The sequence below is a fragment of the Cajanus cajan genome, chromosome 7 (genome assembly GCF_000230855.2).
Source record: "Cajanus cajan strain Asha chromosome 7, NIPB_CcT2T_4, whole genome shotgun sequence".
Classification (NCBI taxonomy): Eukaryota; Viridiplantae; Streptophyta; class Magnoliopsida; order Fabales; family Fabaceae; genus Cajanus; species Cajanus cajan.
The window spans coordinates 23,045,307-23,117,395 of NC_138523.1; the positions used below are offsets into that span (position 1 = coordinate 23,045,307).

At 37.6% G+C, this 72,089-nt stretch overlaps 1 protein-coding gene across 1 annotated transcript; it reads left to right on the forward strand.

The window, feature by feature from the left end:
- Positions 1 to 18,877: 18,877 nt before the first annotated feature.
- On the forward strand, positions 18,878 to 23,855 carry LOC109793190 (squamosa promoter-binding-like protein 9). Its single transcript, XM_020352655.3, has 3 exons — positions 18,878 to 19,468; positions 22,443 to 22,582; positions 22,975 to 23,855. The coding sequence occupies exons 1-3, from the start codon at positions 19,101 to 19,103 to the stop codon at positions 23,568 to 23,570; spliced, it is 1,104 nt and encodes a 367-aa protein (XP_020208244.1). The 5' UTR covers positions 18,878 to 19,100; the 3' UTR covers positions 23,571 to 23,855.
- Positions 23,856 to 72,089: the final 48,234 nt, after the last annotated feature.

The window sequence follows — 72,089 nt, forward strand, 5'->3', positions numbered from 1 at the left end:
TGATAGAAATAACAATATGTATTATATTTGTCTCATTCAAAACCTTGCTGGAAATTATTTCTTCTGACTCAACACTTACTCCCATATAAGTAAGATATTCCTAATCGCACCATAAGAAAAGTATGTAAGGGTAAGCTAGTATTCAAAAGAATAAACGTTAAATAAGTATAGAAATAAAACAACTATACTACCAACACCAATATGTAAACCACACAACCACAAAAATAATCATGGCTTACAACATAACAACATAGAAACATAATTTTAGCACCTCAACCTGACATTCAACAATCTTAGAAGGTAAACAACCTAATCACCTCACAATATTTTCCAACTTTCTCCACAATAATGGCATTCAAAAACAATCCACATGATTTCTCGGATTTTGCCACTTAAATTAGGAAGTTTATTATTCCTACCAAGATAGAATAACTTGGGTGTGAACCTATCATGACATTAGCTTGCATAACTAAGCCACATATGATATTAGCTCATTGACTACTCTCTAAATACTATATTATTTCAATACTTAGTTAGGAATTTTAGTCCTGACCTTATACGTTATTCGATTGGTCACTTTATTTATGTTTGCCTTGATTTTGCCCGCATATATATCAACAGCGGTCACTTGTAATCAGTATAGCTTGACTTGACCTCTATATTATAGCCACATACCACATTAACTAAGGTCCTATAAGTGTGACACCCTCTACCCCGCATATCATAAATCAATAAATTTAAATAATATAACTTTAATAATCAAACATGTTTAAAGAGTATCACATTTTTAACAAACATAATCAGCGGAAATTACAAAGAAATAAATCTCAAAGTTTTCAAAGTAATTTAAAATAACATTAACAACCTAATCTAATCTTATCTATACCCCGATGTCACATGTCCTATCAGAGCATAGCCCATAAAGAAGCCTAAGCTTCACCACCAACATCCTCAGCCTCATGCTGATAATCACCTGTATAACGGTTAAAGAAAAACAACACAAAGAAAAAGGGAGTGAGAAAACATCTCACTCGGCTCACAGTGTAGGAATATATATACTAGATAGCCAAACACAAACAAAACATATATAACATAGATTAACAATATCACATCTTACTCATTCAAGGCATATCCATTTGTCATATAATATCAAAAGACACATGTATGGACACGGACTACATTTTATCATGCATGTGGCGCCAGTCACTTATCACGTAGTATATTGCCGCTAGCAATACACAAAGAGTAGTCTAGGAGTACATGCCGGGACACAACCTCTGCGCACTCTCACTAGAAGGACATACTACCAGAGTCTCGTCGGGATAGCTAAGCCGCGCAAGATACATCCCATGCACACAATGGGCGAGACTGGGACTTCCAAACCGAGCCATCCCCAAGGACTGATCCCCACAGCTTTTACACTAGGGGGCCTTCTCTGGCGGCGTATTCCATATCGTACCCTTATCACTTTATGCAAATGATGCATGTCAAACAAGACTCTATGCATTCTCATATCACTTTATCACTTTCCATGGTCATTTCTCTTTATCACATTTCATATCTCATTGTCACATTATCACATTATCTATCTCATGGTCAATCATATCTCATGGTCATTTCACATCATATTTCATCATCACATCATATCATTAGAAACATCACATTCACATTATCATATCATATTCATAACTTTCACAATCATAATCTCAACAGAATTTCTATTCATACACACATATTAACCAAGCAATTAGAACATACAAACAATATAACATACAACAAACACAGGATTGGGGGCCAATCCCACTACCCAGCATACAATCCCACACCCAGAGCGAGATTTCTCACTCCCCCCCTTACCTGGATAACAGGCACTGAAACTAAAGAAGAGCTTCCTCCTCTAGGCTCCTTCTACTAGGGTAGAACCACCTCCTATGGATTCCTCTAGGTCTTCAAAGAGAAGAATGAGAAGAAGAGAGTATAAGAGAAGAGAGAATGAGAATGAGAAGTGTTTCTTGGGATGGTTTGCAATGGAGAAGTGAAGGCCTATTTATAGCCTTCAAGACACATTAAAAAAATGGAAAATAATGAAAAAATCTTAGACAAAACTAAGTGGAATGAATTAGTGAGATGAATTATTAAAGTTGGTGGGATGAATTAATGGAGTTGGTGCCATGTTCTTTTCCTCACCGACTTTAGCTACTGATTTGGACCTTATAGACAGCCGAATCTGAAAATATTTCCTTCATGAAAGTTGTAGGATTTTCTCTTATCTTTCCATAGCCACCAAGTTTGTATCATTTAAACAACCACCGACCAAGTTATACCCCACAAACCGAGGCTTGCCAATCAGTCCAGCGAGAACCAATTGTATCAATCAAATTCCAATTTTGACCTCCTAAACGACCGATTTTGCAAATGGCTATTTCTGTGAAAGTTGTGCGTTTTTCTCTTAGATTTCCATTGACACCAATTTTGCATCATTTGGACCATCACAGCCCAAGTTATGCCCTAAACACCGAGGTTTGCCAGTCAGCCCAGCGAAAACGATTTTATTGAAAAGAAAGTTTACAACTATCTAATTAAGCCCAACAATATACATATATTTCTAAAGCCTACAATTAAGCATAAATGAAATGTGAATTAGCTACAATTGAAGTAAAATATAATCACAAAATTATGACCAAATACCATATAATAATAATAAAAACTGGGATGTTACAATTCTCCCCTCCTTTAAGAAATTTCGTCCTCGAAATTTACCTGAAAACAGGAATGGGTGAGCTTCCCGCATTTTGCTTTCTAGTTCCCATGTAGCGTCTTCTTCAAAGTTTCCTCCCCAAACAACTTTGACTAAAGGAATTTCCTTACCTCTTAGTTGCCTTACCCTCTTGTCCTCAATTCTCAAAGGTATGGTTTCATAAGTGAGGTTATCCTTTAACTGAATGTTGTCGGGTTCCACAATATGAGATGGGTCATGAATGTATTTTCTAAGTTGAGAAACATGGAAGACATCATGAAGATTTGATAGGGATGGAGGTAACGCAATTTGGTAGGCTACATCACCAACTCTTTTAAGGATCTGGTAGGGACCAATGAATCTTGGAGTAAGTTTGCGAGATTTAAGTGCTCTACCAATTCCAGTCCAAGGAGTTACTTTAAGGAATACATGATCTCCCTCTTTAAACTCAAGGTCTTTCCTTCTTTTATCATAGTAGCTCTTTTGTCTACTTTGGGACGCTCTCATTTTATCCTGGATCATCTTAACCTTTTCGGTGGTTTGTTGAACTATCTCAGGTCCCAAAATGGCACTCTCTCCAGGTTCTACCCAACACAAAGGTGTTCTACATCTCCTACCATACAAAGCCTCATAGGGTGCCATCCCAATACTGGAATGGTAGCTATTATTGTAGGTAAACTCTATCAAAGGTAGGAAACTATCCCAAGTACCTCCATGTTCTAAGATACAAGCTCTCAACAAGTCTTCTAAGGATTGTATGGTCCTCTCAGTCTGGCCATCTGTTTGGGGGTGATATGCTGAACTCAACCTAAGCTTAGTGCCTAACGCCTTATGCAAGCTCTCCCAAAATCTAGAGGTGAACCTAGGATCTCTATCAGAAACTATACTAGTAGGAACCCCATGCAACCTTACAATCTCACCTATGTACAACTTGGTTAATCTCTCCAAAGGGTATCTAATGTTAATGGGAATAAAATGGGCAGACTTAGTTAATCTATCCACAATGACCCATATAGCATCCAAGTTCTTCCTTGTCCTAGGTAATCCTACTACAAAATCCATCGAGATGCTATCCCATTTCCACACAGGCACATCTAAAGGTTGTAGCAGACCTGAAGGTTTCTGGTGTTCTACTTTAGCTTTCTGACATACTAAGCAAGCATACACAAATTCCTCTACCTCCCTCTTCATCTTAGGCCACCAGAACATTTTCCTAAGGTCTTGGTACATCTTAGTGGCTCCTGGATGGATACTAAGGCTGCTCCTATGACCTTCTTCTAGGATTGCTTTCTTAAGCTCAGGCACACTAGGAATGCATAACCTGTCCTTAAATCTTAACACCCCATCTACTCCAACTTTAAACTCACTTTCCACACCTTGATTCAACTTCTCTACTTGACTCAATAAGAAAGGATCTGCTTTCTGACCTTTTCTAATCTCATCTATCAAGTTATTAGTCACTCTCAAGGCTCCCAACTTAATACTCCTAGAGGTCAGTTCACACACTAAGCTCATATCTCTAAACTCTTCAATCATGTGCAACTCCTTAATCATCAAAGAAGAGATTCTCAAGGATTTTCTACTCAGAGCATCAGCTACAACATTAGCCTTGCCAGGGTGGTAATTTAATTGAAAATCATAATCCTTAAGGAACTCTAACCATCTCCTCTGCCTCATATTTAGTTCTTTTTGGTCAAATAAGTACTTAAGGCTCTTATGATCACTAAAAACTTCAAATCTAGACCCAAACAAGTAATGCCTCCACAACTTAAGAACAAATACTACTGCAGCTAATTCAAGGTCATGGGTAGGGTAGTTTTGTTCATGGATTTTCAATTGCCTAGAAGCATAGGCTATTACCTTTCCCTTCTGCATAAGTACCCCTCCTAAACCCATCTTAGAGGCATCACAATACACTACAAAGGTTTCATTAGGGTCAGGTAATGCTAAAATAGGGGCACTAGTTAACCTCCTCTTAAGTTCCTGAAAGTTCTCTTCACACTTAGAGTCCCACACAAAAGGTTGATTCTTCCTAGTCAATTTGGTCAAAGGTAATGCTAATTTAGAAAAACCCTCTATAAACCTCCTATAATACCCAGCTAACCCCAGAAAACTCCTGATCTCAAAAACTGACTTAGGTGTTTTCCACTCAAGTACAGCTTCTACCTTAGAAGGGTCTACAGCTATCCCTCCTTCAGAAATCACATGTCCCAAAAAGCTTACACTATTGAGCCAGAATTCACACTTAGACAATTTAGCATATAACTGCTTCTCCTTAAGGGTTTGAAGGACAATCCTAAGGTGTTCAGCATGTTCTTCCTTAGTCTTAGAATATACAAGGATGTCATCTATGAAGACTACTACAAATCTATCCAAATAGGGGTGAAAGATCCTATTCATATAATCCATGAATACTCCAGGTGCATTAGTTACACCGAAAGGCATAACTAAATACTCATAGTGCCCATAGCGGGTTCTAAAAGCAGTCTTTGGGATATCCTCGGATTTCACTCGGATTTGGTGATAACCTGATCTCAAATCTATCTTACTAAACACACAAGCCCCAACTAGCTGGTCCATAAGGTCATCTATTCTAGGCAATGGATACTTATTCTTGATGGTTACTTTATTTAGTTGCCTATAGTCTACGCACAACCTCATGCTCCCATCTTTCTTCTTGACCAACAAAACAGGCGCTCCCCAAGGTGAGACACTAGGTCTAATGAATTGTTTCTCTTGAAGTTCTTCTATCTGTTTCTTGAGTTCAGCTAACTCCTTAGGGGACATTCTATAAGGTGCTATGGATATGGGTGCAGTACCAGGTACTAAGTCTATGGAAAACTCAATCTCCCTCTCAGGTGGTAAGCTAGATATGTCCTTAGGAAAAACTTCAGGAAACTCTCTTACTATGGGAATCTTACTAGGCTCATGGTCTTTCTCAAGAGTTAAACAGGCGAGAATCATGTAAACCTTTTCATTTTCCTTTAAACAAGTTTTTATTTTGTTAGCACTTAAAAACTCTGCGCCCTTATTCTCACCAAAAGATATGGATTTTTCAAAACAATTTAGTAGGACATGATTGGAAGATAACCAGTCCATTCCAAGAATGATATCGAGTTGACTAAGAGGCAAACAGATAAGGTCAACCAGAAACTGTCTTTCAGAAATAGCAATTGGGCATTTGAGGCAAATACTAGAAGTAGATATGGGACCTTCTGTGGGAGTTTCTACCACTAGATCATAGCTCAAATAAGACACTGGCAATTTCAATTTTTGGACACAGGCAAAAGAAATGAAAGAATGAGTTGCACCAGAGTCAAACAGTACAACCAAAGGATTCTCAGCTATGAAACAAATACCTTGTATTAAATTATCGGACTGAGTAGCTTCAGCACTACTAAGAGCAAATACTCTTCCAGTAGTTGTTGGACGTTTAGGTTGAGAATTAGCTCCTGCTCCCATCATACGTTGCTTTGGCGATTGTGGACACTGAGTACTAATATGACCTTTGCCATTGCAATTGAAACATGTTATTTCTTTGTCGGGACAGTTATAGTGTTCATGCCCACGCAGCCCACATTTCTTGCATCGATTAGTAGGGGTAGAAACAGAGCCTCCTACACTAGCAGCACCACTTACGAAAGAATTTCTAGCAACGGATCTACTCTTAGCATGATTTCCTTGAATTTTGGTAGGAACAGAGTAAGGCTTACTCTTACCCAGAGCACTAGAACCTGCAGCACGTATAGGACCTCCAGCCCCTTTGTAGAAACTAGCACGTGCACGATTATCACGATCATAGATTCTACTCTTGTTGACAAGCGTTGGATAGTGATAGATCTCTTGATAATTAATTGCTGTTTTTATCTCCGGACGAAGGCCATTCACGAACTTAATACACTTAGCCCTTTCACCACCCTCACCATGGTAATGAGTACAATAGCGAACCAAGGCATCAAATTTTGCAGCATACTCTGCCACTGTATCATTTCCTTGTTTCAGCTCGAGAAATTCAACTTCTTTCTGGCTTCTTACATCATCCGGGAAATACTTTTCGAGGAAGACTCTCTTGAAGTTGTCCCAATTCAATTGCACTCCTCCATCAATCATCCTTTGAAGAGCTCCTTCCCACCAAAAATGGGCATCAGCAGTCAACATGAAGGTAGCCAGCCTCACCTTCTGAGCGAAAGGACACTCCATGGCATTAAAAATCTTTTCGATTTCCATTAGCCAATTCATCGCAACATCTGGGTCATATCCTCCTTGGAAAGTAGGTGGATTATTTTGTTGAAATCGCTCTAACCAGTTAGGAGTGATTTCAGCCCTATTATTGTTACTCACGGCTTGTGCTAACGCTTGAAGAGCATCAGCAATTGCACGATCATTTCTACCAGCCATAATCTAAGAAAATAGTACACATGACAACAAACATAATCAACCATCATGCTAGTATAAATTTCTCAACTATCACACAAGCACAGTAGACTCATAACTCACGGTCGATTTGATCGACCTGCTCTGATACCACTAAATGTGACACCCTCTACCCCGCATATCATAAATCAATAAATTTAAATAATATAACTTTAATAATCAAACATGTTTAAAGAGTATCACATTTTTAACAAACATAATCAGCGGAAATTACAAAGAAATAAATCTCAAAGTTTTCAAAGTAATTTAAAATAACATTAACAACCTAATCTAATCTTATCTATACCCCGATGTCACATGTCCTATCAGAGCATAGCCCATAAAGAAGCCTAAGCTTCACCACCAACATCCTCAGCCTCATGCTGATAATCACCTGTATAACGGTTAAAGAAAAACAACACAAAGAAAAAGGGAGTGAGAAAACATCTCACTCGGCTCACAGTGTAGGAATATATATACTAGATAGCCAAACACAAACAAAACATATATAACATAGATTAACAATATCACATCTTACTCATTCAAGGCATATCCATTTGTCATATAATATCAAAAGACACATGTATGGACACGGACTACATTTTATCATGCATGTGGCGCCAGTCACTTATCACGTAGTATATTGCCGCTAGCAATACACAAAGAGTAGTCTAGGAGTACATGCCGGGACACAACCTCTGCGCACTCTCACTAGAAGGACATACTACCAGAGTCTCGTCGGGATAGCTAAGCCGCGCAAGATACATCCCATGCACACAATGGGCGAGACTGGGACTTCCAAACCGAGCCATCCCCAAGGACTGATCCCCACAGCTTTTACACTAGGGGGCCTTCTCTGGCGGCGTATTCCATATCGTACCCTTATCACTTTATGCAAATGATGCATGTCAAACAAGACTCTATGCATTCTCATATCACTTTATCACTTTCCATGGTCATTTCTCTTTATCACATTTCATATCTCATTGTCACATTATCACATTATCTATCTCATGGTCAATCATATCTCATGGTCATTTCACATCATATTTCATCATCACATCATATCATTAGAAACATCACATTCACATTATCATATCATATTCATAACTTTCACAATCATAATCTCAACAGAATTTCTATTCATACACACATATTAACCAAGCAATTAGAACATACAAACAATATAACATACAACAAACACAGGATTGGGGGCCAATCCCACTACCCAGCATACAATCCCACACCCAGAGCGAGATTTCTCACTCCCCCCCTTACCTGGATAACAGGCACTGAAACTAAAGAAGAGCTTCCTCCTCTAGGCTCCTTCTACTAGGGTAGAACCACCTCCTATGGATTCCTCTAGGTCTTCAAAGAGAAGAATGAGAAGAAGAGAGTATAAGAGAAGAGAGAATGAGAATGAGAAGTGTTTCTTGGGATGGTTTGCAATGGAGAAGTGAAGGCCTATTTATAGCCTTCAAGACACATTAAAAAAATGGAAAATAATGAAAAAATCTTAGACAAAACTAAGTGGAATGAATTAGTGAGATGAATTATTAAAGTTGGTGGGATGAATTAATGGAGTTGGTGCCATGTTCTTTTCCTCACCGACTTTAGCTACTGATTTGGACCTTATAGACAGCCGAATCTGAAAATATTTCCTTCATGAAAGTTGTAGGATTTTCTCTTATCTTTCCATAGCCACCAAGTTTGTATCATTTAAACAACCACCGACCAAGTTATACCCCACAAACCGAGGCTTGCCAATCAGTCCAGCGAGAACCAATTGTATCAATCAAATTCCAATTTTGACCTCCTAAACGACCGATTTTGCAAATGGCTATTTCTGTGAAAGTTGTGCGTTTTTCTCTTAGATTTCCATTGACACCAATTTTGCATCATTTGGACCATCACAGCCCAAGTTATGCCCTAAACACCGAGGTTTGCCAGTCAGCCCAGCGAAAACGATTTTATTGAAAAGAAAGTTTACAACTATCTAATTAAGCCCAACAATATACATATATTTCTAAAGCCTACAATTAAGCATAAATGAAATGTGAATTAGCTACAATTGAAGTAAAATATAATCACAAAATTATGACCAAATACCATATAATAATAATAAAAACTGGGATGTTACAATTCTCCCCTCCTTTAAGAAATTTCGTCCTCGAAATTTACCTGAAAACAGGAATGGGTGAGCTTCCCGCATTTTGCTTTCTAGTTCCCATGTAGCGTCTTCTTCAAAGTTTCCTCCCCAAACAACTTTGACTAAAGGAATTTCCTTACCTCTTAGTTGCCTTACCCTCTTGTCCTCAATTCTCAAAGGTATGGTTTCATAAGTGAGGTTATCCTTTAACTGAATGTTGTCGGGTTCCACAATATGAGATGGGTCATGAATGTATTTTCTAAGTTGAGAAACATGGAAGACATCATGAAGATTTGATAGGGATGGAGGTAACGCAATTTGGTAGGCTACATCACCAACTCTTTTAAGGATCTGGTAGGGACCAATGAATCTTGGAGTAAGTTTGCGAGATTTAAGTGCTCTACCAATTCCAGTCCAAGGAGTTACTTTAAGGAATACATGATCTCCCTCTTTAAACTCAAGGTCTTTCCTTCTTTTATCATAGTAGCTCTTTTGTCTACTTTGGGACGCTCTCATTTTATCCTGGATCATCTTAACCTTTTCGGTGGTTTGTTGAACTATCTCAGGTCCCAAAATGGCACTCTCTCCAGGTTCTACCCAACACAAAGGTGTTCTACATCTCCTACCATACAAAGCCTCATAGGGTGCCATCCCAATACTGGAATGGTAGCTATTATTGTAGGTAAACTCTATCAAAGGTAGGAAACTATCCCAAGTACCTCCATGTTCTAAGATACAAGCTCTCAACAAGTCTTCTAAGGATTGTATGGTCCTCTCAGTCTGGCCATCTGTTTGGGGGTGATATGCTGAACTCAACCTAAGCTTAGTGCCTAACGCCTTATGCAAGCTCTCCCAAAATCTAGAGGTGAACCTAGGATCTCTATCAGAAACTATACTAGTAGGAACCCCATGCAACCTTACAATCTCACCTATGTACAACTTGGTTAATCTCTCCAAAGGGTATCTAATGTTAATGGGAATAAAATGGGCAGACTTAGTTAATCTATCCACAATGACCCATATAGCATCCAAGTTCTTCCTTGTCCTAGGTAATCCTACTACAAAATCCATCGAGATGCTATCCCATTTCCACACAGGCACATCTAAAGGTTGTAGCAGACCTGAAGGTTTCTGGTGTTCTACTTTAGCTTTCTGACATACTAAGCAAGCATACACAAATTCCTCTACCTCCCTCTTCATCTTAGGCCACCAGAACATTTTCCTAAGGTCTTGGTACATCTTAGTGGCTCCTGGATGGATACTAAGGCTGCTCCTATGACCTTCTTCTAGGATTGCTTTCTTAAGCTCAGGCACACTAGGAATGCATAACCTGTCCTTAAATCTTAACACCCCATCTACTCCAACTTTAAACTCACTTTCCACACCTTGATTCAACTTCTCTACTTGACTCAATAAGAAAGGATCTGCTTTCTGACCTTTTCTAATCTCATCTATCAAGTTATTAGTCACTCTCAAGGCTCCCAACTTAATACTCCTAGAGGTCAGTTCACACACTAAGCTCATATCTCTAAACTCTTCAATCATGTGCAACTCCTTAATCATCAAAGAAGAGATTCTCAAGGATTTTCTACTCAGAGCATCAGCTACAACATTAGCCTTGCCAGGGTGGTAATTTAATTGAAAATCATAATCCTTAAGGAACTCTAACCATCTCCTCTGCCTCATATTTAGTTCTTTTTGGTCAAATAAGTACTTAAGGCTCTTATGATCACTAAAAACTTCAAATCTAGACCCAAACAAGTAATGCCTCCACAACTTAAGAACAAATACTACTGCAGCTAATTCAAGGTCATGGGTAGGGTAGTTTTGTTCATGGATTTTCAATTGCCTAGAAGCATAGGCTATTACCTTTCCCTTCTGCATAAGTACCCCTCCTAAACCCATCTTAGAGGCATCACAATACACTACAAAGGTTTCATTAGGGTCAGGTAATGCTAAAATAGGGGCACTAGTTAACCTCCTCTTAAGTTCCTGAAAGTTCTCTTCACACTTAGAGTCCCACACAAAAGGTTGATTCTTCCTAGTCAATTTGGTCAAAGGTAATGCTAATTTAGAAAAACCCTCTATAAACCTCCTATAATACCCAGCTAACCCCAGAAAACTCCTGATCTCAAAAACTGACTTAGGTGTTTTCCACTCAAGTACAGCTTCTACCTTAGAAGGGTCTACAGCTATCCCTCCTTCAGAAATCACATGTCCCAAAAAGCTTACACTATTGAGCCAGAATTCACACTTAGACAATTTAGCATATAACTGCTTCTCCTTAAGGGTTTGAAGGACAATCCTAAGGTGTTCAGCATGTTCTTCCTTAGTCTTAGAATATACAAGGATGTCATCTATGAAGACTACTACAAATCTATCCAAATAGGGGTGAAAGATCCTATTCATATAATCCATGAATACTCCAGGTGCATTAGTTACACCGAAAGGCATAACTAAATACTCATAGTGCCCATAGCGGGTTCTAAAAGCAGTCTTTGGGATATCCTCGGATTTCACTCGGATTTGGTGATAACCTGATCTCAAATCTATCTTACTAAACACACAAGCCCCAACTAGCTGGTCCATAAGGTCATCTATTCTAGGCAATGGATACTTATTCTTGATGGTTACTTTATTTAGTTGCCTATAGTCTACGCACAACCTCATGCTCCCATCTTTCTTCTTGACCAACAAAACAGGCGCTCCCCAAGGTGAGACACTAGGTCTAATGAATTGTTTCTCTTGAAGTTCTTCTATCTGTTTCTTGAGTTCAGCTAACTCCTTAGGGGACATTCTATAAGGTGCTATGGATATGGGTGCAGTACCAGGTACTAAGTCTATGGAAAACTCAATCTCCCTCTCAGGTGGTAAGCTAGATATGTCCTTAGGAAAAACTTCAGGAAACTCTCTTACTATGGGAATCTTACTAGGCTCATGGTCTTTCTCAAGAGTTAAACAGGCGAGAATCATGTAAACCTTTTCATTTTCCTTTAAACAAGTTTTTATTTTGTTAGCACTTAAAAACTCTGCGCCCTTATTCTCACCAAAAGATATGGATTTTTCAAAACAATTTAGTAGGACATGATTGGAAGATAACCAGTCCATTCCAAGAATGATATCGAGTTGACTAAGAGGCAAACAGATAAGGTCAACCAGAAACTGTCTTTCAGAAATAGCAATTGGGCATTTGAGGCAAATACTAGAAGTAGATATGGGACCTTCTGTGGGAGTTTCTACCACTAGATCATAGCTCAAATAAGACACTGGCAATTTCAATTTTTGGACACAGGCAAAAGAAATGAAAGAATGAGTTGCACCAGAGTCAAACAGTACAACCAAAGGATTCTCAGCTATGAAACAAATACCTTGTATTAAATTATCGGACTGAGTAGCTTCAGCACTACTAAGAGCAAATACTCTTCCAGTAGTTGTTGGACGTTTAGGTTGAGAATTAGCTCCTGTTCCCATCATACGTTGCTTTGGCGATTGTGGACACTGAGTACTAATATGACCTTTGCCATTGCAATTGAAACATGTTATTTCTTTGTCGGGACAGTTATAGTGTTCATGCCCACGCAGCCCACATTTCTTGCATCGATTAGTAGGGGTAGAAACAGAGCCTCCTACACTAGCAGCACCACTTACGAAAGAATTTCTAGCAACGGATCTACTCTTAGCATGATTTCCTTGAATTTTGGTAGGAACAGAGTAAGGCTTACTCTTACCCAGAGCACTAGAACCTGCAGCACGTATAGGACCTCCAGCCCCTTTGTAGAAACTAGCACGTGCACGATTATCACGATCATAGATTCTACTCTTGTTGACAAGCGTTGGATAGTGATAGATCTCTTGATAATTAATTGCTGTTTTTATCTCCGGACGAAGGCCATTCACGAACTTAATACACTTAGCCCTTTCACCACCCTCACCATGGTAATGAGTACAATAGCGAACCAAGGCATCAAATTTTGCAGCATACTCTGCCACTGTATCATTTCCTTGTTTCAGCTCGAGAAATTCAACTTCTTTCTGGCTTCTTACATCATCCGGGAAATACTTTTCGAGGAAGACTCTCTTGAAGTTGTCCCAATTCAATTGCACTCCTCCATCAATCATCCTTTGAAGAGCTCCTTCCCACCAAAAATGGGCATCAGCAGTCAACATGAAGGTAGCCAGCCTCACCTTCTGAGCGAAAGGACACTCCATGGCATTAAAAATCTTTTCGATTTCCATTAGCCAATTCATCGCAACATCTGGGTCATATCCTCCTTGGAAAGTAGGTGGATTATTTTGTTGAAATCGCTCTAACCAGTTAGGAGTGATTTCAGCCCTATTATTGTTACTCACGGCTTGTGCTAACGCTTGAAGAGCATCAGCAATTGCACGATCATTTCTACCAGCCATAATCTAAGAAAATAGTACACATGACAACAAACATAATCAACCATCATGCTAGTATAAATTTCTCAACTATCACACAAGCACAGTAGACTCATAACTCACGGTCGATTTGATCGACCTGCTCTGATACCACTAAATGTGACACCCTCTACCCCGCATATCATAAATCAATAAATTTAAATAATATAACTTTAATAATCAAACATGTTTAAAGAGTATCACATTTTTAACAAACATAATCAGCGGAAATTACAAAGAAATAAATCTCAAAGTTTTCAAAGTAATTTAAAATAACATTAACAACCTAATCTAATCTTATCTATACCCCGATGTCACATGTCCTATCAGAGCATAGCCCATAAAGAAGCCTAAGCTTCACCACCAACATCCTCAGCCTCATGCTGATAATCACCTGTATAACGGTTAAAGAAAAACAACACAAAGAAAAAGGGAGTGAGAAAACATCTCACTCGGCTCACAGTGTAGGAATATATATACTAGATAGCCAAACACAAACAAAACATATATAACATAGATTAACAATATCACATCTTACTCATTCAAGGCATATCCATTTGTCATATAATATCAAAAGACACATGTATGGACACGGACTACATTTTATCATGCATGTGGCGCCAGTCACTTATCACGTAGTATATTGCCGCTAGCAATACACAAAGAGTAGTCTAGGAGTACATGCCGGGACACAACCTCTGCGCACTCTCACTAGAAGGACATACTACCAGAGTCTCGTCGGGATAGCTAAGCCGCGCAAGATACATCCCATGCACACAATGGGCGAGACTGGGACTTCCAAACCGAGCCATCCCCAAGGACTGATCCCCACAGCTTTTACACTAGGGGGCCTTCTCTGGCGGCGTATTCCATATCGTACCCTTATCACTTTATGCAAATGATGCATGTCAAACAAGACTCTATGCATTCTCATATCACTTTATCACTTTCCATGGTCATTTCTCTTTATCACATTTCATATCTCATTGTCACATTATCACATTATCTATCTCATGGTCAATCATATCTCATGGTCATTTCACATCATATTTCATCATCACATCATATCATTAGAAACATCACATTCACATTATCATATCATATTCATAACTTTCACAATCATAATCTCAACAGAATTTCTATTCATACACACATATTAACCAAGCAATTAGAACATACAAACAATATAACATACAACAAACACAGGATTGGGGGCCAATCCCACTACCCAGCATACAATCCCACACCCAGAGCGAGATTTCTCACTCCCCCCTTACCTGGATAACAGGCACTGAAACTAAAGAAGAGCTTCCTCCTCTAGGCTCCTTCTACTAGGGTAGAACCACCTCCTATGGATTCCTCTAGGTCTTCAAAGAGAAGAATGAGAAGAAGAGAGTATAAGAGAAGAGAGAATGAGAATGAGAAGTGTTTCTTGGGATGGTTTGCAATGGAGAAGTGAAGGCCTATTTATAGCCTTCAAGACACATTAAAAAAATGGAAAATAATGAAAAAATCTTAGACAAAACTAAGTGGAATGAATTAGTGAGATGAATTATTAAAGTTGGTGGGATGAATTAATGGAGTTGGTGCCATGTTCTTTTCCTCACCGACTTTAGCTACTGATTTGGACCTTATAGACAGCCGAATCTGAAAATATTTCCTTCATGAAAGTTGTAGGATTTTCTCTTATCTTTCCATAGCCACCAAGTTTGTATCATTTAAACAACCACCGACCAAGTTATACCCCACAAACCGAGGCTTGCCAATCAGTCCAGCGAGAACCAATTGTATCAATCAAATTCCAATTTTGACCTCCTAAACGACCGATTTTGCAAATGGCTATTTCTGTGAAAGTTGTGCGTTTTTCTCTTAGATTTCCATTGACACCAATTTTGCATCATTTGGACCATCACAGCCCAAGTTATGCCCTAAACACCGAGGTTTGCCAGTCAGCCCAGCGAAAACGATTTTATTGAAAAGAAAGTTTACAACTATCTAATTAAGCCCAACAATATACATATATTTCTAAAGCCTACAATTAAGCATAAATGAAATGTGAATTAGCTACAATTGAAGTAAAATATAATCACAAAATTATGACCAAATACCATATAATAATAATAAAAACTGGGATGTTACAATAAGAGACTCAACTATCTACTTCAAGAAACAACTATTCAAGAAGGTTTTTCAACAATCAGGTTGGTAGAGCACCAAATCAATAATCGCACAATGGGATATGCAAATTTAGAAAACACTTTTTCCTCTAATCTTAAGTCAATCAACACAACACACGTGAAACACAACAAATCTCAACATGCAAGAGCATAAACAAACACTAGACATCACAAGTGTTTGATTTTCATCAATAAAAACAACATGAAACTAACAATTAGTTCAAATTTTACTAATCTTCAACAAGGTACCAAAACCTTAAAACCAAAACCCCAAATCCTCAATCAACCACGACACAACCACTAAGTTCAATGAATTCAAACTTATACAACAACATAAATCAACAAGAATGGAGTTTTAGCTTCTTTTACCTTTGTATCAAAGTGAAACAAGGAAGAAGGAAGGAGAAGAACGACTACAAGCTAACATCGAAACTTCTCACCAAACTCAAATTTTTGACTCCATCAACTTTGAATTACCAACCAACTACTCAACTATAAGCTTCTACGACTCCTAGGAGGCTAAAAAGAAGAACAAAGGCTTTAAAAATCTAGAGTTCCTCTCTCTACTATCTCACTAAGATTTATTAAGAAATGAACTTATGAAACTTATGTCTTAAGAGAAATCTTATATACTATTTCCCTAAAGTTAACTACTATTACAAAACAAAGTTATTAGCTAAACACTCTTTACACTAACATTCTCTTATATATGTAAATATTATACCACCTTCTCTTTTTATGTTAAAATAAATATTTTCCTCTCTTAACAAATTCAAAGATGTTACGATTTCACAATTTAACAATTTATCTATTGCTTTACATATTTAATTATTACTTTAAAAATTATTATGAATTTTATTAAAATTAACTATATATATATATATATATATCTTAAAAAATATTTTTCATTATTATCTTTACAAAATATTTTTAAAGTTATGTATCAACATAAAAAAAAAATATTTGTATAAATACAATAAAATCAAATATAAGTATTAAGATATTATTTAATCAATATAATTAATGTAATACTTTTATAAGTATTAATAAAATAGTATTTTTATTATATAGTATTAATTATAATAAATGTAATATATAAATATTAATATATTATTTAATTAATTTTATTAATATAATATTTTAATAATATCTAAATAAATTATTTTTTATGATAAAATATTATTTATTATATTTAATTAATGTAATGCTAAAATATGTATAATAAAAATAATTTGTATTATAAATAAGATATAATTATTAAAATTTAATATTTATATACATATAAGTTAATTTATATTACACACATTGACATATATAAAAGTATATACAATTTATTTTATTTATTATTTATCAAATTAATTTAAATTTAATTATATATTATAAAACTTTTTAATCAAGTAAATGAATGAAAATGAACTAAAAATTTTTAATTAAAAATATATTTTTTGATAAATAATTAAATTAAAGACATAAATTTTCTATGAATAATTAAATTAAAATTATTTTTTAAAATTTCATAATGATTATTCTTTACTGATGTTAAATTAACTTACTATAAAAATAATAATATAATACTTATATTTTATATTTCTAAGAATAAAAGTATAACTTATTGGATATTTTAATACATAGAACATAACTAGTGTAATATTATAATCTCTATGAAAGGAAAGTTTAATTTATATTAATGATGTTAATTCTACACATTTCCGGTTCTCGCATGCTAAGTAACCATATTTTAGTCTTTTTTAATAAATTTTTCTTGAACATTTTTATAAGAAAAAAATATAATATTTTTTAATAAGTTAAAATTAACTTTTACATGAGTTAAAAATAAACTTTTAAAATATTATTAAAATTTTTATACAAATTAATTTATAAAAAGTTATTACTCTTTTATATTTTTTCTCTTAAATATACTTGTAAAAAAATTATATAAGCATACACTTTATCTTCTACTCACTTTTATTCCAATTCTCAACTTCTCTTCCAATTCCCACTTACCGAACAGGGGTTAAAGAGAAGTAAAGTTTAAAGAGCAACAACTAAGCAAAGTTGTTTCTGTTTCGAATAGCCCTTCAACAAAAAAATTTAAAAGATAGTACAAACTCACCTATAAGTGTACCATTCTGACATGACCTATTGTCAGCTTCTTGCTTTAACCTTTCCACTTAACTCTTCCACTACCACCCATTTCAGAAACCTCTGCTTTTTCCCCTCTCTCTCTCTTCACTTGCCATGTCGCTGGTAAGGCATGTCATCATGTTAATGTTACATAAGTTTATGTTAAGAATATAATAATATTTAATAGAATATAAAGAAATCAAGGAAGAAAAAAGTTAATAAAATATATTTAATAAGAAAAACATATCGTTATCCTTTTTTTTTCCTCGTTCAAATATTACCATTGGTGTCGACTGAACCTTTAATAAAGAATAAAAAAGTAAAATTCATTTAATATATATTTTAAAATAGTTAAATATAAAATAAATAAATACTCAAATTGATTAAAAACATTATAAACATTTTGATATTCAAGATAATCGTTTAGTTTCTAAAATTTCAAAACATCTTAATTGCTTAATTCAAGAATGAAAAGACCAAGATATTTTAGTTTTGAATGATTATTTAGTAATTTTACTTAAATTAAATTAGGTCAACTAACTAAATGTTATTTTAAATATATAAAAATCAATACATTTGATAACAATATAAAAAATATTAGCAACTTGCTATCTAATACAACAATAAAAAAGGAAACATAGAAATTTCATTAATAATAAAAAGTCTGTTGAAGATAATTTTGCTGACACTTCTCAACTATATACAAACCATTGACATTATCATTCCATTTTAAGGAAAATGATAAAATTTCAACATTAATTATTATATGTAAAAGAGAAAAGGTCAACTCACAGCAAGTGTGATTTCAGTTGGATTTGGAGGATTTATTTAACAAGTTACATGTAATTTTCACTATAATTCTTTGTTGATTGTATGAGATTGATGATTTTCTCTCACATTGCAACAACGTGTACTTCCCCTAATTTAATCTTAATAAAAAAGAGAAGATATTTCTCTTTCTTTGGTGTCCCAATAATCCCATCAAACTGAATTAATGAACACACACTCTCTCTAGTTCGGTAGTAACCAGCACCAGCACCAGCATCGGCATCAGCAGTGAGAGTAGAGCATAGCAGCAATGAGTTCTGGTTCAGTCACCAAAGCTTCACTCTCTTCCTCCTCATCCCCCAACTCCTCCACTGAGTCCCTTGATGGGTTGAAGTTTGGCCAGAAAATCTACTTTGAGGATGTGAGTGTTGCTGCAGCAACAACAGCTCAAGGGGCCAAAACAAGTGTTGGGGTCTCTTCTTCTTCTTCTTCAAAGAAGGGAAGGGGTGGTTCAATGCTAGGGGCTCAGCCTCCAAGGTGTCAGGTTGAGGGCTGCAAAGTAGATCTGAGTGGAGCTAAGGCTTACTATTCTAGGCATAAAGTTTGTGGCATGCACTCCAAGTCCCCTACTGTCATTGTAGCTGGTATTGAGCAAAGGTTTTGCCAACAGTGCAGCAGGTCACACTTCTTATCTCCCTGCCTTTCTTTATTATTCATTTCAAAAAGGATAAATCTTCTTTTTGGGTTTTCTTATTCTTTAGTTTTTGCTATTTTTAGTGGTTTTCCTATATTGGGAAGTTATGCTTTGCTTTACTTTCCTCATCTTACATCCAGCTTTGGTTTTTGCTACTTTCAGTGCTTTTGCTACTTTCAGTGCTTTTGCTACATTGCTATTCACCTGACTCTATTTTTTTTTTATTATTTTAAAAAATGTTTTTGCTTTTTCTTCTTTCTTGTATGGTTTTGGTTGTATCTTGTAGATTGCTTGTTATTCATTTCATGCCTTTAATCATGCTGTTTATGTTTATTGTGTTTGTTTTGCTGTAGTTTTTATTTTATTTTATTTATGTTGATTGTGTGTCATGATTCATGGGCTTCTCTTACTTCATGATGAAGTGGGTGTTAAGTGAAGTGTTAGCAATTTGCTTTTGTTATTATTTATTTATTTATTTATTTTTTGTTTTAGGTTTCTAGTGCTTCTTAATGGTTGGAGAGTGTTTTATGTCTCTGGATTTGATGCATCTGTTGGTGCTGTGTGTTGTGCTGTTTGTCTTGTAATTATGGTTAGTGATTGTTGAGGGTATATGCTTTATTTAGAAAACAGAATGCTGCTTCTGTTTTTCTCTTTCATGGTATCATGAAGTGCTCACGAAGGGAAAGTGGAGCTGTCAGAGAAGGGAAAAGCTGTAGAAATGATTGTGAAACTTGAACTAAGCTGCATAATATGCGAAGCAATGCAGAATGAACTCAGATTGTAAAAAGTTCATGATTTATGTTTAGACACACTGCGCCTCCACGAGTGTCAATTTGGAATAATAAGCCCATGAAACATTATTTTTCTTTCCCTTTTTAATTTGTCATGTGAATTTCATATTGTCCTTATGGTCAAGAAATGACACCTCTCTCATGTAAGTTCATTCAATGAGAAAAGTGCTTTTTTTTTTCTCGGCACGTTATCATATTCAAATAATGTAATGTCTCCTTAAGGTACATAAGGTTTGATGCCGTATCATTGCTACTGAAAAATGCAATCTGTTGTCACTTGCTTTGGGGACTGTGTTAGATACTTCAATGGGGCTGAAATCCGTTAGTAACTGAAATAACAGCAGTTAGTGACTGTTGTTATTTAATGGTTGAAGTTAGTTAGTGTGGCAGCTGGATAATCACTTGGGTAGTTAATGATAAAACTCAAGGGGGAAGAGGGTATAGCAAGGGAAGGAGAGGAAGAGATCAGAGATGGATATCTTCTGGAAGCTAGATCGTTAACAAAGGAACGATTGGGAGTGTTCTGTGCTCTTCATTCTTCAATAAAGATTTCATAATTTCATTCCTGTTCCTGAATTCTGTATACCGTTTATATCTTTCTGATAAATAGTTCAACCCTTATTACATCTGAAATTACTTTCCTCTTCAATTTGACTCACTGTTTTAGCGAATTTTACTGCATTTTAGGGATGTTTATAGTGGCAAAATGTTGCTAACAAGTGTGAAGTTTTGGAGGTGGATGGTGATCATAGTTGGGTAGTTTACTAACTATAAATGTTACTAACAAGTGTGTAGTTTTGGAGGTGGATGGTTGTCATAAATGGATACTTTACTAACCATAAGATTTGGAAACCATGGCCTATTTGTTTGCCAATACTTTTGTGACAATAGGAATGAGGTGAAATACAAGAGCCATTTGAGTCCTCTGATCGGTTGGGCCTTATGTAATATTGCTCCTCTACTGGTAAACTAATTATACTTTTCCGGATTGAGATTCTTCAGGGAATGATTCTCTTCATGCAGAACTAAAATTTTCAAATTAAGATGCACTCTTTGTGGAATTACCAACTTGTGCTCTAAGTTCCTATTGATTGTCAATATCATACAACTTCATCTGTTGGTCATGTGTATTGTGGTATGATGGATCATTTTAGAAACGAATCTTTGCTAAATAATTTAATATTCAACATTTTATATTTGTAGACACATTTGACCTCCAAGGCATGCAAGATGCAACATGTTCTCTGGGGAAAGGTAGATCTTATAGACTGACAATGGTTGGTGTTAATCACTTATGCTCCATAATAATGTTTAGCAATTAAAAAGTGATGGGAAATTTGTGGATGCTCGCTGACCCCTTTGAGTGGGACAAAGGCTTAGTTTAGTTGTTATTATTTCTCTGTTTTAGCAGGGTTGGAAGCATATGCTTTTGGTTATCTGGTATGTGTAGCTTATTGGTAACTAATTCTAGTTTAATTTGAGGTTTATTTCACTAGGGGTAAAGATATTGTTGATGGGATGGCGTGTAAATTCTATTTATAATGATTAGACTTGCTTGCAGGTTCCTTTTCATAGAAGCGACATTAGTATATCTGTCTTGAACATATTCTGTCTATTCTGTGGCTATCTAAATTTTTTAAATGTTTTCTTACTTTATAACAAGAGTTTAAACATACCTTGAGGTAGCCCCATAATTAAGCGTTTTCTGGGGTTTTTAATTTGACATACATGTTTTATACATGTAATCTTGTCCCTCTTAGCAACTAGCAAGAGAAAGAAATTTATTGGTATCCGTGTTTCATACATGTTTTATATATTGAAGTTGAGTTTAAAATATCTTGGAACCATGGGATGTTCGCTTGATTCTATGTTGATAGGATTTTTTGCTGACACTATCTCAAAACTTAGTTTATTATGCTTGCGACTTAAGCTGTGTTGCCAATATGCTATCCTTTATCCAATCCGTGAACATTTCTGAAAGATTTGGTAATTGCATCTTATGGAAATGCACCTACCTTCTGTTATATTTTGTAGTATGTTTTTACTGAAACTTGATAGCATTTATATTTCAGAAACTCATACTCTCTTTTGTAGCATACTTATACATAAACTAGGTAGCATTTACATTTCAGAAAAGCTAATATCCTCTTTGATAGCCCTTGCCCAGATTTCACCTGCTTTCTGAATTTGATCAAGGAAAACGAAGCTGCCGCAGGCGACTTGCCGGCCATAATGAGCGCCGACGAAAGCCGCCTCCCAGTTCCTTGTTAACCTCTCGCTATGGCAGAATTTCTTCGCCTATTTTTGGTTAGAAATCATCAGTAAAACATCAATTCCAAACCTCTCTTTCTGCTCAATTTATCCCTACCAAGTATAATAATTTAAATTTGAGTAAATTATACTGACACTCTGGTTTTGTCAAATTGCACGCACATCTGCTTTTTTCATCCCTACACTAATCCCCTTAATTGTTTGAAAAGTATTACACTAACATCCCTTTGACATTACACAAACTTTCCTTAATTGTTTAAAAAACCATTACATTGTGTTATGGGCAGGATGTTGTAAACATTAAAAATACAGGAATTATGTGCAATTTCACGAAACATCAAGAGTGTCGGTGTAATTTACTCTTTCAATCTTTGTCATTCTTTATCTATAAAACATCCAACAACTGTTTGGTTCATGTGTTTAAACAGACAACAATGCCAGACCTGGTGGCTTTCTGATGGAATTCGCTTCATATCCAAAGCTTACACTGAGAAATTCATTCTCAACACCAAGATCAACCGAGCAAGTTCCCGGGAACCATGCTGCAGCACTTACCTGGCAAACCAGTTCAGACACACCATCTGAATTCTTCCTGCAAGGATCAGGAAGTGGGGGTGGAACAAGCTTCCTTGGTCCGAAACATCCTTTAGTGGAAAGCTACACTGGAGTCACCGACTCGAACTGTGCTCTCTCTCTTCTGTCAAGTCAAACATGGGGTTCCAGGAACACCAACACAAGTGCTGAGCTGAACAACACCTTGTTGAACTTCAATGGGACATCATCCATGGCGCAATTCGCCGTGGCATCTTCTCAAGTTGCAGCCATCCATCAGCTTCCAAACGCCACATCATGGTACTCAAAGACTGTTGGTTCGCCGGAGGCTATCCCTGATCTCGGTCTCGGCCAAATTTCGCCACCTCTCAGCCATCTTCATGGTGAGCTTGATGTGTCACAGCAGGGTAGGAGGCATTACATGGATCTGGGGGAGTCCAGGGCCTGTCAGTCTTCTCACTGGTCTCTTTGAAGTTCTTCTTTGCTGTCATAATATTAGTATGAGTATCATATAGCACAGGAAAATGAGAGGGGAATGAATCTGTGGCTATTAGTACTATACTATTGCAATTTGGTTTCTTTGAACTTTTGAAGCAACGTGGGTGTATCCCTACTTTGTTTGTGGAACTTTGAATTATGATTATTTTGGTTTGTGTGAACTTATAAGCAAGGTGTGTATCCTTGTTTCTTATTTGGAACTTTCAAGACTTTGTTATTTTGGTATTGGAACTTATAAGCTGTGGTAAGGCTTGTTTTATTTTGTGGGAGTTTCAGACATGATTTGAGGGGGAGCAAGTAATGTATGTGATACATGTTTTGTTTGCATGTAGGTCTGGTATTCCTCTTAATGCATATTCCATATTGTTGATCCTAGAAATTCGTTTCAAGAAACGATGATTTAGGGGGGTGTATTGGATTAGGATTTTAAAGGACTTTTTTAGTTAAAAAAAATCTTGCGGATTTTAAAAGACTTTGCAGGATTTTCATGACTTTTAAGATTTTGCAAGATTCTACAAGACTTAAAATCAGGATTTTAATGGATTCTGCAAGATTTTTAAATTAGGATTTTAATGGATTCTGTGGGATTTTGTGGAGTTTTGACATTTGATAAGATTTAAAAAAAATTATACATTCAAATTTAAAAAGAGTCAAAGATAAAAATAATAAATAAAAAAAATAATGTCTAGATAAATAATAATAATAATTCTCTATAATATTCTATCCTCTTTTTATAGCATCCACTATCAATTGTAACAATTCATCGGAATCATCCTTAATCCAAGCTTCATAGTTTTCTTTCTCTTTTCATTTTTCTTTATTATTTCCTTGTGAATCTCCCATTTGAATTACTAAAACAATATATGTTAAAAAATAGTTATATAAATAATTACGGATAATAGACAAAATCAATAAAATTATATTATTATTTTTAGAAGCACACCATCATACAAGATCGAATATATTTTTGCTATCCAAATAGATCAAATACCTCAGTTATTATAAAAAAAATGTAAAAACGAAAATATAGAAACATAAGATAATTTTTTATATAAAAAAATTAGTATATTCGATACTGAAAAAATATTTAGATATATAATTTTTTTTATATAAACAGAAGTATTTAGATATAGAGAATATATATATATATATATATATATATATATATATATATATATATATGATAATTTTTAACGATATTTATAAATATAAATTATTCTAACAAATATTTTAACAATATTTTCTTTTTTAAAAAATAAGTTAATGAAGGCATAAATCCTAAACCCTAAAAAATTAGATATTGCAATGTCTTATGTTAATTTTCTTTTTTTAAAATATAAAAAATCTTAATTTCATAATATAAAAATAAAAAAGAAAAATTCATAGTAAAAAAAATAAAATAATTGTTGAGTCATAAAAGGAGGAGGGATAAGAGTAACAAATTCAAGGGAAATAGAGAATTCGCAATTTTTATGCTAAGAGGGTTCTTCCCCCTACTAAGATCCATTTTTATCTCATTCTACTCACAAAAACTCTAACAAATTCATCTTTTATATATATATATATATATATATATATATATATTGTTGAGATTATGATATCAATTTCATCTTTCACCTTTTTCTTTTCTTAACGTGTGTCATAAAAAAAATTACCACTTAAAAGTTAAAATTTCAAGTATTTTTTTGTGTTATATAAAGGAACAAATTCAACTACATAGAATAAAATAAAGTAAGTCAATTAAAGAGAACGAACAGAAAAATAAAACAAGTCAATGACACTATCATTTACATATTAGAGTTTCACAAAATAGGAGAATGGTATGAGAATAGTATTATATATGAGCAATGAACAATAGTGTAGTATTATTAGTAGAGAAAAAATGGAGAAGACAGGAGCATAGAAAAAAAGATGAAAAACTCACTTGAAAATTCTTAAAACACTTGAAAAATCATTTCAAACAATCCTTCAAAATCCGATGGGTTTGGATGAGATTGTTTTATGAATCTAGTATTTATAGATAACACTAGAAAGTCTTTCAAAATCCCTCTCACACAACAATCCTTTAAAATCCTTAAATTTTTGAATACCAATGGATTGTTTTTAAGTTGTAAAAAATCTCAAATGAATACCAGTGGATTTTAATGGACTCTTTAAAAAATCCTAAAAATCCAGATTGAATACCACTGGATTGTTTTTAAGTGACATAAAATCCTGATTGAATACCAATGGACTTTTTTACTCAAAAAAAGTCTTTTAAAATCCTACGAAATCCTAAACCAATACACCCCCCTTAGTTTCCTAGGACAATTTTTCATGATAATTCACACCAGCAAATAAAATGTTTATTTGTTAGAATTAAACTTTGCAAATCTTGATATAAATTATTTTTATTCAAACTAACAACTTAATGTTTTTTAAATTTGAATATGTATGGAAAATACATGTAATAGAATTATAATAATCAACTAGACAATGACATACACCCGCACGATGTGTGGATAGAAAAGAAATTATTTAAATTAAAAAAATATTATTCTGTTAATTAATATATAAGTTTATATATATATTAATTATGTAATATAAGTTTTTTTATTGAGTTTTTACAACAAGTAAACTTATTATTATTTGTAATAGGATTTTAAAGAAAAAAATATTATTATAAATATTTTTGTATTAATATTTATATAATATTTCATCCTTGATTTATTTTGTTAGATTCAAATTCAAAAATATAAGATTGAAGTAAATAATCTTTTAAAAAATTCATAACTAAAGGTAATATATCCAAATAAATATTTTTTTATAACTAAATTAAAACAGTCAATTTTAATTTTTTATCAAATTAATAAATTGATAATAAAGAATATATATATATATATATATATATATATATATATATATATATATATTATTTTCAAATATGTAACTCCTCATATACAAATTCAATTGTTGAGAGGTTTGCCAATTTTTTTATTGTTGTTTAAAATTAATATTAATAAAAAATTTAATATTATTCTTATTAATGAACATAAATGTGAATTAATAATAATTAGTAGGTTCCCTAAAAAAAAAAAAATAATTAGTAGGTTTTGACAAAAGTAATCTTTTTAATAATGGTTTAATATTAATATTAATTACTATAATATTTATTATTTTTTAAATAGAGAATTTAATCAAATTAAAATTTTTAAATAGTAAATTAATGATTGAATATTTTAATCTACAATTAATATTAATTAATATTTCTTCATTTTTATTTATAATTAAAATTAATGTTTGTAACTGAAATTTTTTAACAAAATTTAATCTCTTAATTAATAAAATCATTAATTCATATATAATTACATATTAAACGTAATCTTAAATTATGTTACTCATAATTAATAATAATTACTAACATATTTTGTATTTTATTTTTTTATAATGAACAATTTAATTAAATTTAATCTCTTAATTATTAATTAATATGATTATTTATATAATTACTAATTCACTAATTAAATACAATTTGAAGCTATTTGTTACTAATACAAATATAGAAGGAAAATAAAAATAATATTATAGAAAGTGCTATATAGATAATATATCATTGTCACTTTCAATTTCTATTAAAATTATAATAAATAAATAAATCATACTGATTCATTGACAATGTACATGGAAATAAGGATCCAATTCAACATTAACAGATTATTTTTCCTTCATTTTCCTACAAAATAAATAGTTGCATATTAACAAATAATTTAAAATTCAAGTTCAATGCAAATAGGAAAATTGTTATCTAATTTTTCACAATTTCTCTTTATCATAATTTATTCAAAAATGTTCTTTCCCACAATCTCTTTCCTAATAATTGATGCAGGTATCAAACCATTCCCAATAATAAGCACTTAAAAGATAAAACAATTCACTATCACCACTTGCAAACTTTTTCATATCTTAATCTTCTATGACCTCGTTTGGTAAAACACGATATCTAAAGTTATATGTTATCTGGTTGATTTAATTTTTATTAAAAAGTTAAGACAATTATCTATACCTTCTTTGTGGACTTCAAAAGTTCATTTTACCATTTACTATACTTAAAAATTATAAAACCACAACTTTTAAACCTAATTCTAACAACTTAACCTTAGTTCACTAATTTGATCATAACTTGAGTTATAAACCTCTTTTTTGGGTGATTCTAATGCCATTTAAAAACTAACATCGGGGCTAATACTCTTATGAATACATTAAATTTGTTGTTATCACACTTGATGAAGTACTTTTGTGCTCGATGTGACCGACACCACACTTGGTGAGAGACTTACATCCTAACGAGGCATAATTTGCGCTCAACGCCAAGGAAACATAGAGTACTTACAAATCATCACACCTAGCGCAAAAAATCTGCACCCAAGTGATCATGAAGTTTGTACTTGCCAAAAACACAATTTTAGATTTCTAAAGCTCAGCCAAACCATTTTTATCACTTTTAATCAAAATCCAATCGGTAAAACCTCAATTTAAAGTCTAATAGTATTCTTTTATACTATTAATTACTTGAACTACCTATCGTTTACTCAACTACAAGTCATATGCTTCAATTTGAATCTTGCTCTATAGATTGGGTTTCCTATAGGAATCTAAGGGCTTTCACAATGATTCACAATATCATATGCACAAAGCCAAATATGCATTCAAGGGAATGAATTTGTTTATGATGAAGATCAATAATTCAATACAAATACACAACTATTTTAATGGAAACCTACTTCCCAAGAATCCCTTTAGAATAAATAAGTCCAAGAAGAGTGAAGGTTGATAAAGTTGGTTTGAAGAATTGTAGGGTACTTACCCTTATTTTATAAGATACCCTACCTTCGAAGGCCTACCCTACCTTCGGAGGCCTACCCTATCTTTAGAGGGCTCTTATATTTGTTATACATTTTTCTTACTTGTAATTCATTTTAGTGGTGATTGTATTAGGATATTTTTGGCCTTGTATTTTGGGTCCATTAGTGTAGGTAATTTTGTCCTTGTATTATTTTTACTTGAGGGTGTAATTAAAGATTAAAGGAGGTGTAACTAGCTAAGTCTTGTTAGACTTATCTGGGCTTGGGTGACCTAAACTTCTTTTAGCCCATTTGTATTAGACGTCCACCTGCTTATGCAAGTAGTTTGGACATCCAAACTAAGCCAAACTTGTCATCCAAGTTATAAATTAAGTCACATGGCTTTGATAGTGACATCTCAACAACTTGTTAAATGTAATAATTTATTTAGTAGTTGTAATGATTAGGCTAGGTAGTTGGAGTTGACTTAAACTAACCTAAGTTATTCTTAAATAATTTAAATGTAATAATTTATTTAGAAGCCTGTGGATTAATGAGCTTAGCTTGCTCCACAAGCTTCTAAATAATTAACTAGACTTCTAGACATTTAACTAGAGTTGGTTAGCTTAAGTACAAAATAGCTAACCTTGGTTACATTAAACCATGGTTAGTCTAGCTTGCACCATAAGCCAACCAAACTCTATATATAGTTTCTCCTTGTATATGGCTAAATACTTTGAGATTTATACATGATTTGGACGAAACTTCTTCTCCAAATTCTCTCTCAAAGTTTGTTTCTCTTTTTGAAATTCTTCCTTTTCTCTTATCCTTTCTTGAATGTGGTGAGAAATTGAAGAGACTTATCATTCTTCAATGAGTGTGGCGCCATCAAGGAGACTCTCTTTATCATCTTGTGTGGTGAAAATGGCTTATAGAATCCATGGAATCCATTGAAGAAGCTTGAAGGAGTCCAAGAAGTGAAAATCCTTCCATAGAAGCTTGAAGGAGAAGCTACATCAATTTTGCCTCTCCTTAAGGTTTTCTTTATATTTCCTTAAACACAATCAAACAAAGGGGTTCCCAAGGTCCCTTTACAAAGCAATAAAAACACATACAACAGGATTGGGGGCCAATCTCGTTACCCAAAAATTATCCCACACCTTAAAGCGATATTACTGACTTTCTCTTACCTTGATGAACATTAGACGAAGGACATGGATCTTTAAGGTGATCTCTTGCAACTTCTTGTTCTCTAGATATTTTTATATTGAGAGAAAATAATAAGAGGTGAAACATAAAGCATAAAAAATAAGAACTAGTCTTTTAACTCCCCTTATCAAGTAACCTTTAACCCTCACATAACCATAGTTTAAGAACTAACCTTTGGATAGAACTCCTTTCTTCCCTTCTTATTAATTAAAGCAATATAACTCTTGAATAACTTACATAAATACTTTATTTTAAAATACAAGTACATTTAATTATTTTAAAAGCCTAAATTATTTTATAAAACTCATTAAATTAATTAAAAACTAAAGTTAGCGGAAAAACACATAGAAGGGGGGTTGAATATGTGTGTGTTAGTACGAAGGAATTTTAAAACGTTTTCGCAAAAGTAATGCTCTTCGTCTAATGCACTTTTGAATGTCATACGGTTACACAGAATTTGGTTAACATAATGTCATTGCATTTGAAGGATTCATCGTCTACTGAGAAAAATGTTTTATAATGATAATTATTGAAGTTCTAACATTTTTCTTTTCAAAATAGTTTCATTTGAAGACAAGTAGAGGATAAAGCTTTTCAGTATAATATGTTTGTTAAACAAATTTTGCATCTTCATCTGAAAAATGGTTTAAATGAAGAATAGACAGTAGACGAAGATTAATTGTGATTTGACAATTGAAAATGATCTGCGTCTGAAATATAGATAGAGTAGTGCAATCACTTTTATACTGGTTCGCTCAACTGAGCTACATCCAGTCTCCTTCAACTTGAAGGGTTCCACTATATATATGAAATTAAGCACAATGAGTATTGTCGTCCACTCATGGACTTGAGTATTCTCAAACCACTCCTGGCCTGAGTATTCTCAACCACTCCTGGCTTGAGTATTCTCAATCACTCCTGGCCCGCCAGCTTCACTCACCAGAGCTAGTATTTTTACACCACTTCTGGTCCAAGTATTCTCGACCACTTCTGGCATGTCGACTTCACTCACCAACGCTAGTATTCTTACACCACTTTTGGTCCAAGTATTCTCGACCACTTCTGGCCCGTCGGCTTCACTCACCAATGCTAGTATTTTTAAACCACTTCTGGTTACCCAAGTATTCTCGACCACTCTTTGTTGGTCCCTACGGTTAGAATCTAGAAGGGGGGGTTGAATAGATTCTATGTTATTTTTCCTTTTCTTCTTTGCTTTCTAAATCTTTACCAAACAAATCTTGATTTAAAACAAACCTTTAAACATAAAAGGTAATTCAGAGTTATAAATGCACAGCTTATCCAACAAGATTTGAATAACAAGATATGTAAAGATTGAATTTATCAATTACCAAGAATCTTTAAAGTTCAGTTTCTGCAGATAATGTTTTTCTTCATACAACATTAATCAAGAAACTTATACAGAATGTAAAGAGTGTAAGGGTTAAGAAAATCATGCACCAAGATATATACTGGTTCAGCCATCCAAAGGCCTACATCCAGTTTCAGATTTAGATACACCTCTAAATCCAGTCAAATCCACTATTGATATTCTTTACAAGCACCCTGCACAAGCAATATCCAATCAATGAATTTAACAAGCAAATCTTGACACCCACAAGATTAACAAACCATTTCTTGACTCCACAAGAAACATATAACCCAAGAATATTGATCCCACAATATCCTACTTGAGAAAAACCTATCTCAAGATTTCTCTTTACACAACTCTTCCAGAGATTCTCTAATCTCAAGAGTTAAAACCATCCAAACAATAAAAGATCAGAAACGAGTACACCTGTTCGTGTAGATATGATCTTCAACAACGTAAACCAGTTTAGAATGAATTTTCTATATGAACTTCATCTTCTTGAATTGATCTTGCACACTTCTTTTTCCAAAAGTTGATTTTCAGCAGATATGTTCTTTCTTTCTTTTTCAGAAAATCTTTTTCTCTTTTGCAGTAATGTGTATTCAAAAAACTTCTTTCCGTGTGTGAAAATTCTCTTTTTTCTCTTCTTAAAAAAAACTTCAGTTTTAATCTTATTTAAAGACAATTTTCATGTGCAAGGAAACAGTTATTTCAGTTATATTCATAACAGAGATAATCTATTACCTGTGATGGTAATCTATTACCACGAGTTAGAATAACTGAACTAATTGTTTCAGCTCCTGTTTTAATCTATTACCTAACATGGTAATCGATTAACACGATGCCAAAATAACACAAAACTCACATTTGGAACAGAGGTAATCGATTACTTTAAAGAGGTAATCGATTAACACGATCCTTTTTCCTCTTGAAATCATCAGAACCAGTTTGGTAATCTATTACCACACATGGTAATCGATTATTCCAGTATCAATCAGTTTTTCAACATGAGTCAGGTAATCTATTACCAGTTCAGGTAATCTATTCCTTAACTCAGAAAATTTCTGATGTTTTCAAGTTTTCATTTAAAGTCTCAAACACTCAGTAAATTAATACTTCATGTTCTCAACAATGAATGAAATAAGAAAAATGAGTATTATGATATTTTCACCTTCATGTTAATTACTAATTTTTAACACATAACAAACAAACACATACAAGCCTAATCTTTTAAACAATCAATACATTATCCTTTTGACATAGGCTTAAAATAAAAAGCAACATGAACAAAACATCAAAACTAAAACTTCTAGGGAACATCTTCCAGATGTAGATTCTTCAATCTTCAACAATCTCCCCCTTTTTGGTTTTGATGAGCCAAACTCTTCATGTTGACTTTCACAATCATCATGTTGTTTTGTTTCACTTGTTTGTTTGAAATTTGAACTTGAATTTGAACCTGCATATGTCTAGAACAAAAACTTCCATACAAAGCATTATGCAGTTCTATTTCCATTTATTTCTTATACAATACATAAACATACAATACATAAACAACCATATAAACATTTAATCAGTTTCTCATGAATTTCTCCCCCTGTTTGGCTTAACCAAACCAAAAAAAACAGAGTAAACAGAGAAATAACATGATACTTATGCAACAAAAACAACAAGCACTTAATAAGACTTTCATCATATAAGCATTAAAAATGTTCAGAAGCATACAAATACTACAACTATTACAAACTTTAAGTCTGAAATATAAATCAAAGTATTTATGCAGAACAAATTAAAATGCAGTGCCTAAAATGTAATGCATAACTAAAGTTCTTCAGGGTAGGGTATGTTCATCGCATCCAGTCGTTCAGATATAGATTCAAAACAAGCCTTCAGCTCTTGATAATCTCTTCTCTGAGTTTCTCTGATGTCATCTAGCTTTGCCAGAACAGATAGCTCAAAAGTAGAAAGAGGCTTGGGCTCTTCAGCACCTTCCTCTTCTTCAGTTTGAACTTCAGGTTGAGACGGCTCTGTAGTCTCAGCAGTAGGAACATCTTCCTTTGCTATCCAACCAGCATCTGTTTTTACTAGCTTCATCATTTTCAGAGCTCTATCCTTGATATCATGAACATCTCTGGTGACCTCTTTTGCTTCACCAGTTAAGGGAACTTTATAGAACACCAATACCTTGCTTATGAACACAGCATATGGACACTTGCAGTCCATTAACCTCCTTGTCTTTAGCATTATGTCTTCTACCACATATACCCAATCAACTTGAATGTTGTTCTTAAAAGCTGCGAGCAGTGCCATATCTTCTTCAATGATTTGTGCGTGATTGCTCCCCCTTGCTGCCAGAATCCAGACAATTACATAATGTAGGAGTCTATCTTCCATTCGTAGACCTCCAGCATTATATGTAATTTTCCTCTTTTCTTTTCTTTTGTATTCTTTATTAGCCTCCCAGGCTGAAACATCCCTCAGCATACTCATAAAAAACGTATCTTTATCTATTAAGAAATTTTTCATCTTTAATTCATTGAAGGTAGGTTTAATACCATTTCTGGTTAATCCACCAATCTTCAAAAATACATCAGCAGATAGAGTAACTTTTATTCCTTTAACTTCTGAAACCAAAGCACCATTTTCATCTTTTCCCAAATTTGAGTAAAAGACCCTAACAAGATCAGGGTAGTACAGTCCACTTAACCCAACAAATTTGCTAACTCCTTGACTAGATAGCAGAGTAGGAAATGTAAAACCTTGCTCTATAAGCCAAGACGAGTAGAGTACCTTTGGAGCCACAATGTCTTTGCAAGCAAAAGACTCATTGAAAGTTTCCTCTTGAGACTTCCTTGTGAACCACGAATGAGAATATTCTTCTTCAGGTTCTGGACGAGAGGACTCTTGTTTCTTCTTTTTAGATGTACCTTGACCTTGAGTAGTAGGACGAGGGTAATCTCTGTTGGCTATGTGCTTTACACGCTTTCCTTTGCCAAGACTTTCCATGAATGGGGCTTAGGGTTAGGTTTTGAAATAGATTTTGAGATAGAAAAGGGAACCAGGGGTTTCGTTCGTTTTAGTTTGAAGTAAAAATGGAGAGAGTTTTGAATTAATTTGAATTCGAAACAGATTTAAAGAGGGTTTTTGAGTAAAAAAAAACAGGGGTTCGCGTCAGGTAATCGATTAACCCAGTTGGTAATCGATTATCTCGCAACTGAAACAGGGTAATTATGCAAGTGAGTGAGTGGTAATCGATTAACCCGCATGGTAATCGATTATCACAGTGGGTATGCATCAGAAATTGCATCAAAGTAGCAGAGGTAGTCGATTACTGAAAATTGATAATCGATTACTGCTGTTGATTTTTCAGCAATTTCTTCATTTCTTCCAATGGTAATCGATTAACCCGATAGGTAATCGATTATCACAGAGAAATGTGTGCAGATACAGGGCATACTGTGTTTTGTGTGATTTCCTATTATGAGTGCACATACATCAAGTTTAAACCTATAAGTGCTTAGCAATTTCATGCATATTCACACAATCATACTTTAATTATGAGATTTAGGATAGATTGGACTCACTAATGATACCAAGATTGGTTCTTAGCTTGAAAAATCTTTCCTTTGGTAGAGGCTTTGTAAAGATGTCAGCAAGTTGATCTTCTGACATTATGAATTTGATGTCACAGTCTCCTTTCTCTACATGATCTCTGATAAAGTGATGTCTAACTTCAATGTGCTTAGTTCTTGAGTGTAGAATAGGATTCCTTGAAATGTTAATTGCACTTGTGTTGTCACACTTCAGTGGTATGTGATCAATCTTCAAACCAAAGTCTTGAAGTTGATGTTTAAACCAAATTGACTGAGCACAGCAGCTTCCAGCAGCTATATACTCAGCTTCAGCAGTTGAGAGTGCTACACAAGCTTGTTTCTTGCTCTGCCACGATATGAGACATTCTCCAAACGTGTGGCACGTTCCACTTGTACTTTTCCTATCCAATTTACAACCAGCAAAATCGGAGTCAGAGTAACCAGTTAAAGATGGAGAAGTACCTTTAGGATACCACAATCCAACATTGATTGTGCCTTTCAAATACTTCAGTATTTTCTTTACAGCCTTCAGATGTGATTCCTTTGGTTTTGATTGGAATCTAGCACATACACATACACTGTACATGATGTCAGGTCTGCTAGCTGTTAGATACAGAAGAGATCCAATGATCCCTCTATACATTGATTCTTCAACATCTTTTCCTGCAATATCACTATCTAGATAACAATTAGTAGACATAGGAGTATTTGATATCTTACAATTCTCCATATCAAATTTCTTTAACAGTTCTTTGCTATATTTAGTTTGATGTAGAAAAATTCCATTTTCCATTTGTTTGACTTGTAGTCCTAGGAAGAAGCTTAATTCTCCCATCATAGACATATCAAACTCCTTCTGCATATTGGAAACAAATTCTTCACAAAGAGATTGGTTAGTTGATCCAAATATTATATCATCAACATAAATCTGAATCAGCAGAATATCTTTTGATTTTCTCTTTATGAAAAGAGTTTTATCAACATTACCTCTTTGAAAGTCATGAGTTAGTAGAAACTTACTCAGCCTTTCATACCATTTCCTTGGAGCTTGTTTCAGTCCATACAAAGCTTTCTTGAGCTTGTAAACATGCTTAGGTAATTTGCAGTCAACAAAACCAGGTGGTTGATCTACATAAACTTCTTCATCAATTAGACCATTTAAAAATGCACTTTTCACATCCATTTGATATAGTTTGAAATCAAACACACAAGCAAATGCAAGTAAAAGCCTAACAGCTTCTAATCTAGCAACTGGAGCATATGTTTCACCAAAGTCTATACCTTCCTGTTGATTGTATCCTTTGGCTACTAATCTAGCTTTATTTTTAACTATAACACCTTCTTCATTTAGTTTGTTTCTGAAAACCCATTTTGTACCAATGACATTCATATTCTTATTGAAAGGAACTAAAATCCAAACATCATTTCTTTTGAATTGATTCAGTTCATCATGCATGGCCATTATCCAGAATTCATCTTTTAATGCATGTTCCATACATAATGGTTCAATTGAGAAACAAATGCCATATCATCACTTAGAAGATTGAAAGAGTGTCTAGTAGAAACTCCCTTATTTATATCTCCAAGAATGTTATCCAGAGATAGATCTTTGGGTTTCCTCCATTCTTTGGGTAGTGATGTGTCTTCAGATGGTGTTTTCTGCTGTAGTTCCAGTTTTTCTTCTTCTTGTGTAATACTGTCACCTGTCTCATCTTCATCATTAAGAGATTTTCCTTTTTCAAGGATGTTAGTTTCATCAAAGGTAACATGTATAGATTCTTCAACAGATAAGGTACTTTTGTTAAAGACTCTATATGCTTTGCTAATTGCAGAATATCCAATAAAAACTCCTTCATCAGCCTTAGCATCAAATTTTCCAAGAGTGTCTTTTCCATTATTCAGAACAAAACACTTACAGCCAAACACTTTAAAATGTGAAATGTCAGGCTTTCTTCCTTTGTAAAGCTCATATGGTGTTTTCTTTAAAATAGGTCTAATCAAGATTCTATTTAGAACATAGCATGCAGTGTTTACTGCATCAGCCCAAAAGTATTTTGGTAAACCATTTTCATTTAACATGGCTCTTGCTAGCTCTATTAGAGATCTATTTTTCCTCTCTACAACTCCATTTTGTTGAGGAGTTCTAGGGACAGAAAAATTGTGATTAATACCATTTTCTTCACAAAAAGTTTGAAAAGATTCATTTTGAAATTCACCACCATGATCACTTCGCAAAGATTTAATTTTCAAGTCCTTTTCATTCTGAATTCTTTTTGAAATGATTCTAAAGGCTTTAAAAGCATTGTCTTTATGGGATATAAATGCAACCCATGTGAATCTGGAGTAGTCATCAATGAGAACTAAAGCATAAGTGTTTCCACCTAGACTTTTGGTTCTTGATGGTCCAAAGAGATCCATGTGCAAAAGTTCCAGCGGTCTAGAGGTTGACATAACTTTCTTTGATTTAAAAGAAGCTCTAGTCTGCTTTCCCTTTTGACATCCATCACAAAGTCCTTGTTTAGAGAACTTGATCTTTGGAAGACCACTAACAAGATCTTTAGATGCAAGTCTATTTAACTGATCTGCATTTATATGTGCAATGCGTCTATGCCATAACCATGTTACATTATCATGTGATGTGAGACAAGAATTGGATGATGAATGCTCTAAGTCTAAGATGTATATGTTATTGACTCTTTTTCCTATAAGCAGGACTTCATTTGATTCCTTATCACAAACCATACAACATTGATTATTAAAAGAGATATTGTAATTTTTGTCACAAAGCTGGCTAATACTAAGCAGGTTATATTTGAGACCTTCTACATACAGGACATTTTCAATGAGAGTATTGGAATTGTTACCAACACTGCCTGAGCCTAGTATTCTGCCTTTGTTGTTATCTCCATATGTTACAGATCCTCCTTCTTTTTCCTGTAATGAGATAAATTTGCTTTTATCTCCTGTCATGTGTCTTGAGCAGCCGCTGTCTAAGTACCACATTGATTGCTTTGCTCTCAAGCACACCTGCAACACAAGTTATTCAATTTGATTTTGGTACCTAATGGATCTTGGGTCCTGGAGAATCAGTGTGTACATAATCTAATTTCTTAATCCATTTATATTTTCCACTAGGAATGCCAAATTTCCTTATCATGCATCTGTAGTAGTTATGACCAGATTTCATACAATAGTTACATAAGTGGGAATTAATGGATTTCATAACATTAACATTCTGTTTTTCTTTATCCTTTGCTTTTAATGCAGCATACAATGTTTCACAGTTCTCACATGGTGACTTTAGTTTAGAGATATCTGAAAGTAGTTTCCTGTTATCATTCTCTAAATCAGAAATTTTATCTCTCATGTGTGTCATTTTCTTTTTGTAAACATTATTTGATTTTTCTAATTTCTTTGCTTCAGCATACAGTTCAGCAAATGCATTTTGCAATTCATCATACGAGTCAATAGATGAGTCAGAATCATATACCTCATAATCTGAATTATGTTTGGTCATGAGACAGAGATTTGCTTCCTGATCCTCATCACTATCACTTGAAGTTGTTGAGGCATTCTCTTCCCATGCTATGTATGCTTTCTTTTTCTTTGATCTGAACTTTTGTTTCGTCTCCTCATTCTTTTTCAGGCTTGGACAGTCAGCTCTCATGTGTCCAGCTTTTCCACATTCAAAACATTTGAACTTTGGAGATGAGTTTTCATTCTTCTTGAAGGATTTCTTCTGACTGGAGAATCTCTTATTGTTGTTCTTCCTTCTCATGAATTTTCTGAAATTCTTCACCATTAGATTTAATTCTTCTTGTTCAGAACTTTCATTGCTGCTATCCTCTTCATCACTTGAGGATTCTTTTACCTTTAAGGCCAGACCTTTTGCCTTTTTATCTTTTTGTTCTTCATCAGCAATCCTTGACAGATCCATCTCATATTCTCTTAGCTTTCCAAATAACTCAGCACTTGTCATCTGAGCTAAGTTCTTTGACTCTGTAATTGCTGTGACAGTTGGTTGCCATCTTCTGTTTAGTGACTTCAGGATTTTGACATTTACTTCTTCTTCCACGAAGTCTTTCCCTAATCCTTTTAGGTGATTTATTATGTGAATGAACCTCTTTTGCATATCCATGACAGTTTCACCTTGATTCATTCTGAAGGTTTCATATTCCTGAATGAGTGTGTTCTTTCTAGCTCTTCTCACTTCTGGAGTTCCTTCATGTGTTACTTGGATTAAATCCCAAGCTTCCTTTGCTGTAGAACAAGCTGAAATTCTAAAAAATTCATCAGAATTTAGTGCAGAATGTATGATATTTAAAGCTTTTGCATCATTCTCTGCTCTTCTAATTTCACTTTGATCCCAGCTATCATATGGTTTCTCAATTTCTTTTCCTCCCTCTATCTTAGTGGGTATTTTGTAATCTGTGATTACAGCCTGCCAAATATTTCTATGAACAGATTCCATGAAAATTTTCATTCTAACTTTCCAAAAGGGATAGTTATCTCCACAAAACAATGGGGGTCTGTTTATAGAAGCACCTTCAGCAAACGGTAATTGATTACCAGCCATCTAACCTTTCTAAAGATCTAGTCTTGAATGTTTTACAAGATACAGCTCTGGTACCAATTGTTGGTCCCTACGGTTAGAATCTAGAAGGGGGGGTTGAATAGATTCTATGTTATTTTTCCTTTTCTTCTTTGCTTTCTAAATCTTTACCAAACAAATCTTGATTTAAAACAAACCTTTAAACATAAAAGGTAATTCAGAGTTATAAATGCACAGCTTATCCAACAAGATTTGAATAACAAGATATGTAAAGATTGAATTTATCAATTACCAAGAATCTTTAAAGTTCAGTTTCTGCAGATAATGTTTTTCTTCATACAACATTAATCAAGAAACTTATACAGAATGTAAAGAGTGTAAGGGTTAAGAAAATCATGCACCAAGATATATACTGGTTCAGCCATCCAAAGGCCTACATCCAGTTTCAGATTTAGATACACCTCTAAATCCAGTCAAATCCACTATTGATATTCTTTACAAGCACCCTGCACAAGCAATATCCAATCAATGAATTTAACAAGCAAATCTTGACACCCACAAGATTAACAAACCATTTCTTGACTCCACAAGAAACATATAACCCAAGAATATTGATCCCACAATATCCTACTTGAGAAAAACCTATCTCAAGATTTCTCTTTACACAACTCTTCCAGAGATTCTCTAATCTCAAGAGTTAAAACCATCCAAACAATAAAAGATCAGAAACGAGTACACCTGTTCGTGTAGATATGATCTTCAACAACGTAAACCAGTTTAGAATGAATTTTCTATATGAACTTCATCTTCTTGAATTGATCTTGCACACTTCTTTTTCCAAAAGTTGATTTTCAGCAGATATGTTCTTTCTTTCTTTTTCAGAAAATCTTTTTCTCTTTTGCAGTAATGTGTATTCAAAAAACTTCTTTCCGTGTGTGAAAATTCTCTTTTTTCTCTTCTTAAAAAAAACTTCAGTTTTAATCTTATTTAAAGACAATTTTCATGTGCAAGGAAACAGTTATTTCAGTTATATTCATAACAGAGATAATCTATTACCTGTGATGGTAATCTATTACCACGAGTTAGAATAACTGAACTAATTGTTTCAGCTCCTGTTTTAATCTATTACCTAACATGGTAATCGATTAACACGATGCCAAAATAACACAAAACTCACATTTGGAACAGAGGTAATCGATTACTTTAAAGAGGTAATCGATTAACACGATCCTTTTTCCTCTTGAAATCATCAGAACCAGTTTGGTAATCTATTACCACACATGGTAATCGATTATTCCAGTATCAATCAGTTTTTCAACATGAGTCAGGTAATCTATTACCAGTTCAGGTAATCTATTCCTTAACTCAGAAAATTTCTGATGTTTTCAAGTTTTCATTTAAAGTCTCAAACACTCAGTAAATTAATACTTCATGTTCTCAACAATGAATGAAATAAGAAAAATGAGTATTATGATATTTTCACCTTCATGTTAATTACTAATTTTTAACACATAACAAACAAACACATACAAGCCTAATCTTTTAAACAATCAATACATTATCCTTTTGACATATGCTTAAAATAAAAAGCAACATGAACAAAACATCAAAACTAAAACTTCTAGGGAACATCTTCCAGATGTAGATTCTTCAATCTTCAACACTCTTGGCCCGTCGGCTTCACTCACTAACGCTAGTATTTTCTTATTAGCCACTTCTGGCTAGTAGTGAGTATTCTTTGACAAGCCCCTCCGGGCTTTACAAGTATTCTTTTCCTAGCCTCTTCAGGCTTTACAATTGATAAATGTATAGTCAGATTTGAGTGTATTGGGTTACTCCCTGTAGACCCCTAAAATTGTCCGGGTCGGAAATAAAGCTTGAAGACTCTCAAAGACTGAAGGAAGATCAGCCAGAAGGACTCCTGGAAGGCCCTAGGAGGGTTCTCTGTAGGTCTAGAGGTCTTAGAATAGCCCAAAATAAGGAAGTGGAGGGAATGAAGCCCAATACGGCCGTACTGAACTTAATACGGCCGTATTGAAGCTTCAATACGGCCGCAGTGAACTCAATACGGCGTATTGAAGTTTCTGAAACTTCAATACGGCCGTACTGAAATCAATACGGCCGTATTGAAGCTTCAATACAGCCGTATTGAACTCAATACGGCCGCATTGAAATTTCCGAATTTCAATACGGCCGTATTGAACTCAATACGGCCGTATTGAAGTTCAAAAATTTCAATACGGCCGTATTGCTTCTGTAGGCCGTATTGCGCCTATTCCCTATAAATATGACGTCAATTGGACGTCATTCGACACTTTTTTAGATAGTTTTAACCCTCTCCTTGAGTATTCTGGGGTTTTTGAGCAGTGTTCTGCCCCAGAAATCACTTGGAGAGTTGATCCGACAAAGTTCTTGAGCCCCGAGCCATTTTGCTTGAGGATCGAACCTAGTCGAAGGGAAATCCTCCGGATTTCCATAGTTAAAAGTTTTTTAGGAAGGAGCGAGCGAGCTTGTAGAGCGAGGGAACGCCAAAAAGCTTCCCAGTTTCACTCAATATATAAAAGCACGCTTCAAGAGGTTTCTTCTTAAATCCTTCCTTTTACTGCTTTCTGTGTGCATATTTAAACTGTCATCATGTAGATAGTTAATTTATAATTGCTTAGAATAAATAGGGGTAATTTAGTAATTTTACGCTGTTATTTTAGAAAATAATCTGTCATAGGGAACCCGAAAGGGGCGCTGTGGGGTGCTAACACCTTCCCCACGCGTAACCGACTCCCTTACCCAACTTTGGTTGTAATGGCCAAAGTTGATTTGAAAAATCAATTGCCTTATCCCTTTTTCCAATGTTTTGAGTAAAACATTGGTGGCGACTCCACGAACCCCTCCTTTTGCGAAAACCACTAATCCATGGAGGGTCCCGCTTGGGATTAATATGGATTGGTGAATCATTTAATAAAATTGCTCGTTTGACAAGGTCTCAGTTTGAGAATACGTCATTCTAGCAATCCATATTTTTAAACAAACAAACGAGTCCAACCATCCTTCGCGAATGCCGAAAGCCCGTTTCGGGCCGGTGGCGACAGATGGCGACTCCACTGGGGAAGCCTCGAGAGTCAGTCCCATTTAGTGACAGATTATTTTTAACAAATAATAGTTAAAATTACTTCATTACCCCTTGCTTGTATGATAACATGCTTTATATATTTGGCTTTAAATAACTGTTTTTTGTTTAAATTTCCGCAATTGTTTGAAATAAAAATTGCACACAAACCTTTGCACACAACAGTTCCCTCTATACCCGGGGGCATGAGTGGTAATCCATAGGGAGTGGATGTTAGTACGGCCGGTTGAATGGGTCTATAGGAGCCTACGAGACCGTTGTCGGAAAAACATCACTCAAGGTGATAACCATGAACTTAAGTCCGACAGTGCGTTGGAGCTTTCCATCGACTTACGACGAGAGGAATTGGGTCCCTATAATGGGGGCACCTTGGGGGCCTTTGACCAAGTGAGAACAGTTAGATCCTCCTTGAATATGCACTTTTCTGCAGGAGACCCCTACCTCGTGATTCGCTCGTGACTGTTCGTGGATGAGTGAATTGTTTGTGCATTTGTTTATGTGAAATTGTTTGAGCATACATTGCATTTCTTTAAACATACAACATTCCTATTCTTTTAAAAATAATAATAAATAGGAATAAGGATCTTCTAAGTACATGGTGTTAACGTCTACCTTCATTGCATTCATATAGGTAGTTTCCCTTTTCACCCAAAAATACAAAAAGATACAAAATAAAAAAAAAATATAATAATAATGATATTTACCCAAACCAAGCAATGTCATGCATCATGTTAGGAAAATCCCAAAAAACATGATAATGCTTAGTTAAATAAACACTATGCATGCATATTCATCTCCATCATCTCATATCATGCATTTTATTATAGATCATGGAGGGATCTAGGGGAGTGCAAGGGCAATTGAAGAAAGTGGACTTCTTATTGTACCGTGCCGAGAGGTTGGATCACCTCTGTACCTTGATGCCACGAGAGGCTCGTTTGGAGTTCGAAAAATCCTATGGACGAGTTCTCGACTTGATGAAGATTTGTGTGGATCCATCTTTTCTGAGAGCATTGGTCCACTTTTGGAGTCTCGATCTACATTGTTTCGAGTTCCCCCAGTTTGACCTAGTTCCTACTCTCGAGGAGTACGAGCTCATGCTACGATGGCCCAAATCAGCTGGGGTCTATATCTTTCATGATAACCATGTGGCCGTGGAGAGAGTTGCCACTCAGGTCAAATTACCATCACGATCAGCTGCCTTAGTGGGGAACGGCAGTATTAAAGGTTGGAAGCTTGCTATGATTGAAGACCACCTTTCTTCCTTGGCTGGTGAGGGAGATTGGTTAGCTTTCAACAAAACTCTAGCGTTAGCTGTATTTGGGATGATCCTTTTTCCCTTTTACGCTAACACAGTGGACCATGCTGCGATGGACGCTTTCTTCGCTTGGGACGTACACATGAAGAGTCCCGTGCCTGCCATTCTTGCCGACACCTTGTTCTCTGTTCATTTGTCTCAACAGAAGCAAGGAAAAATCATCCGATGCTGCACCTCCTTGTTGTATGTGTGGGGCATCACACACTTTTATGCCTTTAGTCATATGGGGACTTTGCCCGATCCGTTGAGAAGTTTTTCGAAGATCCCCGTACGCCGCCGATATGCTTCCGAGTGGAAGGAGGAGATGGAACAGTGGAGTATTGAACACTTCACGTGGGTTTGCCCTTGGTTCCGTCCAAGCAATGTATTGATGAGATGCGGCAGTTATCCAAGCATACCATTGATGGGCCTCAGAGGTTGCATAGCCTACTCACCAAGATTGGTTATGAGGCAACTGATGAGGACTCAGATCATTCCTACTATAGAGGAGCTTGGAGGGTTGTGTTTCGCTTTCGATTATGAGCATCAGAAGGACATGCACGCTGTCATGAGAGCGTGGGAGAGACCAACCTATGAGGGAGATCTCGAGCTTGGAAAGCCTCGGGTATCCGTCTCCATTGATTATGAGGAATGGAGGAGCAAGAGGGGGGTGCCTCAACCATCCACTTCTTGTGCAACCACAGCAACAAGGAAGGCATTGCAAGAACAAGTCGACGCCTTGACCAAAAAGCTGGAAATTATGGGAGCTCAAATGAGAGTTCTTGAAGAGAAAAATGAAGAATCCAGTTTTACTATTGATGGTCTTCAAAGGCAATGCAAGAAGAAAGACCACGAGATAGAACGGCTCAAGGATGAGTGTGCTAACCTCAATGAGGAGACTACTCGGGCATCCAAAATGCCAAAGGATGAACCGAGTAGTCAACTCCAAGAAGTCAACGCAAAGATAGCACACCTTGAAGCCAAACATGTAAGGCAGGCACAGTTGATCAAGAACATGCAAGACGATCTGCTCTTGACTCGATCCGATGCACAACAATGGCGGGAAGTTGCTCAACAACAAACCGCAAACCTTTCTGATTTCCGCAAAAAGGAAAGGGAGGGACTAGCACAAATGGCTAGACTCCGAGAAGAGAAGGATCGAGCCGAAGACGAGCTTAACGAGTTGCAGGCCATGATCAACTATCACACTCAAAAGGCGAAGGACGCTCAGAAAAGTAGTGATGATATGAGTCAAGCCGTCCATATGCAAGTTGAAGCAATAGCACGCCATGTGAAGGAAGCCGAAGACGAATGGAGAAGAAAAATGAACCCGCCTGTGGGTTTTTATCGGCTTTTCTTATATTGTAAAAAATTGCTTCAAAGCATCGTATGATAAGTTGTACACTTTCTTTAATGAATAAAACAGTATTTTTGAGATTTATTGCCTTTGCATCTCATTAGTCATTCATTTTGCATTTATCTCTCCTAGTAATTAATAAATAAGATTAATAAAAAGAAAGAATTAATCGATGCGTATGTTCAGAATGGATCGCACGCCATTTGTGATAAAATGCAAACCAACAATTGCGCAAAGTGAACACACGACGACGCCGTTGTTGATAATCAAGACAGAAAAAGGGGAGGGTCCCACGCCGTTAAGGATTGTCGCTCCAAGACCTTTCCCTTACGAATCGAATAAGGCTGTGCCATGGATATACGACATCCATACTTCTGCCGACAATGATATCTCCAATATCGCTGGACTTGGGGGCATGACTAGGAGTGGCAGGATCTACTCTCCCGAAGATCTGCACGATAAAGCTCCCAAGAGTAAAGGAAAAGAAAAGGAGAAAACCGAGGAAGATAGAGAATCCGAGGAGGAGACTGATGAGCTGTTAAAAATCATCAAACAAAGCGAGTACTCCATTGTGGATCAACTTCACAAGACACCAGCAAAGATCACTTTGTTGTCGTTGATCCTAAGCTCCGAACCGCATCGGCAGGCTCTGTTGAAAGTCTTGAACGAGGCGTATGTATCACACACCATATCCCAAGACAAATTTGAGGGAATTGTTAGTCACATCACGGCTAATGATCACCTCACCTTCACAGATGAAGAGATCCCCACCGAGGGACCGCACCATAACAAGCCCTTGCACATCTCTGTAAAGTGCAAGGAGTATCACATCGCGAAGGTCTTGGTGGATAATGGATCTTCCTTGAACGTGATGCCAAAAAGGACGTTCGATCAGATGGCAATCAAGGGAGTCCAAATGCGCCCAAGCAACATGATCGTTCGAGCTTTCGACGGCTCTAAAAGAGAAGTGGTGGGAGAAGTCAGTCTTCCAATCCAAATCGGACCCACTATCTTTAACGTCGAATTTCAAATAATGGACATTACTCCTGCCTACAGCTGTCTCCTCGGCCGACCTTGGATTCATGATGCGAAAGCTGTACCCTCTACGCTCCACCAGAAAATCAAGTTCATCGTGGGTGACAAACTGGTGACCGTGCAAGCTGAAGATGACATACTCATCAGTAAGCCATCCAACATACCTTATGTGGATGCAGCAGAGGAAGCTTTGGAAACTGCCTTCCAAGCATTGGAAATCGCCAATGTTGAAACGTTTCCCCGAGAAATGAAGAAGGTAGCCCATATGCTCACAAAGAACGGATACTTGCCAGGACAAGGATTAGGCAAGAACTCCCAAGGAATCCCGGAGCTACCCATTATCAAGGACAATCCGGGGAAACAAGGGTTAGGATACAACCCTGTTAAAGATCAAAGAACGAAGAGGAATCAAGATCCTTCTCGACGTTCTTTAAGCCAGATCTTTAGGAAGGTTGGTTCACAAACGTCAAGGCCAGCTGTCGTCATCAGGTGTCCCTTTCCTTCTAATAAGGATGTGTAAATCCAGTGACTATTAGAGATCACTCCTCGGGGACAGCCCGACCCCCGAGCCTCGATAGGGCACATGTTTCCATCATGATTATAATAAAATCATTCTTCATTAATTCTTTATTGCTTCTTTTCTTGCTTGCAATAAAATTCTAGACCACATTATTTTAACCCTGTTTGAATAAACATGAATGAGGTTAAAATCATCTTAATAATAATAAACCCACATCATTTTTATGTGGAAGTGTGTGTGTCAACTTGGAGCACCTTTTCTTGGCCTCAATAAGTGCCATCATGGATAAAGAAATCCTAAAGAGCAAAAGACCCGCTAGGAATCCCACAAAAGGGTGACCTAGGCAAAAGTTAGGGTTACAAAATAAGATCAAAAGACCCGCTAGGAACCCCACAAAAGAGTGACCTAGGCAAAAATTGGGGTTACAAAATAATGAATAAAAACAAAAGCCCGCTAAGACACCACAAATGGGTGTTTTAGGCAAAAGTAAGAGCCATCAAAAAAAAGGAAAAAACAGAATAAATCCATGATGGTACCATCAATTGAATTCAACAAGGGGCTCAAGAAAAGCTATCCAAGTTGTCAAAACACAATCATTAATAACAAAGATGTGCTTAACTTCATAAGTGTTTAATCAAACAAGCCTAAACACAATAAGCCTACCAATGGCCAGCCATTCTTACAAAATCCATTTTTCAAAAATAAAATAATCCCCTCTAAAACACAAACTTTTGAAAATATATCTTTTCCTTCTTTTCTCTCTTGTCCCAACGATTTTTGAATAATCTAGTGGAAACATGGAGATATAGTGGTCAATAGGAGGGTTGACACATCTTCTAAAGGAAGGGAAGGATTATTTGGTTGATGACACCAAATCCCAAAATCAAATACGCATCATTCCTCGGTTACAGAAATCGGCAGAGCACAGCTCGTCTAGAGGAATGGCAAAAATCCAAACACAAAAACGCATCGGTTAATTCTTTTGAAAAAAGAATCAAATAGAATTAGGTGCATCATACTGCATACATGCATACAGATGATAGGTGTACTGGAAGATCACTTATTCTCTGTTTATCTTAAAAAAAAAAAAAAAAAAAAATTATTATCAATCAATGCGCCCGTATTGAGTTTAATACGGGCGTATCAAAGTGAACGTTGAAGCAACGTTTCGTATTCAATACGACGTATTAAACACAATACGGGCGTATTGACGCTCAATACGGCCGTATTCCATTCAATACGGGCCGTATTGATTGCCACATTTGTACAATAACGGTAAAGCCAATACGGCCGTATTATATTCAATACGGCCGTACTGGCGAAAACTTCTCTATAAATAAGCCTCCCCCCTCTCATTTTTGCATACCAATCTTCATTCTCTGCATATTTTGTTTGTGAGTGCACCCTAGACAGCTTCTCAGAAATGGCAGAGTCATCCCGAAAAAGACAGAGAGCCCCAGCTCGACGTGAGATGACGGATCGACACAGGCAACGGCTGGAGCTCATAGAGACATTCAACTTCGAGCCGTCAAGGGTGCTCGACTTTGACCTTCTCCGAGCAGTGGGCTTGGAGGATGACGTCAGGGGTTACTTCGGCAGCATAGGATGGGGATTTCTCCTTGATTCCCCTTCTCAGCTGTACTTGACAGCCACGAAGGAGTTCCTGGCCTCCGTCGGTATTACTGAGTCGACGAACAGTTATGGGGAAGATGTCTGCTCGGTTGACTTCTGGATGAATCAGGGGTACCGCTCCTTGACTTTGGACGAGTTCAATATCCAGGCAGGATTTTTCAGCCGCACTGATCAGCTGGAATTTCGTGATGCCATATGCGAGTGGCCTGATCAGTGGACTCCGGTTGACATGTGGAGATTGCTCACTGGCCGAGAAGATTACCATTCAGGGGTAAAGGGCTCCCGGCTTCCGACCGCTCTTCGGATCTGCCACAAGATCCTTACCAGTACTATCCATGGCAGGTCCAAGAGCCCCGAGTCGATTACTCGTCCGGACCTGCTGGCATTATATTGCATGGCCACCGGACGGAAGGCCAACCCTGGATATTTCTTCCTCGAGCATGTGAAGAAGCTGGGGACACGAGAGGGAGGAGAGTCTAGACAGGGGTATATCTTGGTCGCCCCACTCCTCTCACAGCTGGCGGAGACATGGGGATGCCCCGATGGCGAAGAGCCAAGGGCGCTGGCGCCAAAGCTGATCGGTGCTACCACTTTGATTAGCATGAGGATCATTACTAGATCAGCTGGGGGGTTTGTACGAGTAGATGGCCCCGATGCCTATGCCGATATCCTCAATGACCTCGACTTTGAGGGCGATGGCAGCCCACAGCCAGAGACCGGCACTTCGCAGTCGGATAGGGCCTACTTTGATGCCCGCTTTGACGCTTTACAGCAAAGCATCGATACTCGATTCGATGCTTTTCAGCATAGCATCGGCACATGGCAACAGAGTACAGATGCTCGACTAGATACCTTGGTGCAGGGGTTCGACAACCTCTCCGTCTGGATGCATCGTCGCTTCCCGGACCCGCCACAGGACCCGCCGGCAGAGGAGTGAAGACCGGCTTCTGTTTTCTTGCTTTTTTTATGCATTAGTTTGGTTGGGCTTAGCCCCATTTCTCAAATTTTCCTTGTACAAATTCATTTTTAGTAATGAAATTTGCCACTTTTGAATTCAAAATTCTCTAGCAATTTAAATTCTGTACAGCAAAAGCCAAAAACATAAAAAAGGCAAAATACAGAAAAAGCCAAATCAGAAGAAAAGGCAAAATACAGAAAAAGCCGAAAATGAAAAAAGGCAAGGATATAGAAAATCCAACAAACAGTTTGAACCGAATAACTAAGCCTGGAGAGGCTTACCAAAATAATACTCCACATCCTCCACAGTATGCAGAATAACTGAGCCTGGAGAGGCTCGCAGAAATAATACTCCCCAGAGGGAACCTCAGCTCAAGCTCACGGGAAAATCCCCAGCGAGAGCTATTAAAGCAAGATCGACGCAATCCCCAATGGAAGTGCGATCATCCAAACAGTATATACAAGTCAAAGGACTTAAACTTCCTCAGTGAAGATAGCTCTCCAGCTCAAGCGTTGAGTGAGGCTAAGCCTGCAGAGGCTTCCTAAATAATACTCTGGGATACATAAGATCCCTAAATCCCCAGTCGCCTACTCAGAGGCACCCCTTCAAGAAAAATCACAAAAAGATCAATAACCATTCCCCAAGAGGAATCCGGCACTCAGCCGAACACTGAACATCAAGATAATTCGCCTACTCAGAGGCACTCTTCCAAAAAAGGAAAAAAATATATCAATAAATATTCCCCAAACGGAATGTGGCATCCAGCCAAGCACCAAACATCAAGATCATTTGCCTAACAGAAGAGGCCAGTCAAGAAATGAATGACAAAATCCCCAGCGGATAAACAGCCTACACAGAGGCAACAAAATCCAGAAAATCAAAAAGAGATACCCGAATAAGGATAAACCGGGATACTCCACCCACGTCAAAAGGACGTCAGCCAAACATAAGGCATCGCTCAACTCAGAGAGAGAGCATCTGTGTCTACACCCCAAGGAGTCAAAAATTCCCCATGGGTACCAACAATGCAATGCAAGTTGGGGCACAAGAACCTATGAATGACTGCACATCCCCTAGACGGATCCCTGCGTTATCCAGCCCTCAGCGGCACTGTAGACCCCTAAAATTGTCCGGGTCGGAAATAAAGCTTGAAGACTCTCGAAGACTGAAGGATAATCAGCCAGAAGGACTCCTCGAAGGCCCTAGGAGGGTTCTCTGTAGGTCTAGAGGTCTTAGAATAGCTCAAAATAAGGAAGTGGAGGGAAAAAGCCCAATACGGCCGTATTGCGCCTATTCCCTATAAATATGACGTCAATTGGACGTCATTCCACACTTTTGGGGATAGTTTCAACCCTCTCCTTGAGTATTCTGGGGTTTTTGAGCAGTGTTCTGCCCTAGAAATCACTCGGAGAGTTGATCCGACGAAGTTCTTGAGCCCCGAGCCATTTTGCTTGAGGATCGAACCTAGTCGAGGGGAAATCTTTTTGATTCCCTTAGTTAAAATTTTGTTCTAGGAGAGCGAGGAGCGGGCTTGTAGAGCGAGGGAACGCCAAAACGCTTCCCAGTTCTTTGCAATATATAAAAGCACGCTTCAAGAGGTTTCCTTTCAATCCTTCCTTTTACTGCTTTCTGTGTGCATATTTAAACTGTCATCATGTAGATAGTCAATTTATAATTGCTTAGAATAAATAGGGGTAATTTAGTAATTTTATACTATTATTTTAAAAAATAATTTGTCATAGGGAACCCGAAAGGGGCGCCGTGGGGTGCTAACACCTTCCCCACGCGTAACCGACTCCCTTACCCAACTCTGGTTGTAGTGGCCAAAGTTGATTTTTAAATCAATTGCCTTATCCCTTTTTCCAATGTTTTGAGTAAAACATTGGTGGCGACTCCACGAACCCTCCTTTTGCGAAAACCACTAATCCATGGAGGGTCCCGCTTGGGATTAATATGGATTGGTGAGCCTTTTAAAAAAATTTTTTGCTCGTTTGACGAGGTCTCAGTTTGAGAATAAGTCATTCTAGCAATCCACATTTTTAAAACAAATAACGAGTCCAACCATCCTTCGCGAATGCCGAAAGTGATGGAAGGTGGCTTAGTTCCATGCACGCCCTTGATCTTGGTTCAACAAGGAGACTCCAAAAATGGTGGAAGAATGGTGGCGGAAGCACAAATAGATGATGGTGAAGATGGTTTGCTCAAGGTAGTATCATCCAAGTGTAGGATGAGACCTAAGTAGGGTTTTGCTTTTATGGTGGAGATGGGAGGAGGTTAGCCAAAGGCAACCTAGAACTATGGAAAGGTTGGTGTTTAGGGTGGTTGAAGGTGGCGCACAAGGTGAAGGGAAGGTGTTTGGTGGAGGTGATGCTCCTTTTGGCTAGCTCACTTCACTAGGGTGGTGAAGGCCAACCAAGGAAGGCCAAGCTCACTCACTCACGGTGGTTTAGGGAGGAGGAGAAGGGAGGGGCCGTGGAGTTCCTAAGACTAAGGAAAATGACAATGAGGCAAGAATGCACACTCAATATCACTATAATCCAAAGTATTTACAAGTGGTGGGGTGTTGGGTATTTATAGGAGGGGAGGCATCTAGGGTTGCATTTGGAGTAGGCAAATGCATTCCAAATGAAATGCAAATGAACCCTAGATGCAACTTGGTGCCCAAGGATGGAATCTATGGGTCTAGATTGGCTACATCAAGGTGCATGATAAGATCATGCAACCTTTGACCTCCACTTGGGCCTAAGCCTTTCTATCACCAAAAATAGGTCCAATGGTCACCAAAAATACGTCACCTCCTAATGGATGCACCCTAGTCCAATTAAAGTCCTAAGCATCTAAATTACCCCATAATACAAGGGCAAAATGGGAAATACAAAGAAAATAAATCCTATGACTAAAATACCCCAAAATACAAGGGTAAAATTGGAAATACAAAGAAAATAAATTCTATACCTAAAATACCCCTAAGGTAAAATTTGGAAGTAAACATAGTTAAGGCCCAAAAAGTAGGCTTATTCCTCTTCATGGGTTTTCAAGTCTAACCCATTCCTCTTGCCTCCTTCAAAATGTCACCCCTTGGGCTTCGTGGCCTTATTGATATTCCATCAGAAAGCCCCGTTTCGGGCCGGTGGCGACAGATGGCGACTCCACTGGGGAAGCCTCGAGAGTCAGTCCCATTTAGTGACAGATTATTTTTAACAAATAATAGTTAAAAATTACTTCATTACCCCTTGATTGTATGACAATATGATTTATTTTGTGGCTTTAAATAACTGTTGTATGTTTAAATTCCGCAATTGTTTGAAATACAAACTGTACACAAACCTTTGCACACAACAGTTCCCTCTATACCCGGGGGCATGAGTGATTAACCATAGGGAGTGGATGTTAGTACGGCCGGTTGTCGAATGGGTCTATAGGTGCCCGTAGACCGTTGTCGGAAAACATCACTCAAGGTGATAACCATGAACTTGAGTCCGACGGTGCGTTGGAACTTTCCATCGACCTACGACGAGAGGAATTGGGTCCCTATAATGGGGGCACCTTGGGGGCCTTTGACCAAGTGAGAACAGTTAGATCCTCCTTGAATATGCACCATTTCTGCAGGATACCCCTACCTCGTGATTCGCTCGTGACTGTTCGTGGATGAGTGAATTGTTTGTGTAAATGCTTATGTGCAATTGTTTGTGCATTAATAAATAACCTCGTGATAAGGTCTAAAAATGATCCCCATGCATAAAAAACCATGACATGAGAGGAAAGACCATGTGTGAAAATATAATAAAAGTAAGGAGCATGTACATCATTACCAATAAGACATCATGCATCCTCATAAAAACATACATTTTTAGGATCACCAATACCTCTTGACATGAGTGAAAGAGACCCATGACTATAGAGATTCTCCGTTGAGGAGAGATCATGAGTCAAGGAGGGAGGTAACACTCTATTTTAAAAAGGCAGCGCCTTAAAAATGGAGGGTTATCAAGCTCATGTCAAGAGCGTATTCATTCCATAAATTAATTAGATTAAATATTCATTTTTAGAAAGTGGCTGGTCATCTCTCTGTCCTTACGCGCGCACGGAAAATCAGGAAAATGGAAGCATTGGAGGAGCAAAACAAAAAGCTCACAACCGAGCTTTCACAGCTTAAAGAGCAAATGGCGCAAATGATGGAACTCATGCGTCACCACAACGTCCATGGATCTCATCACAGTGAGCATGGGTCCCATCATGAGGAAGAGGAGGAAGAGCATGAAAAAGATCCTCCAAACGCCGTACCCCTTGGGGCAGGAATTATAATAAAAGAGCCCGAGGTCTCAAAGGAACAATTCCATGCCCTCGAGGATCGGCTAAGGGCTATGGAGGGGCATGATTTTGATGTCAAAGATGCCGCCGATATGTGCTTAGTGAGGGATATTCAATTCCCTCCTAAATTTAAAGTGCCAGATTTCCCGAAGTACGTGGGATCGACTTGCCCCAAAAGTCATCTCACCATGTACTGTCGCAAAATGGCTGCATACGCCACAAATGAAAAGCTCTTGATCCACTGTTTCCAAGAGAGCTTAGCTGAAACCGCGCTCAACTGGTATATGCAGCTAGACGGAAATCTAGTACATACATGGAGGCAGTTGGCCGACGCCTTTCTCAAGCGCTACAAATACAACATCGACCTAACACCCGATAGGTCAGATCTTCAAGCCTTGAGTAAGAATAATGATGAATCTTTCAAGGCGTACGCCCAACGTTGGAGGGAGTTGGCGGCACAGATAGAGCCCCCGCTGTCGGATAAGGAGACGGTGTCCTTATTCATCAACTCGTTGACTGGTCCCTATTACGATAAAATGATAGGGAACACAACGACACTCTTCTCGGACATCATCACCATTGGAGAAAGGGTGGAACAAGGACTTAAAAGTGGGAAGCTGGCTAAGCCTTCCCAATCATATGAAGCTAAGAAGGCCTTCGGGAAGAAGAAAGAAGGAGGAGTCAACGCTGTAACCATTGCTCCGTCTTCTTCCGCTTCGAAGTCAGGCAAATCGCAAAACAACTCTGTGAAGAAGTTTGATAGACTTCCGACCACTTATAGCGATCTCCTGCCGAAGCTAGTGGAGGCGCGTCTTATAGCTTACATTCCACCAAAGAAGGTGAATCCACCCTACCCCGATTGGTACAATCCACAAGACAAATGTCTATACCATTCGGGGGCACATGGGCATTCAACGGAGAACTGCCGAGCTCTCAAGTATAAGGTCCAAGACCTTATCGACGCTGGGTGGGTCACTTTCGATTCGACGGCGCCCGACGTGAGCAAGAATCCTCTACCGCAGCAGGAGTAGAGAGAAGGGCAAGCCATGATAGGGCCCCTCCACATTTTTTCTTTTAGGGACTCGTGATCAGTACCCGAGATCATGAGGACCTTTTCATGTAAATAAAGGGTTTTGTACAGTTTTACATATATCAATAAAAAGGCATTTTTCACACATTATTCCCTCATTTTTGTTCTATTCTCTCTCTCTCATTAATATTAATAAACTCTAAACCTAAACAGAACCAATAAATAATTATGTCTGTGATTGCTCGCTCTGACCGGGATCCGAAAGCCGAGGGTGAATGGGTTGAGTTGGACAGTGATGAGGAGACCATCTCTCCGGATCTGCAAAGACTGCTAGATCAAGAAGCTCGTCTACTCCAACCGAATCAAGAAGAATTGGAGACCGTGAATTTGGGGCAGGGTCAAGAATTGAAAGAGGTCAACATTGGGACCCGTATCAGTGATGGAATAAAAACGCAATTAATTCAATTATTGAGGGAATACAAGGACGTATTTGCATGGTCGTACCATGATATGCCCGGGTTGGACTCCAACATTGTCGAACACAAGTTGCCCTTAAAAGAGGGGTTTCGACCCGTTAAGCAAAAGCTTCGACGAATCAAACCCGAATGGTCCTTAAAGATTAAGGAGGAAGTAGAAAAACAATTGGACGCGGGATTCTTGGTTGTATCCCAGTATCCCGAATGGCTGGCTAACATTGTGCCAGTCGTCAAAAAGAATGGGAAGGTTAGAGTGTGTGTTGATTATAGGGATTTGAATCGTGCCAGTCCAAAGGACGATTTTCCCTTGCCACATATTGATACACTCGTGGATCACACAGCCACAAACACGCTCTATTCCTTTATGGATGGATACTCGGGATATAATCAAATCAAGATGAATATAGATGACCGCGAGAAAACTTCTTTCATTACACCCTGGGGAACTTTCTGCTACAGGGTGATGCCTTTTGGACTTAAAAATGCGGGTGCCACCTACCAACGAGCGATGGTGACTCTATTCCACGATATGATCCACAAAGAAATTGAAGTATACGTGGATGACATGATCGCAAAGTCAAAAGACGAAATGGACCACATCCAATATTTGAGAAAATTATTCAATCGGCTTCGTAAGTATCAGCTTAAGCTAAACCCGGCTAAGTGTACTTTCGGAGTTCGGTCGGGTAAGCTTCTTGGGTTCATCGTCAGTGAAAAAGGCATAGAGGTGGACCCCGATAAAGTAAAGGCAATAATGGAAATGCCTCCTCCTAAAACTGAGAAAGAAATTAGAGGATTCCTCGGCAGGGTGAACTACGTCGCAAGGTTCATCGCACAATTGACTGACACGTGCAAACCAATATTCAAGCTGTTGCGCAAGAATCATTCCGAAACTTGGGATGAGAATTGTCAACGAGCTTTTGACAAGGTCAAACAGTGCTTGGCCAATCCACCAATATTGGTGCCACCTGTCGAGGGAAGGCCATTAATCCTCTATCTGACAGTGCTTGATGAGTCCATGGGAGCCGTGCTAGGGCAACAGGACGAAACTGGAAAGAAAGAACAAGCCATCTACTACCTGAGCAAAAAGTTCCTTGATTATGAAACCCGCTACACGCCATTAGAAAAGACTTGCTGTGCGTTAGCGTGGGCAACACAAAGGCTCAGGCAGTACATGATAAGGCATACTACTTGGTTGGTCTCCAAAATGGACCCAATTAAGTACGTGTTCGACAAGCCAATAATCACTGGGAAGATCGCCCGATGGCAAGTACAATTATCAGAATTCGACATCATACATGTCACACAAAAAGCCATCAAAGGCAGTACCCTAGCTGATTACCTAGCACATGGGCCGACCAATGATTATCAATCCCTTCAGGATGATTTCCCCGATGAACATATAATGAGTATACAACATGAAGATCCTAAGGATGATACGTGGACCATGTATTTCGATGGAGCCTCCAACATGCTTGGACAGGGGATTGGAACAGTATTAATTTCCCCACAAGGAAGGCATATCCCCTTAACGGCAAGACTCAACTTTGACTGTACAAATAACATGGCCGAATACGAGGCTTGCGCGTTAGGAATCCAAGCAGCAATCAACAATGGTATCCTAAAGCTCAAAGTATTTGGAGATTCGGCTTTAGTCATTCACCAACTGCGAGGTGAATGGGAAGTCCGAAACCCTAAGCTGATACCATATGTTGAGCATATCAAAGACCTGATACAATTCTTTCAAATTGTCGTCTTTGAATATATCCCAAGGGAGGAAAATCAGTTCGCTGACGCCCTTGCCACACTATCATCGATGTTCGCCTTGGATAAGGAGCATGAAATGCCCATCATCAATATCCGGCGGCACGATAAGCAAGCGTTCTGCCTACTGATAGACGGAACTGTTGACGATCATCCATGGTTCCATGACATCAAACAATATCTGTCAAAAGGGGAATATCCTGATATGGCCAGCGATAATGATAAAAAGCATATCCGAAGAAGGGCCATGGGATTTCTGTTGATTGGAGAAACCCTCTACAAAAAGAATTATGACTCGGTCTTGTTGAGGTGCATAGACCAAGTCGAAGCTCAAAATGTAATCAAAGAAATACATGAGGGGGTTTTCGGTACCCATATTCCCGGGCCTGCAATGGCTAAGAAAATCCTCAGAGCAGGATATTATTGGTCGACCATTGAAAGGGATTGTTACCAATACGTCCGGAAATGCCACAAGTGTCAAGCATATGCCGACAACATTCATGTCCCACCAACGCCACTCAATGTTTTGGCTTCACCATGGCCATTCGCAATGTGGGGCATGGATGTTATTGGACCCATCGAGCCAAAAGCATCCAACGGACATAGGTTCATCCTTGTGGCCATTGACTATTTCACCAAATGGGTAGAAGCGGCATCGTATGCTCATGTGACCCGAAAGGTGGTAACGTCCTTCATCAGAAAGAATATCATATGCAGATACGGTATTCCCGACAAAATCATCACTGATAATGGATCCAATTTGAACAATAAGATGGTGGAAGAACTGTGCAAAGAGTTCAAAATTCAGCACCATAACTCTTCCCCATATCGACCAAAGATGAATGGGGCAGTCGAGGCAGCCAATAAGAATATCAAGAAGATAGTACAAAAGATGGTTGTCTCATTCAAAGACTGGCATGAGATGCTACCCTTCGCTCTCCATGGTTATAGGACTTCAGTACGTACATCCACAGGAGCTACTCCATTCTCCCTTGTTTATGGAATGGAGGCAGTTCTGCCGGTTGAAGTCGAGATACCTTCTCTGAGAGTAATCATGGAAGCAAAACTTTCCGAGGCAGAATGGGTTCAAAGTCGATATAACCAATTGAACCTTATCGAAGAAAAACGACTGAACGCTATATGCCATGGTCAAGCCTACCAAAGGAAGATCAAAAAGGCTTTTGACAAGAAAGTCCATCCTCGAATCTACCATGAGGGAGAGCTGGTGATGAAGAAATTGCTACCAGCTCAAAAGGACAAAATCGGAAAGTGGGCCCCAAATTACGAAGGACCATATGTGGTGAAGCGAGCCTTCTCCGGAGGAGCATTGATTCTCACAGACATAGACGGAGAAGAACTTCGATACCCAGTCAATGCTGACGTGGTAAAGAAGTATTATGCTTGAAGACGTTGCTTGCATCAGCCCGCTAGGATGAAAACCCAAAAAGGGCATCCTAGGCAAAAGTTAGGGCAAAACAAAAGCCCGCCAGTACAAGGGTACTAGGCAAAACAAAGGCAAAATTATCCCCGCTAGGACACGTCCTAGGCAAAAATTAGGGGCAAAAGAATAAGATGCAAAAAGTAAAGCAAGCAACGATCACTTGAACCGAAAACCGAAAGGCGGTTCAAGTGATAATCTTCTAGAAGCAAGCGTCTTGCAGTATCTACACCCCTGGCTCAGGCATCTCACCCAAAACGATTAGGGGAACGAGAAGAGCGACAATTACAGATATAATTGTTTAAGCCAAAAATGTATAGCCTACCTTGGCCAGCCTTTCTTCAGAAATTCCTTTTGTAAATCTTTCTGTATAAACATTTGTGAATATCAATAAAATATCCATTTGTTTCTTTTCTCTCTTGACCATGTGATTATGCCTTTGAGTTGGTTTTTCATAAAATCGTACGAAATTCCATTAATAATCGGTCAATAAAAGAAAAATTGGAGGGGTTCCTGTAAAATCCATAATCCCCTGCATAAAGGCTCACAAAAATACTCCCTCGCGTCAATGACAGAAAGTCCTCCAAGAAGAAGAGGATAGGGAGAGCCACTCACTTTTCTAAATAAATGAACAAAAATAAAAAATTGTATTGCATTTGTGCGTCACACACACATTAGTTGCACATTCAAAGACCTTATCATGAGGCAACTGCATAAAATAGAAAAATAGAAAATTGCTTGTGTATGACAGCAGCAAGCAAAATACAAAGATTCAGAAAATCAGCAGCATCATACAGAATAATTGAGCCTGGAGAGGCTTGCCGAAAGAATACTCTCAAAATAATTGAGCCTGGAGAGGCTCGCAGAAATAATACTCCCCAGAGAAACCTCAACTCATACCCTTGGATTCAAAATCCCCAGCAAGAGTTATCAAAGCAAGATCGACGACATTCCCAATGGAAGCACGATCACCCAAGCAGAATATCCAAGTCAAAGGACTTAAACTTCCTCAGTGAAGATAGCTCTCCAACTCAAGTGTCGAGTGAGGCTAAGCCTGTAGAGGCTTCCTAAATAATACTCTGGGATACATAAGATCCCCAAATCCCCAGTCGCCTACTCAAGAGGCATCCCTGCAGAAGGAGAAAAATAAAAAAATCAATAATCATTCCCCAAGTGGAATCTGGCTCTCAGCCAATCATTGAACGTCAAGCTGATACGCCTAACAGAAGAGGCTAATCAAAATCAACGACAAAATCCCCCAGTGGATAACAGCCTACACAGAGGCAGCAAAATCAGAAAACCAAAAGAGACACCCGAACAAGGATAACCGGGATACTCCACCAACGTCGAAAGGACGTCAGCCAATCATAAGGCACCGCTCACATCAGAAAGAGCATCTTTGTGTCTGCACCCAAAGGAATCAGAAATTCCCCAGTGGGAACCAACTACGCAATGGAAAGTTGGGACACAAGAACCTATGAGTAACTGCACATCCCCTAGACGGATCCCTGCGTTATCCAGCCCTTAGTGGCACAAAATCAAAAAACAACCGTCGAAGCAGCATCGTGGACTGTGGAGACAAAATCATCACCAAATCCCTGGAAAGGAGATATTCACGCTACCCCCGTCGTCACAAACACGGAGGTATGCAGCTTCCGGCTCGGGCAATGAGCGAAGCTATCTCTGGAAAAGGGGTACTCACCGCTTACCGTTGTCACAAAGGTACTTAGCTTCCGGCTCAAACAAAGAGTGAAGCTAAGCCTGGAGAGACGGTACTTACAGCTTCCAGCTTGGGCAACAAGCAAAGCAAGGCCTGGAGAGGCAAAACTCACACTGCTCACCGTCGTCACAAAGGTACTTAGCTTCCGGCTCAAACAAAGAGTGAAGCTAAGCCTGGAGAGGCGGTACTCAACCATCAGCGTCATCAGAGGCGCGTTGATGTCCAACTTCCGGCTCGGGCGTCGAGTGAAGTTGACCTTGGAGAAGGTAAACTCAGCTACCGAGGATGTCAGAAGCGCCGAGGTATGCACCCACCTGGAGAGGCTACTCAACATTTTTCCACCGGAAGACTCTACAAGTCAGAAGGTCGGCGCAATACCCGGACAATTGGGTCAACTCCTTTACTTGTCAGCCGATACACCAAAAGGCCGTCCGACTAAGTAAAGGGGGGGCAGCTGTAGACCCCTAAAATTGTCCGGGTCGGAAATAAAGCTTGAAGACTCTCGAAGACTGAAGGATAATCAGCCAGAAGGACTCCTCGAAGGCCCTAGGAGGGTTCTCTGTAGGTCTAGAGGTCTTAGAATAGCTCAAAATAAGGAAGTGGAGGGAAAAAGCCCAATACGGCCGTACTGAACTTAATACGGCCGTATTGAAGCTTCAATACGGCCGCAGCGAAACTCAATACGGCGTATTGAAGTTTCTGAAACTTCAATACGGCCGTACTGAAGTCAATACGACCGTATTGACACTTCAATACAACCGCAGCGAACTCAATACGGGCGTATTGAAATTTCTGAATTTCAATACGACCGTATTGAACTTCAATACGACCGTATTGAAGTTCAAAAATTTCAATACGGCCGTATTGCCCCTGTAGGCCGTATTGCGCCTATTCCCTATAAATATGACGTCAATTGGACGTCATTCCACACTTTTGGGGATAGTTTCAACCCTCTCCTTGAGTATTCTGGGGTTTTTGAGCAGTGTTCTGCCCTAGAAATCACTCGGAGAGTTGATCCGACGAAGTTCTTGAGCCCCGAGCCATTTTGCTTGAGGATCGAACCTAGTCGAGGGGAAATCTTTTTGATTCCCTTAGTTAAAATTTTGTTCTAGGAGAGCGAGGAGCGGGCTTGTAGAGCGAGGGAACGCCAAAACGCTTCCCAGTTCTTTGCAATATATAAAAGCACGCTTCAAGAGGTTTCCTTTCAATCCTTCCTTTTACTGCTTTCTGTGTGCATATTTAAACTGTCATCATGTAGATAGTCAATTTATAATTGCTTAGAATAAATAGGGGTAATTTAGTAATTTTATACTATTATTTTAAAAAATAATTTGTCATAGGGAACCCGAAATGGGCGCCGTGGGGTGCTAACACCTTCCCCACGCGTAACCGACTCCCTTACCCAACTCTGGTTGTAGTGGCCAAAGTTGATTTTTAAATCAATTGCCTTATCCATTTTTCCAATGTTTTGAGTAAAACATTGGTGGCGACTCCACGAACCCTCCTTTTGCGAAAACCACTAATCCATGGAGGGTCCCGCTTGGGATTAATATGGATTGGTGAGCCTTTTAAAAAAATTTTTTGCTCGTTTGACGAGGTCTCAGTTTGAGAATAAGTCATTCTAGCAATCCACATTTTTAAAACAAATAACGAGTCCAACCAACCTTCGCGAATGCCGAAAGCCCCGTTTCGGGCCGGTGGCGACAGGCACAAAATCAGAAAAACCGTCGAAGCAGCATCGTGGACTGTGGAGACAAAAATCATATCAAATCATTGCCGAAGTGATCAGAAGACACGGAAGCAGGCCTGGAGAGGCAATACTCAACTGCTGAATGTTAAGAGGCAGGACCTGGAGAGGGTAAACTCACACTGCTGAATGTTAAGAGGCAGGACCTGGAGAGGGTAAACTCACACTGCTGAATGTTAAGAGGCAGGACCTGGAGAGGGTAAACTCACACTGCTGAATGTTAAGAGGCAGGACCTGGAGAGGGTAAACTCACACTGCTGAATGTTAAGAGGCAGGACCTGGAGAGGGTAAACTCACACTGCTGAATGTTAAGAGGCAGGACCTGAAGAGGGTAAACTTAGCTACCGAGGTTGTCAGGAGCGCCGAGGTATGCAACAACCTGGAGAGGTTACTCAACAATTTTCCACCGGAAGACGCTACAAGTCAGAAGGTCGGCGCATCACCCGGACAATTGGGTCAACTCCTTTACTTGTCAGCCGGTACACCAAAAGACCGTTTGACTAAGTAAAGGGGGGGCAGCTGTAGACCCCTAAAATTGTCCGGGTCGGAAATAAAGCTTGAAGACTCTCAAAGACTGAAGGAAGATCAGCCAGAAGGACTCCTGGAAGGCCCTAGGAGGGTTCTCTGTAGGTCTAGAGGTCTTAGAATAGCCCAAAATAAGGAAGTGGAGGGAATGAAGCCCAATACGGCCGTACGGAACTTAATACGGCCGTATTGAAGCTTCAATACGGCCGCAGTGAACTCAATACGGCGTATTGAAATTTCTGAAACTTCAATACGGCCGTACTGAAATCAATACGGCCGTATTGAAGCTTCAATACAGCCGTATTGAACTCAATACGGCCGCATTGAAATTTCCGAATTTCAATACGGCCGTATTGAACTCAATACGGCCGTATTGAAGTTCAAAAATTTCAATACGGCCGTATTGCTTCTGTAGGCCGTATTGCGCCTATTCCCTATAAATATGACGTCAATTGGACGTCATTCGACACTTTTTTAGATAGTTTTAACCCTCTCCTTGAGTATTCTGGGGTTTTTGAGCAGTGTTCTGCCCCAGAAATCACTTGGAGAGTTGATCCGACAAAGTTCTTGAGCCCCAAGCCATTTTGCTTGAGGATCGAACCTAGTCGAAGGGAAATCCTCCGGATTTCCATAGTTAAAAGTTTTTTAGGAAGGAGCGAGCGAGCTTGTAGAGCGAGGGAACGCCAAAAAGCTTCCCAGTTTCACTCAATATATAAAAGCACGCTTCAAGAGGTTTCTTCTTAAATCCTTCCTTTTACTGCTTTCTGTGTGCATATTTAAACTGTCATCATGTAGATAGTTAATTTATAATTGCTTAGAATAAATAGGGGTAATTTAGTAATTTTACGCTGTTATTTTAGAAAATAATCTGTCATAGGGAACCCGAAAGGGGCGCTGTGGGGTGCTAACACCTTCCCCACGCGTAACTGACTCCCTTACCCAACTCTGGTTGTAATGGCCAAAGTTGATTTGAAAAATCAATTGCCTTATCCCTTTTTCCAATGTTTTGAGTAAAACATTGGTGGCGACTCCACGAACCCCTCCTTTTGCGAAAACCACTAATCCATGGAGGGTCCCGCTTGGGATTAATATGGATTGGTGAATCATTTAATAAAATTGCTCGTTTGACAAGGTCTCAGTTTGAGAATACGTCATTCTAGCAATCCATATTTTTAAACAAACAAACGAGTCCAACCATCCTTCGCGAATGCCGAAAGCCCGTTTCGGGCCGGTGGCGACACTCCCACAGAGAGGATTGGGAAATTTCTACACTCAGTAAGGTTTGCTACCTTAGTCTTACGGAGACTCGTGTTTGAGTGTTTGGATTATTCTCATGGAGAGGATACATAAGTTTACAACACTCACTAAGGTTTAGTCCATCACTGATATTTTGAACACCTTAGTATATAAAGATAAAAATACAATATAACATTGTAAATATGACTATGTATGCTCATTTCTGGTCTTTGTCTCGTGGGCTTGATATCACTCTTTTTCTTCTAATCAGAAAGCCAGCCTCTCAAGGTTTGATGTTGAGGCTTATATATAGTCTTGTGAAATCTGCTCGTTGCAACTTCCTATTGAAGTAAATATAGTCGTTCGTGACTAGTTTGATCTTCTCATTTAATGCATTTGGCCTTGCATTAAATGTTGCTTCCTGTTCTTAAACATTGCGTGTATTATTCTCTGTCCTGTTGTAGCAGTGTTTGACTTTATTTGAGACCAAGAAATTATTCGTCTTTTTCTGTTCATCCAGCAATGTAGTCGTTGTCCTTTTCTGAAAAAGCAATGCACCTTTTCTAACACATGCATGTTCTACTTTTGCGTGCTTCTCTTCTTCTTTGTTTCTTCATTTAGATCACGCATTTTACGTTGAAAACTTTTGTGTTGTCATAGACGATGTCTTGGATTGTTTCTTGAGATGTGATTCTTTATTTTCTTGTGTTCCAGTCTTCATCTTCATCTGTTGGTCATTGTTTCCATCTAGAGTGTCTCTCAGTCTGTGTTGTCTTTCGTCTGATGCATAGTTGGCTTTCTTTTTGTCCTTAAACATATGCCACGTCTGATTTGTGCTTTGTGATAGTTGTACTAGACACATTTTTGTCTGAGTATTTTATGATCAACTGGCGCATATACGTGTTCCAACTATTCTTCTCTTGATGCTCGGTTTCCTACATCACTTATTTCATCCGTCTCAACTTGTCTGGTTCGTGTCTTGCCTTGACTATTCCTCATAGGCTTTGTCTGATATTTTAGTGTCTCATTCTGGTGGTAGTCCTTTTCTGTCTATGAGCAGACTTCGTTCTTATGCTTGATTATCTATCATCTAATTCTTTCATCTAGTTTGTACAATCTTCATGGATTATGACATTTAATGCTTCTGACTTTGCATTTAATGTTTGCTTGTTGAATATGCACCTCTCGGGATCTTTTGTACCATTTGTGTGCTTCTATGACTGACATTAAGATATCTTTGTACTTTCTTGGTATTGTAGCGACAGAGGCGTTGTCCTTTGCTGACTGGTAGGTGTACTTGCTCTAACACACGCTATTTTGATTTGTGGATAAGCACTTGTCCATTTTTCTTATCTTTCTTCTTCTATTTTGATGTCTTCATGTGTTCTTCCGGAAGTGTTGATGCTAGATAGTTCGCTTCGTTGTGTCTTCAGACGCAATATAGCTTTCTTGACCATCGTCTGTGTATTCGAGTCTCTCTGTCTAGGGTGCTCTTGCTAGGATTTGCCCATCGTCCATGGTCTTGTATCATCTGAGTCTTTATTATTTCCTTTCTTATGCTGGGCTCGATTTCGTTTGATTGTTTGATCTCCTTATCTGACATCTTGTTAGCTTTTGCCCTTTATCTTGGTTGCTCATGTCCTGTTCTTTATTTCTTGTATAGGTGTCTTCATCTGATGATTTCGTAGGCTTTAATCATGTACATTGGCTTGGTCTTGTATGATATTTGGTTTAGCCTAATCCCTGTTCTCATATTTGTCTGAAACACTAATACACATGTTAGTAATAACAACATGCATTATATTTGTCTTCATTCAAAACCTTAGTGGGGCTTACGAATTGCTTCGTCTGACTTAACAAAAACATCTTTATATTATTTTTAGAGAACTTGGGGTGTTATACATTGTTTCCCTTGTGATTTTTAAATATTTTATTTTTTTTAAAATATTAAAAAATGATGAGATAAATATATTTTGTATTGCTTTAATTTGGAAGGAATTTCAAAATGTTTTTAGATAAATAATAAAAGCATAATGTGACAATATTTGACAAAATAAATTGTTAATTACATGCAAGAAATGATACTTACGTTATGCAACAAATATCTAGATTTTTCTAAATATATTAAAATTTTCAATGTTAATTATAATTAGAAATCAATCAAGGTTTTCACGTTGATTAAAGTTATAAAATTTCTAAAACATGAAATTTTGTTATGTTAATGTCATTTTTCTTATTCATAATTATACTAAGAGACATATATGAATGATTGTGTATTAGTTGTCATTTATCTTATTAGCAATAATGTATATCTTGCATATACATTTAAGTAAATGTTACAAACCAACTAAATCTAATTAACAATATTGTATATGTGACACTTTCTACACCTTTAGCTAATACTTAAAATAAAAGACTTTTGAAAAAAAACTCAAGTAAATAAAAAAATATTGGGATAAAATGTCTCACGTAGAGGATTCACATTCGAAAACATGTTACTTTACAAATTGTTCAAAGATCTTTTCAAGTAAAAGCAACAAAGATAACATTAAAGTAAATATTAAGCAAATAACTTGGAAACCTAATGTCCAATACAAATCATACATGTAATGATGGAAAACTTGGTGGAGAATCCAGATCGATGTTGAATCCTCTTCAAGTTCCTCCCTAGATCTTTGGCTCCTTTGATTCTTCTTAAGCTTTGCTAAGGTCTCCAATGGAGGAGGAGACCTTAGAACCACCACGATTTGGTGGAGAACTCTCCCAAGAGACGCCACTCCTTGATGAAGAGATAAGTCTCTTCAATTCTCACCACACTCTTCTAGTGAAGGGATAAGAGAATTGGATGAATATCAAAGAGGTATAGGGACTTTTAGAAGAGAGAAATTTGAGTAATCTTCAGAAAATAAATCTCAATATATCCAAAAGTGTTTTACAATAAAGAGAAAACAAATATATAGGAGTAGGAAGCTTGGAGAGCAAACTAGCCTTAACCATGGTTCACTAGGAACCATGGTAAGGTCTAGCTAACCGTCCATGGTCTAGAGGCTTGGAGAGCAAGCTACTCACTTAGTTTGCTTGGTAAGCAAGCTAAGGAGAAGCTTGTGCTTCGAGCTTCTAAGCTTGAGAGAGAACAAGCAATCCGACCATGTGAACACAAGGTAAGGTGGGCGGCTCATAGACTTCATTTTACTCCAACCGGTTTTGAAAAATGTTGATTTGGTTTAGTTAGGTTCATCCAATGTGAATGGAACCTAGCTAAATCAAATCTATGAAAAATTAGAAGTAAAATGAGTCTAATATGTAAAATTTAGCCTAGGTCCTTCTCTTGGTCCAATTGCTAGTAACACTCTCTAGCTTGCTAGTCACACTCTCTAGCTTGCTAATAAGAAAAATAAGAAAAAAAATGTATTTCTAGATTAGGTTAAATGGAGTCAAATTTCCCAAGTAACCTACCATAGAAACAATATACAATAGCTACTAAAAGGAAATAAAGTGCCTCTCAAATACAAAGGCAAAAATACACCTATACAAGTATCTACTATATACAAGGTACATGAAAACAAACTATACAATGTATGTACAATGGAAACTCAAGAGACTAATAAGAGGAATCATACTCAATACTCATATTGAGCATAGGTCTAAGAAGCACCTCCTCTGTAGAAGCCTCCTCTGTAGAAGCCTCCTCTAGCCTCCTAACCATGGACCTAGTTAAAGGCCCAATGGTCTTCATGGGTGAGCCTCCTTGGATCAACCTTCACCCTTAACTCTTCTAAAGGGATCTTTGGGGATTAGATTTCCATCATACCCTCCCCCTTCGAAAGGATTTGTCCTCAAATCCAGTGGCCCTTCCACAAGGATAGCATCACCTAAAATGAAAACAAGAAACAAAGCATTAGGGGTGACATATTCGTATGACATATGTGGAAAGTGCACGCTATGAGGAATTCCTTTTATAATCCTAACAAGGGTCCTTAGACTAGGAAGGATGGGTTCTCTAAGCATAAGAATAGGATCCTCACTAGAGTGTATTCTAAGTGCAAAACTAAATCCTAAGAATGTGAAAGTGCTAAAACTATAAGAAACTAATGAAGTGGTCCTACATACTAAGATATCTTGCCTAAAGTACCCTATGTAATAACCTAGGAGTCTACAAGAAAAAAAATTCATTATAATAAGGAAACTACCTAGACAACCCTTGATCATATTAAATGTTAGATACATCATGGAAGAGGGTGTAAAGAGTTTAGAAAAGTCATAAAATCTAATTTGGTCTTGAAGGGAAGTAGTAAAGTTAAGTTCAAAGAAGTTTGAACTTCCCTTAAGATCAAAAATAGAAAATAAAACACCATGAGATGTATCTAATAAAAAATATAAACCAAAGGTTGGGTGCTTTATTAGAGCAACTAAAGTAGAAGAAGTCGTAAATAGACAATGGCTGTCTACTTTGGGCACCACCAAAGTAGTAGCATAAGAAGTAGAACTAGGTGAAGTCCACTTCTTCTTCACAAGACGAAGAACTTGAGATCCTTTCTTTTCAAAAATATTTAGGTTGTGGATCTTAAGCTCTAAGTTTGTGGCAGCAGTAGAAAAAGAGCTAAAATCTTTGTGAAAAAGAAAAGTCTTTTTACAATCATTTTTAATAGAAAAGTGATTTTCCTTTATCACAAGATTTTTGGAGAAAACACTATCCTCCTTACTCTTTTCTAAGAGTAGTGTCTTTTTAGTATTAAGAAGGTAAAGAGGTTGTTCAACTAGAAGACATTTTTTAATAGAATGTTCTATTAAAAATTGACTTCTAGGAACAACTTCATTGGAGGAGACACTACCCTCCAACTCTAGAACCTTCTTTTTCTCCTCTTTTCTTTTTTTTTTGATTTCATAAATACTTGATCCTCCAACACTTGTGAAGGTGAAAGAGGCGTCAAGGTATGTTTCTTGCCTAGATGGACTAGGCGAATTTTGATTGTAACACCATCATGAATGGCCTTCCTATCATGTTGCCAAGGCCTTCCAAGTAAAATGTGGCTTTCATCCATTAGAATTATATCACATAAAATTTCATCTTTATATTTTCCAATGGAGAAAGGAACATTTACTTGATCCTTAACTTCTATAGGTCCATCCTCGTTAAGCCATTGAAGTTTATAAGATTTAGGATGGACTATAGTAGTTAGGTTAAGCTTATCAACCAACCTTTGACTTACAAAATTGTTACAAGATCCACTATCAACAATGAGAGAACATGTTTTATTAAAAATTTTGCATCTAGAATGAAAAAGGTTCTCTCTTTGTGATTGATCTTGTTCTTTTAATTGGTTGGTTAATAAGCTTTGGCGATTAATAGATCACCTTCACATTGTGCTTCCTCCTTAGAACTAAGAATTTTGTCTTCTTAATTTGAGGAGGATGAAGAAGATGAAGTGCTTTCTTCACTTAGGATTTCATTGCCCCTAATGATCATGGTCTTTTTTGTGGGGCATTGGGAAGCTATGTGTCCCCTCCCTAAGCACTTAAAACACTTAATAGAACTAGTCCTAGTATCATTGGAAGGTTTTTCTTTTAGTGGCCTTTCTTTTGAATAGGAGGGTTGACCCTCCTTCTTGAAGTCCTTTCTAGGGTATGAGGTAGCTTCCTTCCTAAAGGTAGGCTTTCTCCTAATTTGTTGTTCTACTCTCACACAAAGTTGAACTAATTCATTAAGGTCTCTATAAGGTAGTAGTTCAACCTTGTCCCTAATCTCTAGGTTTAGGCCACTTTGAAACCTAGCAATGGTGGTTCTCTCCTCTTCCCTAATTCCAACCTTCATCATAAGCAACTCCATTTGTTTCCTATATTCCTCCACACTAAGGCTTCTTTGTTGGAGTCTTTGGAGCTTGTCCATCAACTCCCTCTCAAACTAAAGAGGAATATGCCTTCTCCTTAAGGCACTTCTAAGCTCATTCCAATATTGAATTGGAGGCTCATGATGAGTTCTTCTTTCCCTTTCAAGGGAAGTCCACCAATACATGGCATACCCTTAAAAGTTTAGGGTAGCCATGGGAACCTTTCTCTCTTCACTTACATTGTGGCAAGTGAAGAGTTGTCCAACCTTCATCTCCTAATCTACATAATCATCAAAATTGTCTTTTCCATGGAAGGGAGAAAGGTCAAACCTAGGTTCTCTAAGACTAGTTGTTTCATGCCTAGGCCTATGTTGCCTAGGGGGTCTTTGATAGTAGTCATCATTATGGTGACTACTATAAAACCCTTCACTTGTAGAATAGTGGGTGTGTGAATGTTGGCTTTTGGGGCGTGATGGTTCTTCCTCATGTTTATATCTATGGGGCCTAGAAGGCCCTTCACCATCGTGTCTTTTGGGCCTAGTAGGCCCATGACCCTCATTGGCATGAGGTTTTGATGGAAGGTGGCTTCGTTCCATGCACGCCCTTGATCTTGGTTCAACAAGGAGACTCCAAAGAAGATGGAAAGATGGTGGTGATGTTGGCGGAAGCACAAAGTGAGGATGGTTTGCTCAAGGTTGTTTCATCCAAGTGTAGGATGAAACCTATTTAGGGTTTTGCTCTCTTAGGGTGGAGATGGGAGGAGGTTAGCCAAAGGCAACCTAGAAACTAAGGGAGAGTTGGTGTTTAGGGTGGTGGTGGTCACGCTCAAAGGGGAGGAAGGTGTTTGGTGGGGTGTTGCTCCTTTTGGCTAGCTCACTTCACTAAGGTAGGTGAAGGCCAACCAAGGAAGGCCAAGCTCAACTCACTCATGGTGGTTTAGGGAGGAGGAGAAGGGAGGGGCCGTGGAGTACCTAGAGACTATGGAAGAGAAGTTGAGGCAAAAAAAATGCACACTCAAATTCAATATATCCAAAGTGTTTATAAGTGGTGGGGTGTGGGGTTTTTATAGGAGGAGTTGCATTTAGGGTTGCATTTAGGGTTGCATGGCTGAAAATGCCAAGGCCAAATGCACTCCAAATGCAATGCCAAATTAACCCTAGATGCAACTTGGTGGCCAAGTTTGGAATCTATGGGTTTAGATTGGCTATAACAAGGTGCATGATAAGACCATGCAACCTTTGCCCTCCACTTGGGCCTAAGCCTTTCTAACACCAAAAATAGGTCCAAACTTTGCCAAAAATTGCGTCACCTCCTCTAAAACACCCTAGCCCAAAAATTGAAAACCCTAATTATCTAAAACACCCCATAATACAAGGGTAAAATAGGAAATACAAAGAAAATAAATCCTATGACTAAAATACCCCAAAATACAAGGGTAAAATTGGAATAAACCAAATAAATCCTACACTACTCAAAATTAGTCATAGCATTGGACCATGTGATGGGTTTCACATGAAGTACCATGGATGGTCCTCCATCATACCCTCCTTCTTGAGAAGGATTTGACCACAAATCTTCAAGTTCTTCCATTCCATTGATCCTTCAAAAGAAGTGAAACCACAATTAGGGGAGTAAAATATTAAAACTTAACTATGCAATCCTTAAGTACATAATTTGTTGAATGAAGGTGCTTAGGGCAAAAGGGAAGAGCCAAAGAGGCATCACCATTTAAAATTTATTGACCCATGCAATTCATTCACCAAATCATCTAACTTAGGATTGGGTGCCTTTTATTCAATGATGGCTTTTAAAAAGGTGTTCATCCTCCATTGCCATCTTTCTTTGGCACCAAAGAAAAGAGGATGGCACAAGGGTTAAGGTTCACTTGAACCTAGCCCTTTTTCTTCAAAGGAAAAATTCTTTTTATCTTTTCTTTTCTTTTTGTTTTTGTTTTTGCTTTTCTCTTTATCATCTTTCTTAGCCTTTAGTTTGAGTTGGTCCTTGTCGCCACCGGCCCGAACGGGCTTTCGGCATTCGCGAAGGATGGTTGGACTCGTTTATTTGTTTAAAAATATGGATTGCTAGAATGACGTATTCTCAAACTGAGACCTTGTCAAACGAGAAATTTTATTAAAAGTCTCACTAATCCATATTAATCCCAAGCGGGACCCTCCATGGATTAGTGGTTTTCGCAAAAGGAGGGGTTCGTGGAGTCGCCACCAATGTTTTACTCAAAACATTGGAAAAAGGGATAAGGCAATTGATTTTTCAAATCAACTTTGGCCATTACAACCAGAGTTGGGTAAGGGAGTCGGTTACGCGTGGGGAAGGTGTTAGCACCCCACAGCGCCCCTTTCGGGTTCCCTATGACAGATTATTTTCTAAAATAACAGCGTAAAATTACTAAATTACCCCTATTTATTCTAAGCAATTATAAATTAACTATCTACATGATGACAGTTTAAATATGCACACAGAAAGCAGTAAAAGGAAGGATTTAAGAAGAAACCTCTTGAAGCGTGCTTTTATATATTGAGTGAAACTGGGAAGCTTTTTGGCGTTCCCTCGCTCTACAAGCTCGCTCGCTCCTTCCTAAAAAACTTTTAACTATGGAAATCCGGAGGATTTCCCTTCGACTAGGTTCGATCCTCAAGCAAAATGGCTCGGGGGTCAAGAACTTTGTCGGATCAACTCTCCAAGTGATTTCTAGGGCAGAACACTGCTCAAAAACCCCAGAATACTCAAGGAGAGGGTTAAAACTATCTGAAAAAGTGTGGAATGACGTCCAATTGACGTCATATTTATAGGGAATAGGCGCAATACGGCCTACAGAAGCAATACGGCCGTATTGAAATTTTTGAACTTCAATACGGCCGTATTGAGTTCAATACGGCCGTATTGAAATTCAGAAATTTCAATGCGGCCGTATTGAGTTCAATACGGCTGTATTGA

What these genes read in the sequence shown, in the direction of transcription:
- LOC109793190 (XM_020352655.3), top strand. Translation starts at nt 19,101, where the DNA reads ATGAGTTCTGGTTCAGTCACCAAAGCTTCACTCTCTTCCTCCTCATCC. An exon ending in TTTTGCCAACAGTGCAGCAG is followed by an intron (nt 19,469 to 22,442) that starts GTCACACTTCTT and finishes GCCCTTGCCCAG; the next exon opens with ATTTCACCTGCTTTCTGAAT. An exon ending in AATTTCTTCGCCTATTTTTG is followed by an intron (nt 22,583 to 22,974) that starts GTTAGAAATCAT and finishes GTGTTTAAACAG; the next exon opens with ACAACAATGCCAGACCTGGT.